This window comes from Lathyrus oleraceus, chromosome 6, assembly GCF_024323335.1.
Source record: "Lathyrus oleraceus cultivar Zhongwan6 chromosome 6, CAAS_Psat_ZW6_1.0, whole genome shotgun sequence".
NCBI classification, from domain to species: domain Eukaryota; kingdom Viridiplantae; phylum Streptophyta; class Magnoliopsida; order Fabales; family Fabaceae; genus Lathyrus; species Lathyrus oleraceus.
In genome coordinates this window covers 2,052,423-2,124,511 of record NC_066584.1, presented here as the reverse complement: position 1 = coordinate 2,124,511, position 72,089 = coordinate 2,052,423, and the positions used below count along the sequence as shown (strand labels likewise).

The following is a 72,089-nucleotide window of genomic DNA, read 5'->3' as shown; positions in this document are numbered from 1 at the left end:
AGAAATAAATAAAATAAGAAGAAGTAATATACAATAAAAACATAAATAAGAAATAAGTACGAAATAAGTAAGAAGAAGTAATAACATACAAATGTCGATATATTGTCGATTGTTCCTCGATGTTCATCACCCATAGTCAATAACGACATAATTTTGCAAAGGTTTAGTGTGGTAAAGGTGGAGTGTTGCAGAGGTTGATTGTTAGTGTTGCAGATGTTGAATCTTGTAAGTTGTTGTCCTTTTTATAGATGAGATAGTGTTGCAGCATGTGAATAGCTATGCAGCATGTGAAGCATGGGATATGGCGTATGTGAGATAGGTGTAGGCGCCTAAGGCTAGGGCGCATGCTTTTTGTAAAACATGCATGGTCATATGCGCCAAGGTTGATGATGTATGCATGCCTTTTTATGCATGCAAGGAAGAGGCGCCTAAGGCTAGGGCGCATGCTTTGCTTTATGTACCATTGGAAAGGGCGCCTGCCTTGGAATATTAGGGCAGAGGCATATTCTTTGCAGGCGCATGCTTGTAGTGTTAGGACAAAGATTCTTTGCAGGCGCATGCTTTGCATTGTCTTGTTTCTGCATGGATTATTTGCATTGCATTGTCTTGTTTTTGCAGATGAATTGCATGATCAGTACATATACTGTCTCCCTTATTTAACTGCATGCAAATAACAGATCAATGCATTCACCATCGGTACCCATACAGATCAGTAGAAACACTAAAGTTACATTTAAAAAAATATATCTTCACCATCATATTACATGATCAGTGCCTATACCGAAGGTGAAATATTTGAGCATCAATTATACGGTTTTTTGTTTTTGCAACACAGAAGTATCTCGATTTACAATAAATTGACAATCAAAATTTTCACATCTGAAACAAAGAATATAAAAGAAATTGCAGTGTAGTCATGTGGGCCTAATCATCTATAAAAATCTGGTGTGGTTTGCAGATAACTAGGTAAAGTTTTATCAGTTGAAGATTCGAGTTATTGGTTGATTCAATGGTGAACGATGAAGAAGAAGAGGAGTCATTACCAGCTAGTCATGTATATTGTCCACCTCAATACATGACAAGCTTGAATTTGGGTGCCGATGAACCTTTATCAGATATATTTTACAATCCTTATGTGCAAATTCAAGGATCATTGAAAGAAGGAGACACATTTCGCACAAAAGAAGATTGTGTAAAAGCTATTAAAAAGTATCACATGGATCTATCAGCTGATTACAGAGTTGATCGAACTAATGTAATGAGGTACAAGATTTATTGTCAAAATGAGCGTTGCCTTTTCAGGTTGTCAGCTTCGTACCAGAAGATGGGTGATTCTTGGGAGATTGGATCCATGGGTCCATTTCACACATGCATGCTCACGAACCCAATGCAAGACCATCGGAAACTTAGCTCTCAGTTAATATACGATGAGATTTTGCCTGTCATTAGCGATAATCCGTTGTTAAACGTGAGTACAATAATCTCTCATATTGTAACACAATACAACTATACCCCATCATACAGGAAGTCTTGGATAGATAGGATAAAGGCGGTTGAAAAAGTGTATGGCAATTGGGAGGAGTACTACAAATAACTTCTGAAATACTTGGTGGCTCTTAAATGGTATGCTCCAGGGACTATTGTCAAGTTGGAAACGTTGTCGGCATATATCCCAGACGGGGCTTGTGCTATTGGAAATGGAATATTCCACCATCTCTTTTGGGCGTATCAACCATGCATCAAATATTTTGCTTTTTGTAAACCTATTATACAAATTGATGGTACATGGTTGTACGAAAAATATAAAGGAAAGTTACTGATGGCAATGACACAAGATGGCAACAACAACATTTTTTCCAATCGCCTATTATAGTGAGTGCATACAAAAATATTGATAATGGCTGGCAGGATCCTCCATCGATGCAAGTCTTCTTCATTAGACATATCGCTCAAAATTTTATGCGGGAGATCAAAGACAAAACATTGTGGAAGAAGGTTGTCAATGCAGGTTACACATTAGCAGAAACTTCTTTCAAACACTACCGCGAAGACATCAGATTGTCAAACGCAGATGCAGTATGGTGGATCGACAATATTCCATTAGAGAAATGGACTACGACATACGACAATTGTCAATGTTGGGGCCATGATCCGCTGTCGCACATGGGTTAAAAACGAGTAACTAAGAACAGTAGTCTAGGGAAGCGACACTCGAGTATCGTATCGCAAGGACTCTTGATAAATTAACCAAATAAGAAAACAAAATAGGGGGTTTGGTTCGATTAAGAATAAATGATTATAAAATGTGATTATAAAATGTGATTATGAAATAAGCTGATCTACTGGTTTGGTTTCCTAACTTATCATTGGTTAATATAATTTTCATACCCTAAGAGGATTCTAATCCCTTTTCGATTACAGTAACAATAACAAACGCATTGATAATAATATATGATATGTGTTCCTAATTTCTGAAATAAGCAAATAGATTCCGAATTAAGCAAACAGGTTAAGCACACGCGAATTAAGCAAACGCGATTATGGAATATGTATGAATCGAAATTAATCAACACATATTCTATAGAACTTGAATAAAGCATACAAGACATAGAACAAAACATTGAAAAGGAAAAGACATTTGATTGAAAATTAGGAAACCTCAAAGTATCAGCGGAAACTGATTACAGCAGATCAACCTTGTGACCTTTAGTTCTCCATGAAATCTTCTAAGCAATATTGTATCATCAAAATTCAGAATATCATTCCTATAGTAGTGAAAGACCTAATACAATAAAAGGGAAATTCGGACCCTTATGGGATCCGACCTGAAAAATACAAAAACCGACCCAAACTAACTATTTTAATTAAGTCTTGAACTTCAACGAATTATTCGACCCTTCTTCATTCCAAATATGCTTTTGAATTCAACATGCAACTTGTAGTTCTTTCTCTTAGTCCAACTCATATTAGAACGCGTCAATCTGACTCCTATAGCTCAAGTTATGATCTAAATAGTGACAAAGTATCATATAACTGTTTATGCTGAAAATAAAATACAAAAATAAAATAAAGCCAAAAATAAACTTAAATATAAAAACACACTAAAATAGTAAAAATAATAGAATAAATTATATAATTGCCTAAGTAGAATAGTAGAAGAATATGCATCAAAATATACTGATCAGGCCACATGACAACAAATCTTATGGAATCAATGAACTTTGTCTTCAAAGACATTTGAAACCTACATATAACCGCTTTAGTGTGGGAAACAAATTTCAGGCTAGGGGTATTGTTTGAGATCAGACGTTCCAAATGGAGTTCAGTGTTGCAATATGTGCAGTTGTTCAGTGATGCTTCAATGAAATTCCTTAGACACGAAGCTGCCAAAGCTAACACACACGTGGTCACGGTGTTTGACCGTACTAAAGGTTAGTGCAGTGTTGTTGAGTCTATGGATCATAATGAAGGCATATCGATGAGAGAATACATAGTGGAACTAGATAGAGGTTGGTGTGACTGCGGAAAGTTCCAAGCCTTTCGTATGCCTTGCTCCCATGTCATTGCGGCATATTCAAAGGTTAGAAGTGATTCATCCTACTTACTACCTGACGTTTACAAATTCATAAGCATATCCAATGTTTACAAAATTAGTTTTTCAATTGTTGCAAAAGAGGATTACTAGCATGAATATCAAGGGGACATTCTCTGGCACAATGAAGTTATGTGAAGAAAGAAAAAGGACCGCCCAAACATCACTCGTATTCGAACCAAAATGGATACAACAAACAAAATGGTTCGATTATGTAGTTCATGTCGTCAGCCAGGTCACAATCGTACTAATTGTCCTAGTGTTAGAACGAGCACAACAAGATAATTTTACATGTACCTCTTTTGCTTTATATTAAAAACAAAATTTATTTCATATGATAATTTTGTGAGAAAATACCATTACAAACAAATACAACATATTCAACACACAAGCAACACATAAACAACAACACAAACAACTACAACAATTAAAATACCATTACTATAACTAAGTGATTACAACCATCAAAACAATTTTGAACATATTATGCATCATCTTGTGAGCGTCTTTGTCAGTCTTAATATCCACTCATTCATGCACTTCTCCATTTTGGTTGAACGTGAACTCAAGCCATTGAATTCTTCTAATTCTTTCACCATCTGCAATTTCTCCATCTAACCAACGGTTCAACGTGTGATTAAGATGTTCAAATGAATTTATATTCCAAAGTCGAATCTTTATCGGATGTGCAACTGCTGAAAAGATTAAATCAACATTTCTCTTGTGAATGTATTCATACATGATTAAAGAAAACAAAATTGAAGGTGATTGAAGAAATTGAAGGAAATTGGAATAGGGTAAGAAGTTGTATGAAATAATATATAGATGCGAGGGTGGTATTTATAGAAGAAGCAAACCATGCATGCTCCAAAGCAATAGGCTCCACACACACACAAGCATGCGCCAATGCATGTGGCGTCTACATGCATTGATTTTGCATGCATGCTCCAAGGCTAATGACGCCTCCTCTCTAGCTTAATTGGATGTGCCTCCTCTCTAATTAAGAAATGTGAATATTTTGATATTTTTTTGAAAAATAAACTATTTAGAAATTAAAATTAAAATTAGTGGTTATATATATATATATATATATATATATATTACACATACTTAGACAAAATCAAAAGTTTGAGATTGTTTCATATCCCCCTCCTCTTAAAAAAAGAAGCTTGTGCATCCGTTCATCTTCCTAACCAAATCGTCTGAGTTAGGAATGCTTCAAAACACTATTCTTGGTTATTCTTTCTGTTGCATGTTTCATTTCAATACAGTACACACAGTGCTACATCGTTATTTCAAGGTATTTGACATTGCTTCTCACATTTTTGTTTCTAATTATTTAAGACAAAATAAGTAGACTTTGATTGTACCACTTATGTTAATATGGATATGTTAAATGTCGTCTTTCATCCTGCATAAGATTTTGTCTATGAAGGCTTCATTTTATTAAAGAGGGGGTGTTAAAACAACCATTAAAGAGATTCAGATAGATGGTTTTATTTCGAAGCACTTAGCATTTAAAGTGTTATTTCTAAGGTGATAGTTTTTTTCGATAAATTTCTCATTTTCATTTTTTAAAGAGGTGACATGATTTTTAGAAGTGATAACAAAATTTTCTAGCATATCATTTTCTCTATTTAGATTTTTGCATATAGAGTATAATTCTTGAAAGTAAAAATTGTTCTTAGCTCTATTTACCTTATCATCTTCGTAGTCGGCCATAAGATATATATTTTCTTCGTCCTCTGATTCTGAAGATACGTTTGGATCATTACTTTCTTTTATTATGACCTTTTTGTTTTTTTATATTTCATTTTGAACATTGTCTTTTTGTACAAATTATTTTTCTTTGAGTTTCTTGATAATTTTTAACTCATAAAATATATTCTAGAATTTATCAAAAACAACGGAACCTTCAGAGTTGGTATCCTCATATTTCAAGATGATATATGAAGATTCTAATGAGATCAAGAGGGATATGATGAACACATTAGTTCAAGAGTCACTACTAGAAAAACAGTTATTAGCGTCGGCCACTTTCGGACGCTAAAGATGGAAAAACAGACGCTAATATGTGGTTAGCGTCGGTTTAGCGTCGGTGTCGGGCCTTGAGTAAAAGGTGCGAAGCTACTGTGTAACGTCGGCTGAAGATACACCGAGGCTACGTAGCATCGGTGGAACGGAGGCTAACGCGGACACTAATGGGACCGGCGCTATATTGTTTCAAAACCATGAAAAGTCAATATTATGTTTAGCGTTGCCCTGTCCGACTCTAAAGTCAACAAAAAAAGTCAACGTTTTTTGTATGCATCGATCGACTGACATTGAGGTCAATTTATAAAACTCATGAAAAAAAGATAGCGTCCGTGTCACCGACCCTAAAGTCAACATAGAAAAGTCTATAATAATATTTAGCCTTGCATACACCGACTCTAAAGTCAACAAAAAAGGGCAATAAAGATGTTTAGAGTCGGGTTGCAACATGACAACCTCACTCGAACAAATTTTTTCAATCCACTCCATCAACCGAACAATATCATATTTATGGTAAAACATTTGGAAACAATCTTAAACATTCGTGAAAGAAACTACAAAAGTTCTACCCACATTAACTTTCAAAAAACATACACAAAAAGTAATCACATCCGAGATTAATTCGTTCTACTAAAAGTACAAGATCAATCTTCATCTAATGATTGATCATCCAAATCGTCATCATAATGATGAGAATGTGATACAAAAGTTGAACTGTCAAATTTCTTCATCATAAATTCCTTCCAAGCATTCATCTCCCTCTCCATCCTTTGTGCAGTCTCGGTAGCAGCTTTTGCAGCCTCGGTTGCAGCTCGCATTGCTTCGTTAGCCTCTTGTAATTGGGCCGTTGCAGCCTCGACAATTTGTTCACATTTAACTAGCTTCGATTTCACTAGTTTAAACATCACAGTTCAATCATTTTAACATCACAGAAGTACGTAACCTTCTATTTGCATACACTTGATATACATATTATCATGAACCATACCCCCACACCATTTCACAGAACTTCCAACTAACAAATTATCATAACTGCAACTTAACATTTTTAGTCAAGCTAATCGCATTCTAACTCAAACCAAATTCAAACAGAATATAGCAACCCTAACTCTGCTTTCACCCTTTAACAACCTAATTGTTTTATCAAACCAGTCCCATACATGCTAACAATCAATCACATATCAGTTTAACATTTAAAGCACTAGTTCACCCTAACAGTCGGTTAAGCATCAAATTACCATCATATCAATTGATTCAAGCATCTCTGCATAGCCATAAAAAACCCAAACCAGCAAGTGTAAAAACTACCTACATACAACCTATCAACAATCTACTTTGCATACATAAATACATGGACAAGTTGCTGCACTCAAGAGCATGAAGAGGAAGAACCAATTTGCACCAAATTCAAACCTTTGGGAAAGTCATAACAGTTACACTTGCTTGCTATTTTAACATCCTCCATTGGAAATTCATAATTCTAAACATTCTTCATTTTGACGGTCATTTTAACAAGTAACAGTTGGCTTGCTAAACTAACATCACAATTATCCATCCTAACTTTACTAACTGTCAACATAACTCTAATTTCAACTAACAAGCTAACTTGTTAATAAAACTACAACTAACTACTAACTAGCTCGAATCTTAATCACTAACACCTAACTCTAGACCAAAATAGCATCACAGATTTATCCATAACTAACTAAACCAATATCACACCATCCATTCAAGCTATGATAGTCCAACTTCATTTCATTTCACTAACCTGCTAACTGAACTAACTCAACTTAACAATGCTCTCCTTCACTAATTGATATCATAACAGACAGTTCAAACAAAATTTAACTCTTTCCTAACTAACTAAGTGCAACTAACACTAACTTAGACTCTAACATCATAACTGAATTAAAAAAACAAGGTTAATAGAAGCTAAGAGAGTTATCCATCACAACTAACTTCAACTGAAAAAACTAACATAGTTAACATTGCCCTAATCAACATCATCATCAATCATTTAAGGGATGGAATCATTTCCGGTCACTGCAGAATCATCATTCAATCATTTTTTTACACATAATCATTTTTCAATCATCACCAATCGCTCATCACAAATTCTCTCACTCTCATCAAATTCTCAACTCTCATTAAATTCTCAACTCTCTGTATCTCTCATACACATCACAAGAACAACAACCACAAAACAAGGATAGTCAGAACCTATAGGCTAAAGAGATTGGAGAAGAAAAATAAAGAATCAGAGAGAATAAGGAGCAATAGATTCAGAGTTACCTGAGTGGAGCTTGTTCTTTGTTCATCCTCATCTTCATCAATCCCTACAAGACCGGGGAACTTCTCATCCTCGTAGGTAGTATTTCTTCGTTCTTCTTCCATTTTTCCTTGATTCAAGTTGCAGTCATGTAGCCTCGAACCTGAGGAATCAAAGTCCTAACACTGTAGGCTTTGATTCCTTCATCACAATGTTTAATTTTTGAATTCGTGAATTAGGGTTCATAGGTATTTCGATTCGGTTTGAGAATTTGGTTAAAAATCAGAGGAAGAAGATTTTAGATTGTGGAAGATGAGTCAAGGCGAGCAATTTGATATGTTTATTTGGAGGTTTTGACCTTCGCCACTGCCAGAGGCAATTTCCGGCGCGGCGGAACCTTTGGCTTAGTGAAAAACATGGAGAACGCCTTTGTTAGAACAAAGGATAGAGTTAATTGTTTCTTGATCCAGACTCTCCTCATTTGGTTCACGAAATAGGGAAAAAAGGGATTCACGAATTAGCATGGAATTAGGGTTTTGGTTTTGTGAAATGAAATGGAGGGAGAGTGAAAAATGACGAGGGAAAAGGAAAGAGGGAAATAAGCTGTCGCGTAATTTTTGGTCCGAAATAGAAAATTCCATAGAGTCCTCCAAGCGGACTCTAATTAATAAATAAAATAAGAGTAGAGTCGGCTCAGCGGACTCTAAGTAAATAAATAGTAATTAAAAAATAATGCTACTAGATAGAATCGGTCTCACCGACTCTAAATAAATTAATCAAACATTCTGCAAAGATAACATAACAAGTAGAGTCGGTTTTGCCGACACTGATAAAAAAATAACTTGTCTTAAAAGATGTACCTTGATAGAGCCCGTTAGTGTAGGCTTAGCCGACACTATTAGTGTCCGTGTCGGTGGCCGACTCTAAACTAGGAGGCTAAAATGACTTATTCTAGTAGTGAGTATGAGATTTCAAAAACATAGTTATACTCTTTAGTTCTTAGTGCACTAGCTATTAAGTACTTGACTTTTAAAGGGGGTTGCACTATTTTTTTCCTCTTGGATTTATAAGTTTCTCGATTTATTCACTACTTCATTATTTATGGAATGATTGGGAATAAAAAGACCATGCTTAATAGCATCCCAAACATCAACATCAAATATATTTTTTTTAAATGTATTCTTCCTTTCCATATGATATATCTTTCACCATCAAATAATGAATGAATATTCATAGGAACACTTCTATATTAAGAAATGTTTAAAGTCATCATTTTACCTCCTCGGACGATTAGTTTTATACCAAGAGTTAGACTATATTTTAACTTGTTTACCAAGTGAACTCAAACAATAAGGGGGGTTGATTTATGTTATTTGAATTTTGAAAAAAGGTTTTGCAAATAATTAGTTTTATGGTTGGTTGATTTTAAGACATGAGTGAAAAAAGAGATTAACCAGCGAAAAATAAACTATGAAAAGGTAAATGAAAGAGATTGAAAGATCACATTAGGATTTATATCGGTTCAGATTTAAGCCACGGGGCCTAATCAAGTCCCCAATAGTTTCTCCTTGAGATTTTCACTAAACAACTTGAGCTTTTACACATGAATCATCCCAACAACCTTCCTTACACCAAATTTGTTCATAAGGTTAGCTTGTAACTTCAATGCAAATTACAAAGATACAAGAGAACTATGCTCTTGAATTACAATTACAACCCAATATGATGAAACAAGAGAATTACATAACTCTCAGTATAAGCTTTTCGGTCTTTTTGAACTAAAGTAACGTATAGTGAATAATTTTTTTCTAAGAAGACAATGAGAGAAGAAAAAAGGGTGAACTAAGAAAATCGTGCTTTGGAGGAGTTTACAAGACTCCTTTTATATAAGAAAAATATTTTGGCTTAATAAGGAGATAATCCATAGGATGTAGTCGCTCTCTAATCTATTAGACTGCAATGCTTTAGATTACTCCATTTGCACATTAGACTACTCCATTAGATTAATCCTTCTATGACAATCCAGCACGTATTAGATTACTTCATATGCACATTTGGCTTAATGTTGTAAGTTAACAGCCAAATGACCATAACATTGATCTTCAACAATTTCCCATTGTTGAACTTCCTCATGATTAACACATAGGTGATCACATAGAGAATGAGATGGCATGTTGAGGTCATATAACCTATTGTAAGAGGTACTCTATAACTCATTGTTGCATTAGAAAAAAGGGATTGAGTTATAAATCCAACCAACGTTCCACCCATTCATAGGAAATGTGGGACTTTATCCACTCACACTTGCACCCAACATTCTTCTCCACAAGTGAGTCCCCACATCCTATAACAGGATCCAACATTGGGTCCAACTCTCGCTCCCCCACAAAGTCAAACCAGACTTTGATACCAATTGTTAGGTCATAAGGAGGAGCATCAACATTGGGGAAGAGCAACACACACAAGTGAGAGAGACACCACATATTCACCTAAAATCTTAAGGTGATAGGTATGTAGATTTTTCCACTTATAAATGTTCAAGTCTCCATATTTATAACCAATGTAGGACTCCAAATCACACTTGACTTATTCTTAAAGTTATCCTTGAAAGAAACTTCACCAAAGAAACTTGAAATTTGTTAGAAACCAGTTTACATCATTCAACTACATTAACCAATCAACTAATAAAAAGAAATGGGTTTTTATTTGTTTAAGATGGAAGATTGTTATACAAAGAGTTATGAAAAAACGAAATTAAGGAAAAATATCAAATATGAAAATCATTTATTTTTAAATGAGATTAAATGAGGAAATGGTTTGAGAAGAATCAACAAATGATTGGTGTTCGTAAATCTTATTAACCTCATTTTTTTTAAATAAGCAAAAAATATATAGTTAATAGTATATTAAAGAAATTATAAAATTAAAAATAAACATGAATTTATCAATAGTTGATTTCATTTTTTTTATGTTCCATCCATTTTTCTAATTATTGTTTGCCTAGTTTTTTATTGTTATTATTATTATTATGATAAATGTTAATGGTTTAAACTATTTAAAGATGAATAGAAAATATAAAAATTAAATGAAATTGAAAACATAATTTTTTATTTTTTATTTTTTAATTATTGATTCTTTTTATTTTATAATTGTTAAATTTTCATTTTCATTTTTTATTTATAATTTTATTTATTAATTGTTTAATGATCGCTTGGAGACACTAAAATATAATAATTTAGTTGATGAATTTGCTTCAAAAATATATTTGGAGAAAGACACTATTTAAGTATTTAAAAAATTTAAGTTGTATGAATTGTTTTTTATAGTTTAAACAATAATTAAAAAAAATTGTTGCTTCATTTGGTTAATATATAATTGTATTTTTATATATTATTTTTAATTATTAGAATTATATTTATTTTTAATTTAGGCATTTTTAAATTAGAATATGGTCTTCAGATTGATAGGTCCGATCCTGGATAGGGACATGTGTGATTACATTTAATTTATTTAGTTTTTAAAATTATATCATTGATTATGTGTGAGTATCATGTACGATATTGGTGTCGTGAACGATGTTGAAGACTCACACACCACTGAAGCTCTTGCTGGTTTTATAAACATGGAAAGAGGTATTTATGTGAATGTGTAAAGAATTCGTGTATATTTTTTCAAGAATCTTTGGTATAAAATCTTTCTTTCTTTGTTAATTTCATGATTTCATACACATTTTAAAAAATTACTTGCTTTTACACATTTTGAGTCAATATTATGAATACTTAGTAGTATAATCTACCACCTCATATTGTTTTTCAATTTTATTCATGTCTTATTGGTTGTCACTATTATAGTATATATTGTCTTGATAGTTCTTTATAGCATTTTGAATGTTTTTAAACTTTATTTCGTTAGCGTCGATATTTGATCTATAATCAAGAAGTTTTATTTATTAATAAACTTCAATTTTATTTATTAATTATTTAATGATCTTTTGGAGACACTAAAATATAAAGACATAGTTGATGAGTTTGCTTCAAAAGAATATTTGGAGAAATACTTTTTTTTAAGTAATTAGAAAATGTAAGTTGTATGAATTGTTTTTTTTTATAGTTTAAACAATACTTTGAATTTTTTGTTGCTTCATTTGGTTAATATATAATTGTATTTTTTATACATAATTTTTAATTATTAAAATTATATATTTTTTTTAATTTAGGCATTTTAAAATTAGAATTGAGTCTTCGATTTGATTGAGTCGGTACTGGATAGTGACACGTGTGATTACGTTTAATTAATTGATTTATTTTCATTATTATCATTATTGACGTGTCAGTATCGTGTACGATGTTGGTGTCGTGTACAATGTTAAAGGCGCATATTTCGCTTAAGCTCTTGCTGGTTTTGTAAGCATGGAATGAAGTATTTATGTGAATGTGTAAATGATTCTTGTATGCTTTTTTAATAAGATTGTTCTTTTGTTGATTTCATCATTTCATACACGTTTTTAGCAATTACTTACTTTTACACATTTTGAATCAACGTTATGAATACTTAGTAGTATAATCTAGTCATCACATGTTGTTTTTAAATCACATGTTGTTTTTAAATTTTATTAATGTCTTATAGATTATCACTATTACAATATATATTGCCTGAATAGTTAGTCATCTATTATGTTCTTCATAGCATTTTGAATATTTTTAAACTTCATCCCGTTATCGCCAATAGTTGATATGTTATCAAGAAATGTTACAAAAGTATGATAATTTTTACTTGTGACTAACTATATCAAGATTGATCCTAATACTATTTTTTATTATTTATTTAGACTTATGAAAAAGTTGTCTGCGGTATTCAGGTCGGAAGAGAAAGTACTTATAGTTAATGTCGATGCTGATGAATACAAGAATTTGGCAGATAAGTGAGTGTGGTAAAATATTTGTATATGACGAATACAATATTTTTTTTTAAAATTGTATTTATTTTACTAAGGGTCCATTTTTATTATTTGTCTTGGGCCTCTAAAAAGTCAGGACCGACCATACTTATGGAAAAGAAAAGGATTATGGTGATTAGTATGATAAAAAAAATTAACCAAAAAATATATGAGTTTTTAATGTTAAATATAATGTAATTCAAATTCAAGTGTGTTGCATTTAAGTTTCATTTAGCTTGGTTGAGTTTGCATATAAACTGGATTAGTTTCAGTTACTTACAAGATTTTCATTTTTGTGAATAAAGTTTAACAGTTAGTTACAGTTTATATATATATATATATATATATATATATATATATATATATATATATATATATATATATATACACTTTTGCATTCTTTCATCTCCATCTTCTTCAATTCTTGTGCAATAATGGATGTTTAAGGTTAAACTCCAACAACTGATATCTAGAGTTTTAGCTTGATTCACATAGAAGCACGAGTGTAATGAAGAGTGCGATTGATTTCGTTTCTGAAATTTGCATTGAATTGAAGTTCAAAATCGAAGAGAATCACAGTCTTGATTCTCAAGGTTTGGGAAACACGAGTGTTACTGAGAACAGGGTTATTTGTACAAGAATGAAGACGAACGACAAAAGTACTGAAGAAGAAAGTGAGTTGTGGCACAAGACATTGGTTGATATGAACTACAGAAGCTTATGACATATGAGTTCAAAGAATATGGTACATGGAATTCCTAAGAAATTGGCACCATAGAAATCATGTGATATATGCACGAGAGGCAAGCGACCAAGATTGCTACTCACATGAGAAATGCCTCCAAGAGAAACTCATGCTTTAGGTGTGGTGCATTATGATGTATATGGTCCATTTGAGACACCTTCACTTGGAGGAAACAAGTATTTTGTGTCATTTGTAGGTTAGTTCACAAGAATGACATGGTTAACACTTATTAAGCTCAAACATGAGGTGTTTGCTGAATTCAAGAAGTTCAAAGTGAAGGTTGAAAATCAAAGGGGACAAAAGTTGAAGATCCTCATAACTGATGGTGGAGGTGAGTTCAACTCAACAGAGTTCAAGAAGTTTTGTGAGGAACATGTTATTGAGCATGAGATGTTTGCTCCATACATTCCATAACACAATGATCTTGCTAAAAGGAGGAATATAAATTTTCTTGACATGACAAAGAGCATGTTGAATGAGAAGAATCTACCTAAGCAATTGTGGGGTGAATCAATTACCACGTCAACATATGTGCCCAACTCCAACAAAAAAGTTAAAGGAAGTAGTTCCAATTGAAAAGTGGACCAGAATAAAGTAAAGTGTCATATATTTCAAGGTGTTTGGTTTTGTATGTTATAAACATATACTAGATGCTACTGGAAGGAAATTGGATGACAGAAGCAAAGTCATGTTGCTTATAGATTACCAAAGTATAAGTGCTTATAAGCTCTATTGCCCAGTCACCAACAAAGTTGAAGTCATAAGAGATATCATAGTTAAGGAATCAGAAACATGGGATTGGAGCAAGTCACAATCCAACTCTATTGTAGTGTCAACACTAGATTTTGATTCTGCCTCTAAAGGAGATTTTATCTCTGAAGGAGGGTATGAATCTGAAGATGACTCTAACTTCGAAGGTGAGTCTGGCTCTGAAGATGACTTTGACTCTGAAGGTGAGTCTGACTCTGAAACTGATCCAATCTCTTAAGGTGGTCCAACCTTTGAAGGTGGATCTTCTAAAGGTGAATCTTCTGAAGGTGGTCCAGCCTCTAAAAGTGGAACTTCTGAAGGTGGAGCCTCTGAATGTGATCCTTCTTTTGAAGGTTTCCAGAGATCACCGAGAGTTAGACAAATACTAAGCAGACTTGCAGAATTTGAGTTGTTGTAAGATACTGAGATTGGCTATGAAGGAGAAGTCATACAGAGGGCTATGATGGTGGACTCTGAACCTATCAGCATCAATCAGGCTCTCAAGAGGAAGGTGATGGTGAATGTTATAACATCCTAAACCTCGCATACAATATAATATGGATTTTAATTGAACAAAATCCAATGGTTTATGACATAACAATTTAGAACATGTCATCGCATGTTAACCTTCACTTAGAATATCATCGTAGTGGAATCATTATTAAATCAAATAAACACAATATTGCAACCTATGACATTTAGTCTCATAAACTTCAATTTTCATAACACAACAAAAGGAGTTGTATTGTTCAACTCACCACCACTTTAATATCTAAAAAAAATAGTAACTTCAACAAAACAAAATAAGTGAAAGCAAATGTTCCCAGCCCAATGCTACATGATCAGAGAAAGATCCTACTAAAAAGAGAAATGACAAACTAATGGAAGTCACTCCAAGAGCTTCCTTCCACTTACTTCAACAATGCTACTCGTGAGTATCTGCATGATGCCTATGTAAATGCAACATTCAAATAGAAGGGGTGAGAAATCACATTCAATAATAACAGGCATATGTTGCAAGGTAGGATACTAAAACATAGCTTAATCTACACAATCTCAAATCATAATATATCAGTTACATTCTCACACTAATTCATCAATCATAACTCATTGACATACCAAACACAAACCAATTACACACAATATCAATATATGAATTTATCTCATTTTGCATCCAATAATCAAAATGTAACTCCATGCTACTCGATGCAACTCTATGCATATGGTAGCTGATGGGAAAATAGCAAGTGTACTATTTTTCTCACTGTAGTAATAAAAGGGAAATTCCCCGTTTGTCGATCTCAAGGACTGCTTGACGATACAGAGTTTATAGATTGTTTCAATTAGACAAAAGCCTTTGGTTTTTGTGTTGTGATTAATTATACTACCAATTGCAAATAAATAAAACAAGTAAAAAGGTTGAACGAGATACAAATGAGAGAAGATTGCTAGGGTTCGGTGAATGAAACTTCCTGTAACAGATATAATTTATGAAGGTTTAGACAATATTCCTGTCCAATTAATTCCAGTCCTCAAGGTTATCTATTCCTAACTCCTTAGTGAAAAGACCTTTGATTATGTAACCTAATTACTATGTCCATAAATAATTAAGTTCATACTCAAGCATTCAAATATCCAGAATTACCGGTCAGATAGAAAATCCCTAGTCCTAGGTTATTTTTACTATCCAAAGTTCTTATCCAGATCAATGAATAATCGCTGTCCAGCTTAAACTATTCATATTAATCATCATTCGTTGGTCCGACGAATAAAGCATAAAGAACGGTAATAAGAACAAATCAATGGAAAAGAAGAAATAGTCAATGCACTCATAAACATAAAATCTGTCACATTCAGAATCAGGGTCACCCCCCTAGCAATGGGGGGTTTAGCTACTCATAATCGAAATAAAAACAAAGATTAACATTGTTGTCATTATAGAATTTCGTGAGGAATCAATCTTCAATCGTCGGAAAACTCTTGAACATATGAATCCTCTGATAATCGTAGAGTCTCCAGCTCTCAAAACGCGTCTTTTTTCTTTCCAAAATCGTCCAACCCCTGGAAAATCGTGTTCTGCCCTCTAAATAGCTATTCAGTTGGACTTTTCCTGATTTTGGGCTCCATACGCGTATTGCCCAGTCTCATACGTGTATTGCCTAGTCTCAAACGCGTACTGCACGTAAGACAACCTCTGATACGCGTATTGCCCAGTCTGGTACGCGTATTGCCCAGTCTGGTACGCGTATCACCAGTCTGGTACGCGTATCACCAGAAGCTTGTCTTTTGGCTATATTTTCCTTCCCTCTGGTCATATACGTATGTTACGCGTACTGGGCAGGTCCATACGCGTATCATGTAAGGCCATACGCGTATGGACAGCAGGTTCTCCAAAAATTGATTTTTTCTTCCGTTTTCTTGCTCGGGCTCAATTTCGCATCTGACGTTTGATTCCCTGAGCTTCCAAACTAGTTTTTTACCTGCTAACATACCCAAAAGTGTAAAATATCCTCAAGAAACTCATAAGTAACAACACACTTTATATTATAGAATTGAGCTTATATCTAACTAAAAATGTTTCAGTTTACACAGTTTACCTGACTTATTTACGGTTAAATAGTGGAATGTCTAGCATAAATGGTGACTGATCACAACCCCAAACTTAGCTTGTTGCTTGTCCTCAAGTAACATTTTGTTACCATCAAAGATCATGTCACCCCAAACTTACTGTAAAACAGTTCTTACCACAATACTGCTGAAATCTTTCGCACTGGACCTCTTGATGTTTTTTCAGGTTTTCTGATTCTTCCACATAGCCAACGAGCTAGAAACTCTTTCCCTCAGAGATATGACTTTACCTGTCAGCTTATATCACACTCTCACCAAGTCTCTCTGGGTTAAAGTGTTATCACTCTCAAATCACAATATGCAATATCAAATCAGAAGTTTGAATAAATTCTCTCATCCTATCAACATGTACAATCACACACACTTTTTGAGGTCTTTTGGGTTGTAACGGGGCTTTGGTTTAGGTAGGGTATGAAATTGGAACAACGGGGCTTTGGTTTTGGTTCAGAGTACATGAAATCATTCTCTCACTACGTTTCTTTCCTATTATTCCTGTAGGGTTTTGCAATCCTCTTTTCCTTTTATCTATAGTGAATGTAGCATTTTTCAAAAGCTGTTCTTTTATTGTTTTTCGCTTTTCTCTTTCTTTCTTTTCATGTTGTTGTTGTTTTTCTTTCTTTTTTTCTTTTTCTCTTTTTTTTTCTTTTTTTTATACGACATTCACTTACTATTCACGTACTGCAAAGCTACCCCAAACTTAAAGGTTGCTATTCCAACAGCAACCCCAAACTTAGATAGAAACGTAGAGATGAAATCAATCCTCACATACTCTGAACAGGGTAGGATAGGTACAAGGTCATGGCTTTAGAAAAAAAACGGGTATATCAAAAATAAATGATTAACAGGCTCAACATGGTAAAACAATGGATAATAATAATAATGGGATGGCTAGAAAGGCTCTAGGTGATAAACAAAAACATGCCTCAGTGTGTGTAGTCGTACAGCTAATAATAACAAAAGAACATACGCAAACCAAGATTGATAAAGACATACCTGATATCTCTCATATGATGATAAGTGTTTGGCTTTTTCTGATCTCACCAGGACGGGTTAAGCTGACTTGTTCTATCATACCTCTAAGTTCAAAGCTCATGCTCGTGGTTCTGATGTTAATCTTAACCAGTGCGTCCAATCGTAAACAACAGTATCTACAGTCAGGGGACTGAAAGAGAGGACGCCCAAGTATTTGGTGTAAGTGATCAAGAAAACCAATAGCCAGACATAGTCACATATCTAACGAAATAAACAGGAAAATGGAGGTAAACAAAATCAAATTCATTAGATTAAGCCAACCCATAATAGGTGATTACATCCAAGCAAAAGAAAATAAAAACTGAATAAACCAAAAAGAAAAAATACACAAAGAAATTTCAAACCTCCCTTGGGTTGCCTCCCAAGCAGCGCTTCGTTTAACGTCGCATGGCTCGACGGGACACCTCATACTCAGATGAGTTTAACAGTTTCAATTGGTCCCCCTTCACCGGGATCATATGGTTTCAACCTCTGACCATTAACCTTGAAGGTGTCGCCATTCTTCTCATTTAAAACACCAATACCACTTTTATGTTTCTTCAGTACCTTTTCATCTTCTAATTCTGGTGAAGCTCTCAGATCCTCCCACCTGTGTGGGTTGTATTTCCTCCAAGGGGTTTGTGTATCCAGCATAACAAGCACTTCTTTTTCTTTTTCCTCATCCTTCTCTTCCATCTCTCTGACCGACAGACTAAAAACTCTTTCTAACGGTAATTCAGGAAACTTTCTTTGAATTGTGCTAGTTACAATTTGATCAATCACTTCCACGGAGTGGTTTGTACACATATTCTCTTTATGTTTCATAGTATCTCAGACATCAATTCTGAGCTCTTCATCATACACCTTTAGGGTCATGGTACCTTCCTCCATATCTATATTGCATCTCCCTGTTTCTAAGAAAGGTCTGCCCAGAATCAGAGGTATCTCTTCATCTTCTGGCATTTCCAAAATTACAAAATCAACAGGAAAAACAAATTTATCAACTTTGACCAGAACATCCTCAACTACCCCAAAAGGTCTCTTCACTGAGTGGTCAGCAAATTGAAGTGTCCTTCTAGTATCTTGAACATTTCCAATTCCTAGCTTCCTGTAAATAGACAAAGGCATAAGGCTAACACTAGCCCCCAAATCAATCAGCGCCCTTTTAAAATACCTATCTCCAATGGTACACGGGATGGTCACAGAACCTCTATCTGGCTTCTTTACTGGAATCTTCATACCCTGCAAAATAGCACTACAAGTTTCAGTTAGTATAACAGGGTCAGTGTCAGTGGTGCGCTTCTTGGAGATGATGTCTTTCATGAATTTCGCATAGATAGGCATCTGCTCGAGTGCCTCAGAGAATGGAATATTGATTTCTAATTTCCTGAACAACTCCATGAATTTCTGAAAATTTTTCTCATCTTGCTTCTTCTTTTTGTTTCTTTGTGGGAAAGGAAGCTTAATGATGGGTTTTGGTTCAGGTAGCTTTTCTTGTACCACCGGCAGTGTCACACTTTCTTCCTCAGGTGGTGTCTTGTTTTCTAAGATTTCCAGGTCCACTTCACACAATTTATCTTCTTCTTCATCCTTCTTCTTACGATCTTCAACATATCTTCCGCTTCTTGTTGTTACCGCACTCACATTATGGTGCTCCCTCGGATTTGTCACTGTTGCACTAGGTAATGCGCCTGGTATTTGGGAATTTGTTATCTGTTGTGCTATCTGACCCAATTGAATCTCCAGATTTTTAATGGATGCATTGGTGCTCTTCTGATTATTCCTGGTCTCCTCCTGAAATTGCATATTCTGAGTTGCCATCTTCTCTATAGAAATCTCCCAATCCGCTTTCTTCGGTATTTGTTGCTGATAAGGTTGCTGTTGCGATTGATATTGTGGTTGGTAAGGTGGTGGTTGTTGTGGAGGTCCTTGGTTCTGAATATTACCTTACTGATCTTTCCAAGAGAAATTAGGATGATTTTTCCACCCCGGATTATATGTATTTGAGTAGGGATTATTTTGCCTCAGGTGATTTATAGCTTGCACTTGTTCTGCGGTTGCAACACAGTGCATGGTAAAGTGTGGTCCACTACAAATCTCACAAATCATGGTCGGAACCGGTTGAACTTGAGCAACAGTCTGGGTATCTAAATTCATCGCTTTCAATCTTCTTTCAACCTCAGCAGCAATCTGGTCTTCCATTTTCACTACCTGATTTGCTAATTTCAAGTCAATTTTTCCCTCCGGCTAATTCACTGTACGGTCATATAATTCCAAATGCTCATTCGCTGCAATAGCTTCGATGATCTTTTTGATACCGGTTGCTGTTGAAAAATTAGATGAGCCACCAGCAGCTGTATCAATGAGTTGCTTAGTTCTCATCTTCAGTCCGTTTACAAAATTCTGCATTTGTTTAGTTTCATCCAGATTATGTGTAGGACATGCAACTAAACATCTCTTGAATCTTTTGTATGCATCTCCAAGTGTCTCTCCGTCTTTCTGTTTAAAATTCACAATGTCATACCTCTTACGGATATACACAAAAGCAGGAAAATACTCGTTCAAGAATGTTGTTTCCATTTGTTGCCAAGTAGTGATGCTTCCTGCGGGTAGGGAATAGAACCATTCCTCAGCGTCCTCAGATAACGTGAATGGGAACATGACCAATCTCTTTGCCTCTTCAGAATGCCCATCAATTTTTAATGATGTAGTCATAGTCAGAAACCGCTGCAGATGCTTGTTTGCATCCTCATTGATCTTTCCTGCAAAAGGTTTGCTTTCTAACTGGCGGATAGTTGAGGGGTGTAACTGGAAGTGAGCAACATTAACAGGTTGGTTAACAATGGTCAACCGCACTGCTGGGTTATTCTGTCTGCCATAATCACCTAAAAGTCTTTCCGCTGGGGGTGGGTCTGCAGCCATGTTTACAGTGTCTGGATGTGAAGCTGTGTCTGACTCAGATTTTTCGGAGTGAACAGAAACTGGTGTGACAGGTGTGGCCGGTTCTTCGGTGTCAGAGTTTTCCAGTTTCTTTCTTCTAGCTTCTCTGAGCTTTGCGCGCAATGTTCTCTCTGGTTCTGCGTCAAAATGAAAATCAGCTGAGGCCTTACCTCGCATACACAGATTAGACAGAAATTAGTTATAATAACAATAAAAATAAAATTAACAGTAAATAAAATTTTGGATGCAGAGCAACAAAATTCTAATTGAAAATAAATTAATAAACTCTATTATCTTTGGCAGTCCCCGGCAACGGCGCCAAAAACTTGATGGGAAAATAGCAAGTGTACTATTTTTCTCACTGTAGTAATAAAAGGGAAATTCCCCGTTTGTCGATCTCAAGGACTGCTTGACGATACAGAGTTTATAGATTGTTTCAATTAGACAAAAGCCTTTGGTTTTTGTGTTGTGATTAATTATACTACCAATTGCAAATAAATAAAACAAGTAAAAAGGTTGAACGAGATACAAATGAGAGAAGATTGCTAGGGTTCGGTGAATGAAACTTCCTGTAACAGATATAATTTATGAAGGTTTAGACAATATTCCTGTCCAATTAATTCCGGTCCTCAAGGTTATCTATTCCTAACTCCTTAGTGAAAAGACCTTTGATTATGTAACCTAATTACTATGTTCATAAATAATTAAGTTCATACTCAAACATTCAAATATCCAGAATTACCGGTCAGATAGAAAATCCCTAGTCCTAGGTTATTTTTACTATCCAAAGTTCTTATCCAGATCAATGAATAATCGCTGTCCAGCTTAAACTATTCATATTAATCATCATTCGTTGGTCCGACGAATAAAGCATAAAGAACGGTAATAAGAACAAATCAATGGAAAAGAAGAAATAGTCAATGCACTCATAAACATAAAATCTGTCACATTCAGAATCAGGGTCACCCCCCTAGCAATGGGGGGTTTAGCTACTCATAATCGAAATAAAAACAAAGATTAACATTGTTGTCATTACAGGATTTCGTGAGGAATCAATCTTCAATCGTCGGAAAACTCTTGAACATATGAATCCTCTGATAATCGTAGAGTCTCCAGCTCTCAAAACGCGTCTTTTTTCTTTCCAAAATCGTCCAACCCCTGGAAAATCGTGTTCTGCCCTCTAAATAGCTATTCAGTTGGACTTTTCCTGATTTTGGGCTCCATACGCGTATTGCCTAGTCTCAAACGCGTACTGCACGTAAGACAGCCTCTGATACGCGTATTGCCCAGTCTGGTACGCGTATTGCCCAGTCTGGTACGCGTATCACCAGAAGCTTGTCTTTTGGCTAGATTTTTCTTCCCTCTGGTCATATACGTATGTTACGCGTACTGGGCAGGTCCATACGCGTATCATGTAAGGCCATACGCGTATGGACAGCAGGTTCTCCAAAAATTGATTTTTTCTTCCGTTTTTTTGCTTGGGCTCAATTTCGCATCTGACGTTTGATTCCCTGAGCTTCCAAACTAGTTTTTTACCTGCTAACATACCCAAAAGTGTAAAATATCCTCAAGAAACTCATAAGTAACAACACACTTTATATTATAGAATTGAGCTTATATCTAACTAAAAATGCTTCAGTTTACACAGTTTACCTGACTTATTTACGGTTAAATAGTGGAATGTCTAGCATAAATGATGACTGATCAGTAGCAATATGAACACTCAGGTTCATTTTGCTCATCGATCCCCACCATAAGACCAGATTCCCTCTTGGAATTAGAGCACATCAAATAGCATATATTATCATAGGTAACGCTTCACTAATCCCCCATAATAGGAATTAGCTACTTGCACTCGATCCCCGCAGTATGATCAAGGCTCACCAAAACTGGACCGAAGTTCGTACACCATGATGCATGACTCTCAATAACATGCATTATCACCAAAATAATCACCTTAAACATATCACCATTATGCACCACATCATTCATCATAAACAACAATTTAATAATGTTATAACAACAACAAATAACAACAAATAGCAGCAACTCAACAATTATAACTTCATATACATTTCTTCATGTTACTTCACCAACACAACAACACATCATCATTTGACATAATGATTTGGTAACCGATCACACCAGTTAACACAAACTTTTCCACAGTAGGTACATAAATATTATTAAAATAGTTATCCAAGCATCATCATGAAGTAGCTCTGCGCGTTAGCTTTCCAATGCTTTGAACATAATCTCATTTGGACTTACTGATCAAAAGTTATGATCAAAACCTTGTAGAAAACTAAATATGCTTGGCTGTGACACCCGTCACCACCATACCATGGCGTCTTCCATGGCCCCATGGCGACTGCCATGAACCTAAAAACCATAAAAATATGTTTTTCATTGTAGGAGCCCTTCCAGAGCTCAGATTTCGATTTCGATTTCGCAAAAAAAACTCGATCTCATAATTCAAATCTCAACACTTATTCAATGATCAAAACATCAAATTTACGATTTATCACGTATTGGAATCAATTAAATCATATATTTCATAATTTTATCAATTTCATAGACCTTCAAAACTCTCAATAATTGTGAAATTATCACAACTCTCAAAATAGAAAATACAGTCACACATAATGCATAAAAATCATCAATAATCACAATATACAACATCAAGATATCATAAAAATTCAGAATTAAGACCAAAATTCCGTATTTGAGATTAAGGACTCCTCACCACTATTCCATCATGCAATACACCTAATTGGTAGCCCTTTCTCCCCCCTTACCTTGTAACTCCAGCAAAATTCAGCAAATCAAGGTTCAATTGATTTCCTTCTCTCAAGCCCTAGCAGTCCCTTCCAAAACTCTTTTCTCCAATTTCTTATTTTTCATATACGGATAGAATGAGTCATATTTCTCCATAATTTTCTAACTATAATAACAAAACTCCTAAATTTTGAATTTACCTTTATATCCTCCCTTACTCACAAAAACCCAACAATACCCTTTCTCTTTTATTTACTATATTTAAGTATTTTATTCTTATTATTTTACCACTAATAATAAATTAAATTCACTACTATTTTAATTATTCTATCACTTATACACTATCAACATACTACTCTATTCTTCTCAACCATCTCACTACACCCCACACACATAAAGCAATTATTCAGTTTAAATAAATTAAAATATGTAAAATCATCTAAGCACGCTAAATCACTCAAATACTCAAATTAATTTAATTAAATAATTAAACAAAAAATCGGTGTGTTACAAATGCCATGAAGGAAGAGCTTGAGGCTATTGAAAGAAATAAGATATGGGAATTAGTTGTTCTACCTCGAATCAAGAAAACCATTAGTGTGAGATGTGTTTTCAAGATAAACTTGAAGCCATTTGGTTTAGTTGCCAAGCATAAAGTATGGTTTATACTACTTTGAAGTGTTTGCACATGTAGCTAGACATGAAACCATAAGGTTGGTTATTGTTATAACTGCAAGTAGGAATTGGCCTCTGATACACTTAGATGTAAATCCAGATTTTCTGAATGGTCCATTTCAAGAAGAAGATTATGCGTTACAACCTCCGGGATTTGTGAAAGAGAACAAAGAAGGGATGGTGTACAATCTGCATAGGCTTTATACATGCTGAAACAAGCTCCAAGAGCTTGGAATCTGAAGATTATTTCATTTTCCAAGCATCTGGGATTTAAAAAATGTAAAATGGAGTATGGTGTGTATGTGCAACATACTTCTAATGGAAATGTGATTTCGATGTGTCTTTATGTGGATGACATACTTCTGAGAGGGAGTTGTACTTCTGAGATAAACAAATTCAAGAAGGTGCTAATGAATGCATTTGATATGACTGACATTATAAATATGATATATTTTCTAGGACAGAGTTTTTCGTTTTGAGAAGGGAATTATTATGCACCAACTGAAGTATGAACTTAAGCTGCTAAAGAGATTTTAGCCGATGAATTGCAAGTCAACAATCACACTTGCTGAGACAAATTATAAGCTGGACTCTGATGATGATGAGGAGGAGGATTTAGATGCTACAAACTTCAAACAGTTGGTTGGCTGTCTAAGATATGTGTAACATCATGCCTGGCATATGTTATGCAGTTGGAATGGTGAGTAGGTTTATTAGTAAACCAAAGTGGTCACATTACCAAGCTGCAATCAGGATTCTGAGATATGTAAAAGGAACTCTGAGGCATGGAAATTTGTTTCCATCTTGAGTATCAGATGATGCTTAGCTAATATACTACTCAGACTCTGGCAGGGGTGGTGATGGAGTAGACAAGATAAGCATTATAGGATACATGTTTATGTATATGGGAGCCCCCATTTTTTGTGCTTTAAGAAGTAACCAGTGGTTGCATTGTCAACCTGTGAAGCTGAATACATAGTTAGTGATTTGATAACTTATTAGGCTATTTGGATGATGAATTTGTTGCATGAATTGAAGTTTAAGGTGAGAAAACCAATCAGATTGATGATTGATAATAAATCTTCCATAAGTCTTGCTAACAATCTAGTGTTGTACGGAAGAAGCAAGCACATTCATAATAAGTACCATTTTCTGCGCAATCAGGTTTAGAATGGAGTACTTGAGGTTGTTCACTGAAGTACTCTGAAGCAACTTGCAGATATGATGACAAAGGCGATCAAAACTAAACACTTCATCAATTTGATGGATAAGATTGGTGTTGTTTACCTTTAATATTGAATATGAATTAAGGGATGACGTTAAATATAATGTAATACAAATTCAAGTGGGTTGCATTTAAGTTTCGATTAAGTTTAATTTGGCTTGGTCGAGTTTGTATATAAACTGAATTAGTTTCAGTTAGTTACCAGATTTTCATTTTTGTGAATAGAGTGTAAAATTTAGTTACAGTCTCTCTCTCTCTCTCTCTCTCTCTCTCTCTCTCTCTCTCTCTCTCTCTCTCTCTCTCTCTCTCTCTCTCTCTCTCTCTCTCTCTCTCTCTCTCTCTCTCTCTCTCTCTCTCTCTCTCTCTCTCTCTCTCTCTCTCTCTCTCTCTCTCTCTCTCTCTCTCTCTCTCTCTCTCTCTCTCTCTCTCTCTCTCTCTCTCTCTCTCTCTCTCTCTCTCTCTCTGCGCCAATATGGTTAGTTAAGGTGACAATTTTTTTACCTTTTTAAGAATGAACTTGATTATAGAGAGAAGAGATGTGTTATTGAGAATAAGTCTATGTCCCACATAGAGTAATAGGAATAAAAAATGAAAAATTATTACAAACACGGAGAGTATGTGCAAAATTAGAGTAGAGAAGATTTACAATGTAGTCAAACTTTAAAATATCAAGTTAGTTATAAATTCTTATTGTTAATTATTTATTTCATTATCGTTACTTTATTTGTACATGTGTAAAGATTTTCTCTGATTTTTTTTTATTATTTGTATTTTTTTGGGTATTTAATATTTAAAAAAAATCATATTTTATCTCATATTATTAAGTGAAAATATAATATATATATATATATATATATATATATATATATATATATATATATATATATATATATATATATATATATATATATATATATATATATATATATATATATTATATATATATATATATATATATATATATATAATAAAATATTTATTTTAATGAAAACATTAATTTTATTACTTTTTTTAATATTTTGTGAATATATATGACCGATCAAATCATTTTCTATTTCATAAATTTGACTTAGTCTAATCTCATTAATTTTTTTCTCCTTTTAATTTTTGTTTTATTGATAGATGAATCATAATAACTATTAAAATTCGCACACACAATCGTAAGATTTATGTTGTTTCAATCAATGTTTTAAAAATCTGATTGAATCGTCCGGTTCAACCAGTTGGACCGGGAACTGGAGATGAATCCGGTTGGATCAACTTTTCAAAAACTCTGGTGAATCAAAATCGGAGTAAAACCAAAAAACCGGATTGAACCGTCAAAAACCATTTGAACCGAAGAACCGGAGCCGATTTTGTAAAATCATCTGGTTCAAAAAAATGCATCAAATTGACCATTTTTTTAATTATTTAAAAAATTTAATATGTCAACATCAAAATTTAACCTACATTCCCAATCACAAGAAAAAATTTCGTATTTTTTTATAATCATACGAAATTCTAAGATTTGTCATTTCATTATAGTTTTTCTTTCAACCATACTCCATCATCATCACGTTGTCCATTTCAAACATAGTCACGATATCCAAATCAATATTGATTGTTGTTGTCAATTAAGATTTATTTGTCACATTTCAACTCAAATTCTTTTTTTATGTTTAATAAATTATATTATATTATTTATTTTGGGCATTTTATCTTATTCAATTTAGATATTCTTAATTATTAGAACTTTATTTTAGTTATTATGTTCTATTTTGTAATTTTGGTTTGAATTAGTTTAACTTAGTTTATTGTAATTCTTTATTTTGGTTAAATTATTCTTAAATGAATGTTGAAATGAAGTGTAGAACTATGTTATGTTATTATATGTATTATCGATATTGTTGTATTAAATTTGTAATAAATTTTTGAAATAATCATTTTACTAACTTGTGAACATATGATTGTGTGTGACATATTTATGAAATTTAGTTTTATATTATTAGTTTATTTGATAAACAGTTCGACCGTAGGTTTAATCGGTTGAACCAATTGAACCTTAAACCACAAGTTTCAGCGGTTCAATCTCCGGTCCGGTTTTTAAAACATTTATTTCAATTCTATGTTGGCCTTTTTGTCGGTTAATTTATGAAACTTTTTTCTCTTTTTTAATAAATATTTGTCTACTTATATTGTGTTTGATATACTTTTCCATACCATCATATGAAAAAAAAAATCATCAGTCACCCTATATCCTTCTCTTATAATATATTATTTTTCATATAAATCCTAAAAGGTCAGTTATTCTTGTTGGGTTATCATGAGGAGCATTCATATTTGTTTAAGAGTAATACAAAAGTGAGAGAGGCACCATACATTTATAAAATAAATTTAAGGTAATGGGTGTATGACTCATCTCACTTATAAAATTCTCAACATCCATTTTTCCAAGCAAGGTAGGATTTACACATCTCACATTTGTTTCTCAATAATCTTCCCCTTAAGTGTGATTCCATCTACTATGGTCCCCCTCAAGTATGAGCTCATTTCATCCACATACACTTGTACCGCCATTGACACCCTTTCCATCCACACAGACACTTCAACGAGATACGCCGTCTGACCACAACCATGTTAGAAAGACTTTCGATACAAGGATTTGAACTCTTACTCAAACTATTAACTATGATACAACTATTGGATCATCATGACGAGCATCCACATTGGTTCAGGAGAAATATACAAGTGAAAGAGACATCATGACAAGCATCCACATTGGTTCAGGAGAAATCTCACTTATAAAGTCTTCAACCTCTACTTCTAAACAATGTGAGACTTATACAACTCATACTAGTTTCTCAATAAGATTCCTCTTAAGTGTGAGTCCATCCACTATTCTCCCTCTCAATAGAAAACTCTTTCATCCACGTATATTTGTACCGCCATTGACAAACACCATTACTAAGTCACAATCACTTCAACAAGCACTATAACAAATAACACTTTTTATGACGAAACTTTCACCACGAACAATATAAAACCGAGGGTGTATATAACGAGAGTGTCTTATTTTATTTATATAAAAAATCAATCTCTTACACCGGTTTTATGAAAAATCTACATAAATATATGCCCAGGGTTTGAGATTCGATTCCCAGCTCTTGCAGTTTTATGTTTTATATGGAACCAAAAAGACCCTATTAATTTTTATAGATTTTACGTCGGATATGTTACCTCGGTTTTCATTAAAACCAATATAAATACTCTCTAATTTTTTATTCTTTTTGGAACCAAAAAGACGCCTTTATTTCTTTTTATAGATTTTACGTCGGATATGTTACCTCGGTTTTCAGTATAACCGCGATAAATACTCTTTTTATTTTTTATTCAACTGGTGTCTACCTCATTCACTTCTCGAGCCCTAACAAAAGAACATTTCGTCTCCAGTCAATGAAAGAACACTTATTCTCCAAGGAGCCCTAGCGAACCAAGAAACTCTCTCACCATTATTCTCTAGTATGTTATTATTGTTCTTGTTGTTCTTGTTGTTGCTTTGGTCAATTACCGTTGTTCTTGTTATTCTCCATTAATGTTATTTTTCCTATTCTCTATATATTTTTTATTCCCTCAGCGCATACCTCATTCACTTCTCGAGCCCTAGCGAAAGAACACTTCTTCTCCAGCCAACGAAAGAACAGTTATTCTCAAAGGAGTATGAAAATGGAGTGAAGCTTCATATGTCTAAACAACACAAACAGAACCCTAACAAAAAGCAGTAAAAAACAAGATCCATAAATACATATCATCCTCAATACAAAGATGTTATGTGTTTAGGACTCTCTTTTCTTCTTCAGAGATCCAAATCATTTTCTTTTACTTCTTCTTCAAAGATCTCGTACGTCAAACATCACTATTAATATTTTTTTCATATTGTTGTTATTGTTGTTGTTGAGATCTGAAACCCTAAAGTTTTTGTTGTTATTATTGATGTTGTTTTTGCCAATGTTGTTGTTCTTGTTGTCGATACCATAAACCCTAGAGGTTGTTTATTGACGTTGTTGTTATCGATATTGTTGTTATTCATTGACGTTGTTGTTCTTGATGTTGTGTTTGATGTTGTTGTTGTTTTCTTGTTATTTTTGTTATTGATATTGATATTGAGATTATATTTTTTATATTCTTTATGCAACTCTTATCTTGTTTCATCTAATTGAGTTTATTATATCTAATGTCGATTGTTTGTTTCATTAACCCCCCTTTGAACATATAAACTAGTAAATTGATTTTAGTAATAGTCATATGCAAAATTATATTGTATCTGAAACTCATCTTACACTAATTAATGATTTTCTAGCATTTTGTAACTCATCATTCATCTCACATTGTTTTATTGTTAAAATATCTCCAATACTTCTATTTTTTGTTCAACTTTCTTCCATATTTGTTCATTTTTTCAAATAATCAAATTATATGCTTTCAAGAATGAATTAGTATAAAAGGAAGTGTTGAATAAAGAAATTGAAATATTGGAGATATTTTAACCATAAAATAGCGTGAGAAAAATGATGAGTTTCAGAATGCTTCAAAATCATAATCAATGTAAGTTGTTCTTCAAATATAACACAAGTGTTAATATAATTATTTTGCTAACCAATTTTTAGAAGTTATATGTTCAATATAGGGTTTAGTGAAATAAGAAATCCACAATAGATTTAATAAACTAAAAAATTGTTTTACCCCTCGATTTTATGAGATAACCGAGGTGGAAGTGTGGTATATCCGTCGGCGAAATTACAAAATCAAGGAGACATGTGTTTTCTCCATTTCAGAAGTCCAAAAAGGTCTCCCTGGGTACCGAACCCAAGAACTTTTCACATATCCATCATTTTTTTTAAAACCGAGAGGTAAAGTTTTCAATTTTCATGACACCCTTCATTACCTCACCTTTGTATCCGAGGTTAAATGCATTTCACGTCCGAGGTTAAATGTGATTTTTCTAGTAGTGAAAACACATCGTCTAACCCCACCATTTCAGGAAGAACACATTTCATCTTCTTGCATGTTTGCCTCTTAACTAATGCATCGAATTATTTGAACTTCTTCAACAATTGGTCTTTTATCTTGAAGGCATAAACCCATAGTTTCTTGGAATAGTCATCAATAAAGGTAACAAAATAAAGTGCACCACTAAAAGATTTTCCTTTGATCGACCATAAACATTAGAATGTACCAATTAAAGAAACTTTGACTTCCTTGAGGGAGGATTTCTCTTGAAAGTTACTCTAGTTTATTTATCAGCCATGCAATGAGAACATTTCTCCAAACTTATGTTCTTTAATCCAAGAAGAACATCCTTTTTGGCCAAAAAATTCAATCCTTTTTCTCACTAATATGACTAAGTCTTATGTGCCACGAAGATGCTTCCATGTCAATAGAATTCACATTGTCCCTAGAAGCTAAAGCTTTTATCCAATACATTTTAGAAAGCTTCTCCCCTATAACCATAACCAAGTTACCTTTGTTGAGTTTCCACTTTCTAAAACCAAAGTGATTGTCATAACCATAATCATCAAGCATATGCACAAAGATCAAATTAAAGTAAACTTCTCGAGCATGTTTGACACCTCTAAGAAACAATTGCATTCCCATGTTGGTTTGTAGGAAAACATCACCAACACCAATTACCTTAGATACAACTTCATTACCCATCCTTAACACTTCAAAGTCACCAAGAGTATAAGATGTGAAGAACTTTGTCCTTGGTGTAACATGCAATGTAGCACCATTGTCATCTATCCACATGCTCTTATCTGATACAAGATTAACATACTCATGATTACGAAGAATAACAAGATCATCACCAGTAGTAGTAACACGGTCGTCGTCATGATCTTCATGATCTCTTTGTTTAGACTTGACTTTATTGCATCTGTTATCAATTTTCCACTAATAACAATACTTTTATGTGTATCCTATTTTGTGATAATAATGACACTCCAGATTCTTGTATTGCTGCTTGAACTTGATTATGATATTCTCTCTACCACCATTTGGTTCCTTTTTCTGACTTATCCCCCTACTTTTAGTGAAAAGTACCCCAGATTGAGATGAAGAACCTCGTGCCTTCCTTTTCATCTCCTCATTAAGAATACCATCCTTACCCGTTTCTAAAGAAACAACACCTCTAGGAGTAGAACTTGTGATAGAAACCCAAAACGTCTCCCAAGACTCTAGTAAAGCTATCAATGGAAATAGTATAGTTCATCATCAAATTTTATAATTATTCCTGACATCTGATTAAAGAGCCCTTGAAGTTCACTCAAGTGGTATGAAATAAAAGTCACATCCTTATACTTCAAACTTATGAAGCTATTCAACGAGAGCAATTTATTATTCCTTGGATTAAAGGCATATCAGAACTATATCTTCTCCCACAAAGTTTTTGAATGTGCCTCATTAGCAATATGATTATAAACATTATCTTCTACATATTTTCGAACAAAACCACATCCATGTAGATGTTAAAACTCCCATTCTTCATCAAACACAAAATCCGGCTTTGTGAAACTAAACACCGATAAATGCAATTTCTTCACAAATAGAAATTATTTCATATTTCCCTTCCATAAATGGTAATTAGAATCATTAACAACATCATCTTCATTTTTGTATTTGACTCCATTATTCAAACAAGTAAAATAGCCCCCAACCAAGAGCTCTGATGCCACTCTGATGGGAAACTAACACACAATAACAGACCAATACGCAACAAATATAAAATTCTCCAAACTTATAAGAACCTATGAGGATAAAAAAAATATATGGCACCAAATTTAGCAAATATAGACACACGAAAACACCGATATTTTATTGTGGAAAACCCTCGTGAGAGTAAAAAACTACGGTTCATCAAGACTAAAGAAATAACTCCACTATAATAAAATAGTAAAAAAAAGTCTTAAAATAATTCAAAAACTAGTGCTAAGAACAACAAAATCAGAAACCTAACTAGCTTACAAATAAGAAACAAGAAGTTGTAAATACACAAATCTGCAACTTCAATGTGAAGCTAATATCTCTCAACTCATGCTTTGTTTTGAAGATTCCAATGGTTAAAAAGTATACACGAGAATTGTGAACCTGCTTTCCAAATATGAGCTCGATCCAACAATTAATGAATCTGGAATCTTCGATTTACAAAGATTGGTTGCAGAAAACCAGGAATAGATTTCTCACATCTTTTATCTCTTTTGAAGCATATTTTTAGGCCTTATGCTTTCTCTCAACTCTAAATTTGACTTTCTTCACTTAAATAAGTGAGACACAAATGGGATAACATATTTTATCATTTCTCCACATAGGAACGGAGCCCAAACTCAATAAATCTCCCCCTCACAACTATGTGTGAAGGAAATCTCCAAACTGATAATATCACAAAAAGCTTCAAAATTCCCTCTTGGTAATGCTTTAGTCATCATACACTACTACAAATAATATATTATATGACAAATCATTCACCTCGGCTAACAAAAAACCGAGGTGTTAAACATTGACGCGTCACATATTTTTTTAAAGTATCACATATTTCCTCGGTAGAGCTAGAAACCATGAGAAAAGTATTCAAGGGACACACTTTTGAATTCTCGCAATTACATTTTAGCATCTTTTAATTTTTTTTAAATATTATTTTATTAATTATTATCCAAATTTAGTTGGCAACCGAGGGTACAATATTTAGAGAACACGTCTTTGAATTCCAACAGCTATATTTTAGCACTTTTTATTTATTTTTTTAAAGATTGCATGACTTATTACCTCAGTTTAGTTGAGAACCAAGGGGAAAAGTAACGTATTTTTTTTTATTTTTTATTTTTTATTTTTTTCCAATTTGATGAAAATATTAAGTAACGAATCTTTGTCATCCATTTATAAAGTTACAATGGTCAAATCACTGTCTACTCGTCTATCCACATGAAACATTAGTGATCCACATGAAACTCTCAAAATCCAATCAGAACGTGAATGCCACAAGTATCCATCTTAGATGCAAAGTGTTGAAATGTAAACTTAACATAATGAAAACAATGATAATGAAAGCAGATGCATGAAGTACAACACCATTATCTTGAATGGATTGGAAGTGTATGAAAATGTTTCAAGGTTGGTTCTTTAATGTAAAATGTTTAATGTTAGTTAGAAAAACATGAATATACTTATTAATGTTAGTTGTTGTTGTATCAAGTAAAATGGTTAATATTGTTTTCATTGTTGTTGTTGTTGAAATTTAATATTTAATGATTCTTTTGATTTTATTTATTTGTCATTGTTATTATTGTTGATATTTAATGTTTAACGATTTTATTGATTTTGTTGTTGGTGGTGGTGGTGTTATTTTTATTTTTATTTTTGATGATGTTGTTGTTATTGAGATTTAATGTTTAAGGATTTTATTGATTTTGTTGTTGTTGTTTTTGTTGTTGTTGCTAATGAGGAAGATTTAAAATTTATTAACATATTTAATGTTTTGCAAATTAAAGCGAAAAAAACTGGTTAAAATTAAAATTTTATGAATAGGGTTTTATCCCTATGGTATTAATTCCAACCGAGAGTGAAAGTGGCGCACTTTGAAAATCCAAAGAATACGATTGTTAGGGATGGAACACATGACAAATTCTAGTTTCCTCCTCGCTAGAACTTTACCCAAGTGATACGGTGGAAAGTTTCCATGACGCCCTTTGTTACCTCGCTTATGAAACTAAGGTAAAATTCATTTTTCAACCGAGGTAAAAGGGTTTTTTATAGTAGTGATATCAGAACCATCATCATATGTAGGAACTTTAGTTAACTCCAACAACTTAGCGTAAAAAACATCACATATCCAATGACATCTCACACCAATGTGTTTGAACCTATTATGAAAAGTGAGATTCTTACCAATATGAATATTGCTTTGACTATAAACAAATAACGCATATTTGTCTTGAACAAACCCAAGATCCTACAAAAATAATTCAACCATAGCAACTCTTTGTATGCTTCAGTAATGACATGAACTTTGCCTCTATAGTAGACAATGCTACACACTTTTGCAATTTGGACTGCCAAGCCATAACTGCTCATACAAATTTAATCATGTATCCCAAAGTGTGTTTTCTGGAATTAATGTCTCCAGTCATATCAAAGTCAGAGTACCCATCTAGAGTAAGCTTATCCCCTTCAAAGCAAAGCCTCGCACAAGTAGTACCACGAAGATACCTTAAAATCTATTTTAGAACATTTCGATGCTCTCTACCCATATTTGATAAAATCTACTAATTGTACCAATAATATGTGTTATATTTGGTCTTGTACACATCATTGCATACATCAAATTACCCACAACAGATACATAAGGAACATGTTTCATATCAAATGTTCAATCTTCACTTGAATGATTTTGATTATAACTCAACTTGAAATGAGTTGCAAGAGGAGTGCTTACTGCCTTATAACTTTCCATTTGGAATCTTTACAGAACTTTTTCGATATAATGTTCTTGTGACATCCAAATTTTCTTCTCATTTTTGTCACACATGAATCTAATGCCAAAAATCTGTTTACCTATTACCATGTCTTTCAAATGACTCACCTAACTACTTCTTTAACCTGTCATTGTTAGAAATAGTTTTCCCTATAATAAGCATATCATCAATATGTTACAACAGGATAATGAGGCCATCACTAGAAAATTTTATAACAAAGACGTAAGGATCTGAAGTAGTCTTCTAGTATCATTGATCACATATAGCAGACTCAAACTTCTTGTACCACTGCCTTCGAGTTTGCTTCATCCCATGTAGACTTTGTCTTAATCTACACACATGATCTTATTTGCCTTTAACTTGAAAACCATCAGATTGCTTCATGTAGATATCTTCCTCCAAATCACCATGAAGGAAAATTATTTTTACATTCATTTACTCAACCTCTATATCAAGAGTAGCAGTTAAACGCAACATGGTTCTGATTGATGACTTCTTTACAAGAGGTGAGAAAATCTCATTAAAATCAACACCCTTTCTTTTTCGAAATCTTTCACCAATAATATGGCTTTATACCTTGGAGACTTAGAGTTGCTCTCATGTTTAACTCTATAAATCCACCTGTTTTCTAAAGCCCTTTTGCCTTCATGCAACTTCACTAAATCACAAGTGTGATTATCATGTAATGATTTCATCTCATCATACATTGCATCCAACCAATTTTGATTTTCATCACTTTCCATGGTCTCTTGATAACACTCAAGTTCACCCTCGTCAGTCAAGGTCACATACTCATCAGAATTATACCTTGTAGAAGGTTGTATATGCATGTTAGACCTCGTAAGTTGAACTTGAGATGATCCTGGAGCTTCACCAAGATTCTCATCTTGTGGCATATCATTCTCCCTTTCATCATCATTATTTAGAATATTTACCTCATCTCTAAGTTGTTGATCATCAACATAATCATGTGGCTCACTATTCTGATCATCATCACCAATAGTATTTATATTATGGACAGTTAACCAAACTGGATCAATATTAGACAAATTGATATCTTTCTTGAGTGTAGTCTTCTCCACCTTAATAATGTCTTCAATAGTTTATTCTTTTATGAACACCACATAACGGCTACTGATAAGCCACTTCTCTATAGGATCATACAACATGTAACCAAACTCATCTTGCCCATAACTGATGAAGATATATTGTTTTGACTTTGCATATACCTTGGATCTTCCATCATTTGGAATATGCAAAAAGTCTTGCAACAAAAGACTCTCAAATGATCATACTTGATATTCTTTCCAAACCAAATTTTATTGGGAACTTCACTGTTCAAAGCAACAGTAAGAGTGAGATTAAGAACATACACCATCGTGTAAAATGCGTCACCGCAATAATGATTGGGCAACTTATCTTCAAAGGGCATACACCTTACTCTCTCAATTAGTGTTTGATCCATCCTTCCTGCTAAACCATTCAATTGAGGAGTTTTAAAAAGAGTATTTTTGTGCAATATCATGTTGCTTGTAATAGGCATCAAATGATCCACAATACTCATCATGGACACTACAACAGGACATGCCACTTGACCATCACCATGTCAGGAAGACTTTCGATACAAGGAGTCAGTCCCTTACTTGAACCAAGGTGTGATACTACTGATGGATCATCATGAGGGGGAAGCATATACGATAGGTCAAACATTCATCTAAAGGTCAAAGACTCACCCAAACAAGTGAGAAAGACATCACATATTCACTCAAAATCTTAAAATAATGAGTATATGAGTCATCTCACTTATAAAATATACAACCTCTAATTTCCAAACAATGTGAAACTATACAACTCATATTTGTTTCTCAAGAATTATGTGAAAAATATTTTATAAACGATCAATACGCTTAGTTTCATGTAATCATAGTGAATAAGTTAATCATTGAATTTCAATTATATTTTTGTTCCTCAAAAGACCAAACTACTACTCTTAAGAATTGACTTATATCACCTTAGATATACATTCATTTAAAAAAAAAAATTCTCTTTAATTTATAACACAATTTTATCAAATTGACTTCCCATGTATGTAAAATATTAATACTATTATTGATTCTTTATTATTACTATTATTAAAATGTGAAATCACTTTTTTTTAAATACAGCTTAAAAAAAGTTTGTTTTTTAATTAAATTTTATATTAGTGATATAGTTATGGAAAAAAAGTATCCTCCAATAACTACTACTCCTATGCACAAGTTACCAATTGCAAACGAGTAGTTGTAAACAGCGATAAACCCTAGGAGTGAGGCACAAAAGTGATTTCCAAATAAAAGAACACGTGTCAATCTGTTAGTACCTGAGCCAACGAGAAATAAGAATAAGGATTTCTCAAACTTGTCCCATTTCATTCACTTCATCACTGTTTTATCTTTCAAACCCAAAAAAACAGAGAGATATGGAACAGAGTAGTAGCGTTTGGTTAGAGACTGAGATTGAAACTGCTCAAATTCTTGCTCATTTGCATAACACTTTCTCTTTGTTCAGCCATGTACCCTACTCATGGGTGTGCAGAAAGAAGAGATCTGCAATTTCTAATAAACACTCTTCTAATGGCGGCGGCGCAACCACCGTTGTTCCTCCTCCTCCTTCTTCTTCTGACGCCGTTAAAGCTAAAGTTTCAAGTCCAACAACCCCTCTTTCTTTTCCAACAACTGAATCAGATGAGAAACCCAAGCATTCGGAAAAAAGAACTTCTCTCAAAAGGGTAAATGTTTTCTCTCTCTTGCTTTCTCTGTATTAATGGCTTTCTTAGTTTTTTATTTTTGGAAGAAAATACCCAATATTTTTATACTTTTATTTGTTCTTTTCTGAATTTTGGGTGATGTTTGGTTTTGTGTCAGCAGAAGAAAGAACACTATCTTAGTATTATCCAAAATTTGACGAAAACCAAAGACTCCACCACTCAAGTAAAGTTTATTTTATTTTATTGTTACTAATTATTAGGATTTTCATCAATTGTGTTTTTCTGTTTTTCTGAATATTTGATGTTTGAAATGTAAATAGGAGATTGCAAATGTGAAACGTCAATGCGAAGAATTGAAGCTCTTCAATTCCAAATTGAAAGCAAAACAAAAAGAGGTATACTCTTTTTTTTTCTTAATGATAATTAATTTTCAATTTATTCACAAAATTTCATCTACTTTGATTATTTTTGTTTCTGGGATTACTTTGCTTATCCTTTTGTATTTATTTATAAGATCCATATTTTTTTGGACTTGTTTGTTTTACATGGTGGGGCCAACCCTGTTTTTTTATTTATGGAAATTACTATTTTTACAGCTATATATCAATGGTCCCAAAGATGAATACAAGATTCCCAATTTAGAAATTAATAACGCAATGAAACTGAATGATATCATCAAAAATTCAGTCAACACTTCCAATTCCACTACTGAAAATCAAGAGCAAAGAATTCATCATGCCAACAATTTTGGGCTTGATCCAACGACGTCGTTGGGAGTGGCGTCGTCATCATCTTCGATGGGCCGAAACAGTGGTGATATGGGCCCATTATCCATTCCTGATTTGAACATATCATTTGAAGCAATTAAAGATTTGAGCAAAGTTATGGCAGATCAAGCAAGACAGAGAAGGATTCATATTTTGAGACTCAAGAAAAATAATGCCAAAGAACACCAATCTTCTTCTAGTAGATAGTACCACTAAGTTGTTATTTTTTAACTATTTAAAAAGTTATATAAGAATATTCATTATGAATATTTCTTTTTTAGGAAAAAATTGTGATGTTGAACCAAGGTTGCTATAAACTAGTACTACATTAGGAAATCTGGTGCATCTTGGTCAACAAAATATTTTTGGAAATAGTATATGTTTAGTAACGTTTGAGATTTCTACTTTTGTGAGTCCTCAGTTACATTTGGAGGCAATTCCGTTCGGTATAATGTAAAATGTGCATTAAGAGAATCAAAATATCACACAAATGCCTTGGATTGCGAGGATTGACATGATATGATAAATTTATGAATCATATGTAACATAAGATAATTGCTAGGATTGAAATATTCACTTAAGTTCCAAGTTAAAACCGCAAATTTGCTTGTAAACTTTTGATAGTATTTGCCATCGCATCTACATATTATAAAAAAATATATTTTATTTTAGTGATATGATCTCTAAGTACGTGAGATATACGAATGAGTCTCTTAAAATTTTAATATTTTATTTATTCATTGATGTCGTGAAATTTAATGACATTTGAATCTAATAATCTTCTATGTAAATATAAGTGTTTTACATCTCATAACAAGATTCACATAAGTTTTACCTTCTGTTTCCCATAAAGTTGAATATACTCTTGTTCCCCCATAAAGCCGAATCAAACTCTAATACTACTTGTCAGGGAGTTCGAGGAAGTTTGAAGTACCATCAATACTCTAGTACCACAAGAGAGGGAGACGTCACATCACATCTCCATCCAAAACTTTAAAGCTTTTAATACCATATTTTGTTACAACACATAAAATACCTTCAACCATCCCCACAATTTCTAGTACATTCACACTCTCTAAATCAAATATTTAACTACTACTTACAACATTCTAACATAAGAGTATGAGAGGTAAAAAAAGTTAATACAAGTTTAAAAGATTTTTTACTAGTGCATTTAAACAAATAACTATAGTCCATTATATAGTATTGGCTTCTCTATGTCTTTACAATACTAGATGATGTGGGAGTTCTTTAATATATTTTCAACCAATACCAATACTTCCACCTTGATTGAAAATAATACATCGACTAAAACATCAACTTTCATTATCTACACAAACAATCATAGTTCGAAGAACTCATAATTCACTATAAGTGTATAGTCACTTGAAGCTACATCACTCCAATAATTTTTACATTGTCTTCACTAGTAGTCATAGTTCAAAAAAATTATCATACTTCACCATAAATAATATAGTCACTTGAAGTTACATCACTCTAAGAATTTTCACTATCTCTTCACCAACAAGCATAGTTCAAAAGAACTATCATACTCCACCAGGAGAGTATAATCACTTGAAGCTACATCACTCCAAGAATTTTCAAATTATCTTCACCGACAATCATAGTTCAAAAGAACTATCACACTCCACTAAAAGATTATATTTCACTTGAAGTAAAACCACTCCAAGAATTTCTTTGTGTCAAAAATCATGCTAAAAACATACGGTACAACTTCTATGTTGACAGGAACCTAATAAACGACAAAGTCTGACATTACACTTTCCATCAATATAAATCAATGTTCATGTACTAATTAACTCGTTTTGTTATCTTGATTGTATCAACATGTCATTGAATTAAACTTTTCTCAAGCCATAAATGATTCTTCGCATAACTTTATCTAAGTCAAGACTCACTGGACTTCAAAAGTTTGACGTTACAACTAGAATATTTTCCAACTAACACTAACTATAAATTTATATATTGACGTGGAAGATCAAGTAAAGTTGCAACACAAAGCATACTGAAATTTTTTATACCCCATCAAGTAAAGTTGCAACTACCACTTGTTGGGGAGTCTAGGGATGTTGTGAGCGACAACGGGTCCAATGCTTCAAGATCACAAGATAAGAATATTGGGGGAGAATATGGTAATTAAATGGTCTAGGGGATGAATAGATCAATCCCTTCAAACCATTTTAAAAAACTTTTTATGATATAAAATCAGAGTTCAATAAATGAAAGCACAAATGAAAGATGAAAGCAAAATATAGCGGATGGTTTGAAAGACTACATGTTTCAATGTCTATCAAAGATGTATGATTCAATCAAAATTCAACATAACTGAGATAAATGAAGTTGTTTTTTACAAGCAATTCAATAATGATCGTAACTCAATTTTGTGAATAGCTCAAAATTGATGTATATCAAAGATTGATTAATCCAAAACTAAAGTCTTTACAAATATAATCAAGGGGTAAAATAATCAATGAACTAGATACATCACAGATCTAAAATTATATGATAAAATACTTTAAGTAAGAAAATTTACAATATGTGAAATAATGCATAAATGTAAAAGAGATAGGAAGAAGAAAAATTTACACCAAATTTATAGTGGTTCAGCTCATTCTTCTTCGCTAGAGCTTAGTCCAATCTTAAATGGTTTCACCATTGAAAATTCTAAGGTCTTCTATTATTTGCAAAGTTAATATACAAGTATTTTTTGTAAAAATATATAATAAAAAATAAGAGCACTACAAGCAAACTAATTTAGCCAACAAAGATCTAAATTGACTTTTCCTTCCATTGAAACATAATACTCAAACGGTAAACATTCAAGATCTTCAATGTTTCTGATCTAACGATCTCGCTGGATACAATAATCATGCTCCAACCTTCCGTTCTACAACAACTTTTACTCGGCCCTACTAGTTCCTTGTCTGGGTGATTGTTTTACTCAATAATGACTAGATAACCCCCAACTTCATCTTGCAATAACATTTACTCGGTCCCATTAAGTCTTCCATGGAGTATAGAAAAATATTTCTCTTGTTAGATATTAAAACTAGATACCATTGACAGGGACGGAGTCAGAGATTTTGAACTGTGGGGGCAATATATTAATATATAAATTTATTTTCATTTATTTTTAAATCATAAATATATATTATATATTTTAAAATCATAAATATATATTATATTTATTTTTTAATGAAATTTATCTCTAAAAAAATATTTAATAATTTTTTTAAATTTTTTATTTTTGTAATTTTCTAAATTTTATTATCATGAAAAATATTTTTTTATGCGTTTTTTATGAGATCATAATATTAATATAAAATCTTATAAATCAATTTTTTTTAAAGGTTTAGGGAAAAATTATTTTTGAAATTATAAAAAAAACAATTCGAATATATTTAGTCTCACACGTTTTGATTTAATTTTTGAAAATAAAAAAACTCACATTAATTTCACATTAATTTTTGGACAGTATCCTAAACAAATATTTATATACTTTATTATTTTTACCTAATTTTTAATAATATCTTCATAATAATATTATTATTTTAATTAATTTAAAATATATAATTTTAATTAAATATATTGTTTTGTTAAATTTTATTTTAAAAAATATAATGGGGGCACATGCCCCCATACTGATATACGTTCCTCCGTCCCTGACCATAGATATTAAGCTATTCTTTTTCCTTATACACATAAAAAAAAATCATCAAAACAAAATTAGCTTCCCTAATGTATCTTAGATCTACGACTCACACTCAATCTTTAAAGTTGAGCACCACAATAATGGTTTCTTGGTTTAAGATTGAAGATGATGAAGGTTATCTAAACAATCTCACATGACACAACCTAAATATCACAATATCAATATTCTAGGAAGTTTTTCACAAGGGTGAATCAAGGAGGAAAAGTGTTTGTGAAAGGAAAAAATATCATTAGTTTTTCTCAAGCTTCTTGAAAAATATTGATTTGGATCTCACTAGATTGGAAGAATCTCATTGTGAGACTTCTTTTTCATCTTGACACCACTCGTGTCAATTAAAAATTTAACAAATCTTTGTATAAAAAAATACACTTAAGGTTTAAATAGGCGCACGAGGTTAGACCGAAAAAAGTAATGGAATGAACAAATTGATTCGAGTCAAATCATGAGATTATGATTTGAATCAATAGAAAGATCGACTTGAGTAAATGTAGTCAAATGAGGAAGTTGCCATTTTGGATTTAATCATGATTTGTATTTATAATTTGAATCAAGCTAAAGCGTGATTAGAATCATAGTTTTATTTTAAAAGATTCTTTATTGTCATGATTCGAATAAAAAATCATTGTGACTTGAGTCAAGAAATATTGTGATTCAAACCGCACACATCCCTGATTTTAATAAGGTTTACATGCTCAAATTCTATATTTTATGTTGATGTTTTATTCAAGTCAGCATAATGCTTGATTCAAATCAAGCTTTATAGCAAAATATTATTTTAGGATTTCTAACTTATGTTTCAAGATACACTCAACATATTGATTTGGTTAATTTGCTTAGGCTAATAACACATTGACATAGGTCCAAACTTAGTTTATTAAATGTAAAGGTAGATACAAATATAAATCTAATTGAATAAGTGAAATAATGAAATTACACACATTACAAATATGGATAAATCAAATTATAGAAAAATCAAATTTAAAAGAACATCAAAATAAAAGATGATACTGACAACAATTTCAAAGAAAATGCTACATCTTCATCCAAACCCTAATGGAATCAGGTATACAAGTGTCCTCTCATATAAATATAATATTTTACCAATTCATAGGCAATGTGAGACTTAACCACTCATAGTTGAACCCATAAATCTCCCCCCATAAGTGTGAGTTTCCAACTTCCTATAATAGGATCCAACACGTGATCCACTTCATGATCCTCCATTAAGCTAGATTAGTCTTTAATATCACTTGTTAAGGAGTCTTAGGAAATCATAAGAGACAATGTGGTCAATTCTAATTGACCACAAGAGAGGGAGGCGCTACATCTCTACCCAAAAGTTGAAGGCTCTTAATGCCATTTGTTGGATAAAATCAGCGTAAAAAATAAAGGAACAAAATAACACAATAATATATTGTGAAAACTCCAAAATGGAGAAAAACCATATTTTTTTAATCAAATAACTACTAAAGAATAACACTATGTAAAAATTATTACAACACATAGACAATCCTTAACACTTTCTAAAGAAAATATTTAACTACATATGACAAGTACCAAAAATACATAAAAATACATAAAAATACATAAGCACTTATTAACTTATTTTGCAAGTAATCAATGAAAAATCCTCATTTATCATTAAAACATGATAAAACGCTTGTATGAAATTTGTAATCGTGTATTCATTGAGTACAAGTAAAAAGAACCAAGACAACACAAAAATGCAGTAAAAAAGCACCTTCTAACAAGCAAAGCTCGTTATGCCTAAAATAGGGTCTCACTAAACGAGCAATGGTGACATATGAATTTGATTTCCCAAACTACTTCAATCGTCGCATCAACTCCAAATAGTTTTGTTCTCAACTGTTATATGGAGAAAAATAGTAGAACAAGCACCTTCCAACAAGTTGTTGGGTGTGAATACGGAATTAAAAAAATAGTCTAGAGTGGGGTGAATAGACCCAAAAAAAATCAACCGCTTTTTCAAAAGTGTGTCGGAGGTTTGAAGCAAAAATATGAAAATTATACTTTTCAAAATTTGATCATGTTAACACTAAATCAATTCACGAACACCAAAGATGATATTGTGATGATACACAAATTATTCAATTGATTCAGTTGTATTCTCCATGATATGTGTTTATATAACGTTCAATGTTAATGAATTCTAACCTTAATTATTTCTCAGATTAAATCACCAATTGAGCTCGGTTAGATACCAATTCTAACAAAACCTAAGCTTATGTATTAAATCACTACCAATTGAATAAGCCATAAACTACACTATAAGGGAGAGTAAGGGAGAGAGATGACATCGAGATTTATAGTGCTTCAACATTCGTCCTCGCTTTGTTATGTGCACTCTTCAATGGTTTCTCATTGGAACCTGCATTGTTCCTTTTTGTTTGACAAATATTTGCAATAGTTCATACAATCACCAATACAAAATAATGCTTAGAAAAATAAAATCTCATATATGGATATTTACTTGTATAGAATGTAATGCCAAACTTTTTTGCGAAATCTTTACTCGATTAACACTTCTTGAATCTTCCAATATCACCAATCTTCTCTAAGCCTTCGTGTGGAGAAATCAATCCGTTGATCCTAATGATTCCTTGATCAATGAATTATCCAAAGATTTAAGAAGAATTATGCTTGTAGCCTTTGATACGGTCACTACCAAGGGAATTAGAGAGAACAACCTTATTCTTTTCCCTGGAATTCGTCATCATCAATGACAACAACCTCAATCTTTTAATCTACTTTAAAATCTTTACCTAATATTCAAGAATGACTAATTTCAAGAGAATATCTCCTTCAATCAAATTACAAAACCTCTCATGATCAAGATCTGAAATAAAAAGAAGTTGAAGAGGAAAGAAAATTGATTGCAAGAGTTCTTTAACTTTCAAAAGTGGGACTGAGTTGGTTTCACAGAAAACCACAATGTTGATTATAAGATTCACTTATGAAAAAAACATTGACAAAATGATTTTATATGTGCTTGAGATAAAACACAAAAATAGATGGAAAAACTTAGTTTGATTTGAGTCAAGTGCATTTCATGATTTGAGTCAAAAAGAGCAAGTAGTGTGAAACAATATCTAATAATGAATTCTTGTTATTTAACTGTGATTCGAGTTACACAGGTTCATGATTCGAATCATGTGTTAAGCGTGATTTGAAATAGACAAGTTAGATATAACAAGAAAGTTTGTGATTCAAGTCATGCACAAACTATGATTCAAATCATAGAGTTACAAGATTTGAATAAGATGTAATCTGCAATTTGAATCCCATACACCTAAATTTTCTTATTTTGCCTTTGTTCTGATTGATTCGATTCATGGAGTGTGAATGATTCGAATCACACACAAGAAATATCAAAATTTCAAATTTTCTAAAATAGTTTGAGACTTCACTTCGCATATTACTTAAGTTGATATTACCTATAGTTTTTGTTTCACTAACTCAGGAAATTGACTTTAACCATTATGATCAAAATTCAAACATAAAAATTGGTTTATGCATGTTAAAAAATGAATCATTTCAAAAACTTGATTCAGAGAGGATGTGCAATTATGAAGGAGACTCAATAAACGAAAGTAGATGAAAATGAAAGCAATAAGACAAACAACAAAATCACCATATTGGGGTACTCCCCCTGAATGTATTAGGGATATACAACTACATTCTCTTCCTTTTTTATGCTTGGCAAGATTACACTTGGAATTGAGTCGACTTTGAGAAAAAAGCAAAAGTGTTTGTGCACCCACTAAAAGATTTCACACAAACCACAACATAAAACGCATAAAACAATTAGAGACTTACATTGCAATTTCTCCCCCTTTGGCAACATCAAAAAGAGATATATTGAAATATGTCTAAAAACCAAGTAACTAACCACAAACAAATAATTCCAAATGAACATATGAGCTAAACAACTAATAAGAATATACAACAACAAAATCGGATATAAAACACGAAGATAGGCACGTATATACAACAAAGTGCAAATAGACATGCAACACAAACATCCAACAAAAATAAATTAAGTGATCAAACTTGTATGTAAAGGAATGCTTTAACAATGTAAATAATGCATGAACAAGTATAAAAATGCTCGAACGCTCATAATTAACAACACACATTTAAAAAGACTTAAATGCAAATAAAAACAATCAAAAATATATGATGGGGATGAATGAGTAAAGTAATGAGAATAATAAGAAAACCAATGCACAACTCTAGAACAAATGTAACACCCCGATAATAATAAAATAATTATTTAAAATTGAGTTAATAATTATTTATTAATTTAATTAAATAATTGGGAATTTTATTATTACTATTATTTGTTGGATTACTATTATTATTATTATTATTTGGAAAATATATAAGTTGGAAATAAGAGAAAAGAGCCTCATTTGGAACAGAAGGGTTTTCACGTGAAAAGTTGAGAAGCTGCAGAGAAGAGGAAAAAGGGCAAGAGAAAAACTGAAGAGCACGGTTGAAGAACGGAAAAGCTAAAGCTTAGAATCGCCGGATTAACTCAGGTAAGGGGGGTTTATCGTCGATTAATGGGTATTATGGGATAATATGTCGTGGGTAGTGATAAGCCGTTAAGTTAGCCCTAATTGGAACTGTATATGCTGAAATTGATGTTGGTTAAACTGTGTAAAATCTGTAAATTTAATCGGTAGTTGTGTGAGTCTTGAATGTTAGACTAGGGCAAGAACCCCAACCAAAAACTTGAATCGGTACTACCAATTTACCAAAACAAATTGTTATGTTTAGAGATGGTTTCAGATGAGGAAACGGCCGGAAAAACCGGATCTGCGTAAGCTGACAGAACCCTGGAATAATGCAGAAAATCTGAGTCTGCGCGCGAGCGGTCGACCATAGGGTCGGCGTGCGCTGACCCGTGAGGCATGCGCCGACTGCATGCGTCGACGCAAGGGACTCGTGCGCTGACCCGTGAGGCATGCGCCGACTGCATGCGTCGACGCAAGGGACTTGTGCGCTGACCCGTGAGGCATGCGCCGACTGCATGCGTCGACGCAAAGGAGTTTCGCGCTGACTCCCTCCAGTTGAGCAGAGTGGAAAAATTGGATATTCAATGTGGTGTACATAATTGAGGGCTGACCTATGTTGGTATACGATGTGATAGGGAATTATACCCCGCTGTTGTGAGCAGTATAAGTATTAGTAGAGAGTGCTAATACTGTGTTTAATTGAATTGCATAATAATGATGTGTTGATGATGTATGATGGCATGCATAGTGATGTGAATGTATATATTATGCCTGTGTTGTGAATGGACTGTTGTATGGCTTATATGTGTGAGCTTATGTCCGTTGTGAATTGTTGTTGATGCTGCATTGCTAGATGATTAGCGTGCATAGCATAGCCTTCGGGGCTGTAGCTAATTCCCATAGTGAGGAATTAGTGAGTGAACCATTGTGGGTTTGTTGTTGATGTTTGCATGCTAGATGATTAGTGTGCATAGTCTAGCCTTCGGGGCTGTAGCTAATTCCCATGGTGAGGAATTAGTGAGTGAGTCATTAGATCTCAACGAGTGGGACTAATGAGCTTAGTAGCCGTATCCGGAGGGATCGGTGAGCTTGAACTATATGTTCAAGAATAGTCGGTACCGCATGTGTAGAGTCTCATGGCATAATGAATGTATGGCATATAATATGAATGGATGTATTCCAGTACTATATGTGTGTGGTGTTGTGTTGTTGATGTTGATTGTGGTCAAGAATCTACTGTTAAGTATGTTGTTGGAACGGATATTGCTGTTGCTGAATGCGTAGTATGATTAGGGTGATTTAATGCGTTAATTACTTAACATTACATAATGTTGTATAATGCTTATTTATCGATTGAGGAACTCACCCTTACACCTATTTTTCAGGTAACGAGAAATGAATCGAGTAGAAGCTAATGCTTGGAGTCTAGAGTAGTTCTTATGGGTCATGCTCTGATAGATGTAACATCGGGAGGGGGTGTTTTAATTAATTTGATATTGGTTGTTGAATGATTTACATGTATCGTGTTACATGCTTTACATTGATGTTGGATTTTATTCCGCTGCGAATTATGCAAAAGAACCTTATTTTGATTTAATAAATGAGCATGACAGGACATTTTGATAATTGTGGTGAAATGGTTGTGTGACACCCTTCGGGGCATAATTACTCTGATGAATATATTGTTATTTGAAATTATAAAATTTTGGGGCAATTAGAAGGGTGTTACATTAGTGGTATCAGAGCATAGTCGGTCGAGTCGAGTCGTAGTTATTCTGTTTCCCCTGTACGGGATAGGTGTTGTGTAACCCTATCAGTACTTATTGTTTTAGTTTGTTTGGGTTTCAGAATAGAGATGGCTGGAAGAGGTAGAGACGATGCTGCGATTGCTGAGGCTCTGGGTATGCTAGCTGGAGTACTTGGAGGGAATCCAAATGTTATGGGAATGGGAACTGCTCGTCAGTTGAGTGAGTTCCAGAAGAACAATCCTCCAATGTTCAAGGGAGCATACGATCCAGATGGCGCTCAGAAGTGGTTGAAGGAGATAGAGAGGATCTTCAGAGTAACTGAGTGTGCTGATAACCAGAAGGTCAGGTTCGGTACGCATATGCTGTCAGAGGAAGCTGATGATTGGTGGGTTGCTACCCGCACTGAGTTGGAATCCGCTGGGAATGCTGAGATTACTTGGGCTGTGTTCAGAGAGAGATTTCTGAGGAAGTATTTTCCCGAGGATGTCAGAGGAAAGAAAGAGATAGAATTCTTGGAATTGAAGCAGGGTAACCGGACTGTTACTGAGTATGCTGCGAAGTTCACCGAGCTGTCAAAGTACTATACTCCCTATAATGATGCTGCTGGAGAATTTTCGAAATGTGTGAAGTTTGAGAACGGGTTGCGTCCTGAGATCAGACAAGCTATTGGATATCAGAGGATCAGAGTGTTTTCTGACTTGGTTGACTGTTGCAGAATTTTTGAACAGGATTCCAAGGCTAGAGCAGAGAGCTATCAGCAGAGGGTTGATAGGAAGGGTAAGAATCAGATGGATCGTGGAAAACCGTATGCAGCTGGCAGAGGTTTTCAGAAGCAGAGTGGGATGAAGAGGCCTAGTGGGGGAGACTCTAGTGCTCCTGTTAAGTGTTATAGATGTGGTCGGGCTGGACATCGTGTTCATGAGTGTACCAGTGCTGAGATGAAGTGTTTCAAGTGTGGCAAGGGTGGTCATTTGGCTGCAGAGTGTCGGTTGAAGACTGTAACTTGTTTCAACTGTGGAGAGTTGGGTCATATCAGTCCACAGTGTCCTAAGCCGAAGAAGGAGAATCAGTCAGGAGGCAAGGTTTTTGCTCTATCAGGTTCTGAGACTTCTGCAGATGATCGTTTGATCAGAGGTACGTGTTATATTAATGGCTTTCCTCTTGTAGCTATTATTGACACAGGTGCAACTCATTCTTTTATATCCTTGGATTGTGCTGTGAAACTTAAGTTAGAGATATCTGAGATGTTGGGTAGTATGGTGATTGATACTCCTGCGAAGGGTTCAGTGACTACTACTTCAGTTTGTTTGAGTTGTCCTTTGAGTATTTTTGGTAGGGATTTTGGGATAGACCTTGTGTGTCTTCCTCTAGTACAGATTGACGTTATCTTGGGTATGAACTGGTTGGTGTTTAACCGGGTTTCTATCAATTGTTTTGATAAGACTGTGATATTTCCTGAAGTTGAGGAAGAAAAGAGTTTGTTTCTATCAGCGAGGCAGGTGAATGAGGAAGTGGCAGATGGGGCAGAATTGTTTATGCTGTTAGCGACTTTGGAGGCTAAAGATAAACTGGTGATTCGTGATCTAGCAGTGGTGTGTGACTTTCCTGATGTATTTCCGGAAGAAGTGAATGAATTGCCGCCAGAGCGTGAAGTTGAGTTCTCGATTGATTTGGTACCTGGTACTAGACCGATATCGATGGCTCCGTATCGTATGTCTGCTATTGAGTTAGCTGAATTGAAGAGTCAGCTGGAAGATCTATTGGATAAGAAATTCATTCGTCCGAGTGTATCACCGTGGGGTGCACCAGTGTTGTTGGTTAAGAAGAAGGAAGGTACTATGAGGTTGTGTGTGGACTACAGGCAACTGAATAAAGTGACGATCAAGAATCGGTATCCCTTGCCGAGGATTGATGATTTGATGGATCAGTTGGTTGGTGCGAGTGTGTTCAGCAAGATAGACTTGAGATCTGGGTATCATCAGATACGTGTGAAGACTGAGGATATTCAGAAGACTGCTTTCAGAACAAGGTATGGACATTATGAGTATTCTGTAATGCCTTTTGGTGTGACTAATGCGCCTGGAGTATTTATGGAGTATATGAATAGGGTTTTTCATCCGTACCTGGACAAGTTTGTTGTGGTGTTTATTGATGACATTTTGGTGTATTCGAAATCTGAAGAAGAGCATTCTGAGCATTTGAGATTGGTTTTAGGAGTTCTACGAGAAAAGAAGTTGTTTGCTAAACTCTCTAAATGTGAATTTTGGTTAGAAGAGGTTAGTTTTCTTGGTCATGTGATTTCAAGAGGTGGTGTTGCTGTTGATCCTTCTAAGATAGAAGCGGTATCTAAGTGGGAAGCTCCTAAGTCTGTTGCTGAGATTCTAAGTTTCCTTGGTTTGGCCGGTTATTATAGGAAGTTCATTGAGGGATTTTCTAAGTTGGCGTTACCGTTGACGATGTTGACCAGAAAGGGGCAAGCGTTCGTTTGGGACTCAAAATGTGAAGAAGGTTTCCAAGAGTTAAAGAGGAGGTTGACTACTGCTCCTATTCTGATATTACCGAGTTCGTCGGAACCATTTGAGGTTTACTGTGATGCTTCATTGTTGGGTTTGGGTGGTGTGTTGATGCAGAATAAGCAGGTTATAGCTTATGCTTCGAGACAGCTGAGGGTTCATGAGAGGAACTATCCGACGCATGATTTAGAGTTGGCAGCTGTGGTATTTGTTCTGAAATTATGGAGACATTATTTGTACGGGTCAAGATTTGAAGTTTTCAGTGACCATAAGAGTTTAAAGTATCTGTTTGATCAGAAAGAGCTGAATATGAGACAGAGGAGATGGTTAGAGTTTCTGAAGGATTATGACTTTGGTTTGAATTACCATCCGGGTAAAGCAAACATAGTGGCTGATGCATTGAGTCGGAAATCATTACATATGTCTATGTTAATGGTTAAGGAATTGGATTTAATTGAACAGTTTAGAGATTTGAGTTTGGTGTGTGAGAGCACTCACAATAGTGTTAAATTGGGAATGTTGAAGTTAACAAGTGGTATTCTGGATGAGATTGGAGAAGGTCAGAAATCTGATATGCTTTTGGTTGATAAGTTGACTCTAGTGAATCAAGGCCAAGGTGGTGAATTCAGAGTTGATGAGAATGGTATTTTGAAATTTGGTAATCGGGTGTGTATTCCGGATGTTACTGAGCTTAAGAAGAGTATTCTTGAGGAAGGACATCGTAGTGGATTGAGTATTCATCCGGGAGCTACGAAGATGTATCATGATTTGAAGAAGTTATTTTGGTGGCCGGGAATGAAAAGAGAAATTGCGAGTTTTGTTTACTCCTGTTTGACTTGTCAGAAGTCAAAGATTGAGCATCAGAAGCCGTCTGGGCTAATGCAACCGTTGGCTATTCCAGAGTGGAAGTGGGATAGTATCAGTATGGATTTTGTTTCTGGTTTACCGAGGACGAGTAAGAATTTTGAAGCTATTTGGGTGATTGTTGACAGATTGACGAAATCGGCTCATTTCATTCCGATCAGAATGGATTATCCGTTAGAAAGATTAGCCGAGTTGTATATTGAGAAGATCGTAAGTTTGCATGGTATTCCGTCGAGTATTGTTTCGGACAGAGATCCTAGATTTACATCGAAGTTCTGGGAAAGTTTGCAGAGGGCGTTGGGAACTAAGCTGAGATTGAGTTCTGCATATCATCCGCAGACTGATGGTCAGACTGAGAGGACGATTCAGTCATTAGAGGATCTGTTGAGGGCTTGTGTTTTGGAAAAAGGAGGTGCTTGGGATTGTTATTTGCCTTTGATTGAGTTTACCTACAACAATAGTTTTCATTCGAGCATTGGTATGGCACCGTTTGAAGCTTTGTATGGTAGGCGATGTCGGACACCTTTATGTTGGTATGAGTCCGGTGAGAGTGCTGTGGTTGGACCAGAGATTGTTCAACAGACTACAGAAAAGATTAAGATGATTCAGGAGAAGATGAGGATTGCTCAGAGTCGTCAGAAGAGTTATCATGACAAGAGGAGGAAGTCACTTAAGTTCCAAGAGGGAGATCATGTGTTTCTTCGTGTTACTCCGATAACTGGCGTTGGTCGAGCTTTGAAGTCAAAGAAGTTGACACCTCGATTCATTGGTCCTTATCAGATTTTAGAAAGGATAGGAGAGGTAGCCTATCGTGTCGCTTTACCGCCGTCGCTTGCGAATTTGCATGAGGTTTTTCATGTGTCTCAGTTGAGGAGGTATATTCATGATCCGTCGCATGTAATCCAAGTAGATGATGTACAGGTGAGAGATAACCTGACTGTTGAAACATCACCTATGAGGATCGAGGATCGAGAGTTGAAGCAGTTGCGGGGTAAAGAGATTGCCTTGGTGAAGGTAGCTTGGGGAGGGCCAGCAGGTGGCAACGTGACTTGGGAACTGGAGAGTAAGATGAAGGAATCTTACCCAGAGTTGTTCGCTTGAGGTATGTTTTCGAGGACGAAAACTCTTTTAGTGGGGGAGAGTTGTAACACCCCGATAATAATAAAATAATTATTTAAAATTGAGTTAATAATTATTTATTAATTTAATTAAATAATTGGGAATTTTATTATTACTATTATTTGTTGGATTACTATTATTATTATTATTATTTGGAAAATATATAAGTTGGAAATAAGAGAAAAGAGCCTCATTTGGAACAGAAGGGTTTTCACGTGAAAAGTTGAGAAGCTGCAGAGAAGAGGAAAAAGGGCAAGAGAAAAACTGAAGAGCACGGTTGAAGAACGGAAAAGCTAAAGCTTAAAATCGCCGGATTAACTCAGGTAAGGGGGGTTTATCGTCGATTAATGGGTATTATGGGATAATATGTCGTGGGTAGTGATAAGCCGTTAAGTTAGCCCTAATTGGAACTGTATATGCTGAAATTGATGTTGGTTAAACTGTGTAAAATCTGTAAATTTAATCGGTAGTTGTGTGAGTCTTGAATGTTAGACTAGGGCAAGAACCCCAACCAAAAACTTGAATCGGTACTACCAATTTACCAAAACAAATTGTTATGTTTAGAGATGGTTTCAGATGAGGAAACGGCCGGAAAAACCGGATCTGCGTAAGCTGACAGAACCCTGGAATAATGCAGAAAATCTGAGTCTGCGCGCGAGCGGTCGACCATAGGGTCGGCGTGCGCTGACCCGTGAGGCATGCGCCGACTGCATGCGTCGACGCAAGGGACTCGTGCGCTGACCCGTGAGGCATGCGCCGACTGCATGCGTCGACGCAAGGGACTTGTGCGCTGACCCGTGAGGCATGCGCCGACTGCATGCGTCGACGCAAAGGAGTTTCGCGCTGACTCCCTCCAGTTGAGCAGAGTGGAAAAATTGGATATTCAATGTGGTGTACATAATTGAGGGCTGACCTATGTTGGTATACGATGTGATAGGGAATTATACCCCGCTGTTGTGAGCAGTATAAGTATTAGTAGAGAGTGCTAATACTGTGTTTAATTGAATTGCATAATAATGATGTGTTGATGATGTATGATGGCATGCATAGTGATGTGAATGTATATATTATGCCTGTGTTGTGAATGGACTGTTGTATGGCTTATATGTGTGAGCTTATGTCCGTTGTGAATTGTTGTTGATGCTGCATTGCTAGATGATTAGCGTGCATAGCATAGCCTTCGGGGCTGTAGCTAATTCCCATAGTGAGGAATTAGTGAGTGAACCATTGTGGGTTTGTTGTTGATGTTTGCATGCTAGATGATTAGTGTGCATAGTCTAGCCTTCGGGGCTGTAGCTAATTCCCATGGTGAGGAATTAGTGAGTGAGTCATTAGATCTCAACGAGTGGGACTAATGAGCTTAGTAGCCGTATCCGGAGGGATCGGTGAGCTTGAACTATATGTTCAAGAATAGTCGGTACCGCATGTGTAGAGTCTCATGGCATAATGAATGTATGGCATATAATATGAATGGATGTATTCCAGTACTATATGTGTGTGGTGTTGTGTTGTTGATGTTGATTGTGGTCAAGAATCTACTGTTAAGTATGTTGTTGGAACGGATATTGCTGTTGCTGAATGCGTAGTATGATTAGGGTGATTTAATGCGTTAATTACTTAACATTACATAATGTTGTATAATGCTTATTTATCGATTGAGGAACTCACCCTTACACCTATTTTTCAGGTAACGAGAAATGAATCGAGTAGAAGCTAATGCTTGGAGTCTAGAGTAGTTCTTATGGGTCATGCTCTGATAGATGTAACATCGGGAGGGGGTGTTTTAATTAATTTGATATTGGTTGTTGAATGATTTACATGTATCGTGTTACATGCTTTACATTGATGTTGGATTTTATTCCGCTGCGAATTATGCAAAAGAACCTTATTTTGATTTAATAAATGAGCATGACAGGACATTTTGATAATTGTGGTGAAATGGTTGTGTGACACCCTTCGGGGCATAATTACTCTGATGAATATATTGTTATTTGAAATTATAAAATTTTGGGGCAATTAGAAGGGTGTTACAACAAACACATACAATGATATAAAATTGGATTCTAGAGTTATGAAGACATACCAATGTAGTCGGTAAGAGCTATGATTTGCTACAAAATAGTGTTAGTGAAAACAAAATATAGAAAATGAAAGTAAACAAAATCCGCATTCTATTTAAAGCATGGAAGAGTATAAGAATCCCAAATCCCTAAAAATATTGTGAAAGGGATCCAAAGACAATGATTTTATAAAAATGTCAGCAAGCTGACTTCTAGTATCAACGTATTAAAAAAACATCCCCTTTTTCCATATGATCTCTAAGAAAATGGTGTCAGATCTTAACGTGTTTGTCCCAGCGAAGTACCAGATTCTTAGTGAGTCATATTTCACAAGTACGATCACACTTAATTGAAACACATCCATATTTTAAATCATAATCTAGTCATTGTTGCTTTAGCCATAATATTTGTACACAACAACTACCAGCGGCTACATATTCAGCCTCAGATGTAGAAAGAGCAAAGTTTTGTTGCTTCTTATTGTTCCAATAAACAAAAAACTTACAAATAAGTGATAGGTACGACTAGTGTTTTTCCTATCTGACTTACACCCTTCAAAATTGGAATTAGAAAAACATACTAAGCTACAAGCACTAGCTTTAGGATACTAAAGATTGTGATGCAAGGTTCCGTTAAGATACCTCAAAATATGTTTTACGATCTTAAAGTGTTATTCCTTAGGTGATGCTTAATATATAAGACACATGCACATTCTAATTATGATATATGGCATACTCGCGGTTAAATAGGGTAAGGATCCGATTATACCTCTATACCTACTTATGTAGAAATTCACTCCTCTTTCTTCTTTGTCAATAAGCACATTTGAGCTCCAAACTATACTTTTATACCCATGGCCTCATACTTACAAACTACCTCTTTCGATATCTCCAAAATTTGATCTAACAGATGATCCTTTACGATTGTCCAATCTTGAGGCAGTTTGTTCGAGGTCTCTTGCTTATCATCCTCATGTAATATTTCTTATTTATATTCCTTAATGTCTTCATCCTTTAATGAAGGAGGAGGATCCTCTTTGGAACTTTCATCGTTGGTTAACTTCTTTGTTATCAAACCTGAAATATCAGAACAAATGTCTTTCCCCGTCTTTTGAGGTGAGGAGTCATCAAATGCAACGTGAATATATCCTTCTAAGTAGACGAAAATAAATTAAAAGCAAATAAGATAAATGAAGTGTAACTACGCAAATATAAAGGATAATGAAACTATCATACTAATTACGATGATATAGGACTAAACTTTATACACAAGTAACGTTAGCAAACAACACTAATACAACAAAAAGAGTTCAATACAATCAAAACTATGATTGGATACATCTTCTTCCACTTGTGTTGAGAATCCATAAAGATTCCTAAATACTTCTGCATAAAATATCACTAGATAGAACTAGGTACCCAATTTTAGTTGAGTCTTTTAGGGTTACTTAAGGCACACTTTGGAATCCATGTCATTTTACCATAGAGAACTTGAATGTTCCTAACATGACAAAGAGGCCTAATGTCACCCTTATCACCACAATAATGACAAATAGCTTTATATGAAATGCTTTTTCTATTTCTTTTAGTTACATGAGGGTTTTTCTTAAAAAATCATCCTTCTATCACTTGAAAAGCTAGAACAAGTACAAGATAGTGAAATTGTATGAATTAGTTGTCAATATCAAGTTTCAAAGTTGGATAAGTAACACATTCTACTTTTTCTATCCTTTCAATTAAAGTATTTGAAACATTATAACGCTAATCAACCAGAGATGTATACACTTCCTTAAGAGATTCTAAAGCATGACTAAGATGATTTATCTCATCTTCAAGTTTTAAAATAATTTCTTTTTGGAGAGAAATTTTCTTTAACACTTTTATAGAATCTACATATATGTCATTGAATTCTTTCAGCAATTCACTAAAAGAATATTCATCATCGGGTTCATAAGTATATACCTTTAAAGTTTCACATTTTTACGTGCCATCAAACAAAAGTGGGTACACTCATCATCTAAAATCGAGCAAAAATCAAATGCAGAACTCTCATTCTCTTCTTCCCACGTGATGTAGGCTCTGCGACCTTTGGATCTTTTTCCTTTCATCTTGTAGAATTCCTTATCTTTATTTTTATGATGTTTGGTGAGACTTTAACATGTGGTTCTATAATGTCCTGGTTTTCCGCACTCGTAACAAGTGATATCATAATCCTTTTTTCTTGTGTTCTTTCTTAGGCGGGTGAGTATTTATGAAATTTACTAGTCCTTTGTTGGAATGATTGAGCTTGTAGCTCTTTAAGTATCAATTGTAGTGTCTGACGAATAAACTAGTCTCTTTCTTTTTAGAAGTTTCTTAGTTAGGGTTGTCACTTTCTTTCCTTTTAGACTTTACTTCACTATCGACAAGTCATTTCAGTTCATTCTCATGCTCGGCTAACTTTCCAAACAGTTATGTAATATCCAAAATACTAAGATCGTTTGATTCTTTTATAGAGGTAACCTTTGGTTTCCACTCCCTACATATAGATCTCAATATTTTGTTAGTAAAATCTTTGTTATAAAAGGTTTTACCTAAGTTGCTTAGTTTGTTGATTAAATGGAGGAATCTAATATGCATAGAATCCATAGATTCTCCGAGTTCCATACGAAATAATTCAAACTCCTCTGTAAACATATTGATTTTAGAATCATTGACGTCAGTTTTTCCCTCATAGAGAGTTCGGAGAGCATCCAATATACCTTTAGCACTCATATAATGTGAAATTAAGTAGAATACTTTCGCGCTTAAAGCAGAGATAAGTATGTTCCTCGCTTTCAAATCATATGATACCTTTTTGGTCTCATCATCACTCCAATCTTGTGGATGTTTAACAAAGTCATCATCGTCTTTGGGAATAAATGGTCCCTCGGTGACGACACACCACAAATTTTTGTCAACTAATAGAAAGTGTATGTACATGTTCGCTTTCCAATAAGTATAGTTCTCGCCTTTAAAAACAAGTGCTCTACTATACGCTCCCTTAGGATCATAATCGTATGTCATATTCATAACTTTTGGATGTCTATTAGACACAATAAAAAGACCAACTCTTGATGCCGATTGTTGGGTGTGAAAAGGGAAGTAGAAAAATAGTCTATAGGGGTGTGAGTAGACCCAAAAAAATCAATTGTTTTTTCAAAAGTGCGCGCGGAACGTTTGAAGCCAAAATATGAAAATTATACTTTTTGAAATTTGATCACGTTAACACTAAATTGATTCATAAACACTAAATATGATTTTAAGATGATACACAAGGTATTCAATTGATTCAGTTGTATATTCCATGAGATATTTCTATACAATGATTCAATGTTAATGAATTTTAACCTCAATTATTTCTCAGATTTAATCACCAAATCAGCTCGATTAGGTACCAATTCTATCAAATCCTAAGTTTATCTAATAAATCTCTACAAATTGAATAAATGATAAGCTACGCTAGAATTGAAATACCTAAGCATGCAAATCTTGCAAAAAGTTAAATGCAAGAGTAAAGGAGAGAGACGACACTGATATTTATATTGCTTCGACGTTAGTCTTCGCTTTGTTTACATGTAGTATTTAATGATTTTCCATTGGAACCTACACTGATCCTTTTTATTTGACAAATATTTGCAAGAGTTAATACAATCACCAATCTACAATAATGTTGCAAAAATTAAAATCTCCTATCTGGATCTTGACTTGTATACAACGTAATGCCAAACTCTTTTGCATAATCTTTACTCAATTAGCACTTATTGAATCTTCCAATATCACCAATCTGCTTAAAGGCTTAGTGTTTAGGAATAAACCCCTTGGTCCTATCGATCCCTTGAGCGGTGAATTTCTGAAGTTTTGAGAAGACTCTGCCTTGTATGCATCCTTCCTCACAGTCATTACCAAGGCAATTTGGAGAGAACAACCTCATTATTTTCACTAGGAATTTTTAGCACCAATGACAACAACCTCAATCTTGCAAGCTACCTAAAAATGTTTACCTAGTCTTCAAGAAAAATTAGTTTCAGTATAGTTCCTCCTTCAATTAAATTACAAATCTCTCATGATCAAGATATGAAATAAAAAATAAGTTAAAGATGAAATAAAATCGATTTCAACAGTTTTTGAACTTTCAAAAGTGAGAGCGAGTTGGTTTCACAAAAAATCAGAATGTTGATTTCGAAATTCACTTTTGAAAAAATGATGGCAAAATGATTTTATATGTGCTTGAGATAAAGACCAAAAATGGATGGAAGAAGTTAGTTAAATTCGAGTCAAGTGTATTTCATTATTTGAGTCAAAAAAGAGCAAGTAGTGTGAAACAAAATTTTATAATGAAATCTTGTGATTTGATTATGATTCGAGTGACACAGATTCATGATTTAAATCATGTATCAAGCTTGATTTAAATTATACAGGTTAGATGCAACAACAAAATTTGTAATTCGAGTTATGCATAAATTGTGATTCGAATCACAGAGTTGCATGATTCGAATCAGGTGTAATCTATGATTCGAATCACATACACCCAAATTTTCTTATTTTGCCCCTATTTTGATTTATTCGAATAATGGATTGTGAGTGATTTGAATCACACACAAGAAATCTCAATTTTTCAAGTTTTTCAAAATAGTTTGAGATTTCAATTCCCACGTGACTTGATTTGATATTACCTATGATTCTTGTTTCACTAACTCAGACAATTGACTTAAACCATCATAATCAAAACTCAAACATAACAATTGGTCTATGCATGCTAAATAATGAATCGTTTCAAAAACCTGATTCAGAGAGGATGTCTAATTATGAAGGATACTCAAGAAACAAAATTAAATGAGAATGAAAGCAATAAGACAAACAACAAAATCAACGTATTAGGGTACTCCCCCTGAGTGTTTCAGGGATATGCAGCTACACAAGCAAGGTTGGTTATGCCTAGAACAAGGTCTTACTATAGGAGCAATGGAGTCAAAATAAAACTTCATAGCCAAGTAACTTCAAGATTAAGCAACAAATATTACTTAGTGCGGTAACAAAATCGTTAAGCGAGATATGAAGTTGATTTCCCAAAATACTTCAATCTTCACATCAGCTCTAAATTGGAAGATACTTTTGTTCTCAGCTATTGTATGGAGAAGACCGGCAGAACATGCACTTTCTAAACTATTTCACATGATGCATATTCAAGTCTTGATGCGATAGACCCTAATTTGCGCACCTCTTTCACTCACATTTGGGGAATTGGTGATTTATAACTCAATGGTTTACTTTCCATACATGATTTTATAAGTTGGTTAAAGTTATGGATACAAGAACCACAATCTCCCTATGATCATTTACCTTCCTAATAGCAATTCACCACTGGTCTCCAATGGCCAATGGATATACCATTTTGTCTTGAAAATAAGAGAGGTGGGCAAATAAAAGTGGAAGAGGTAATGCAAAAGTTGAAGAATAAGAATATGATGTTATGGGAGAAAGTGGAGAATAAAAGGAAGAAGAATGTGAAAATAGTGGCAAAGAACAAGAGGATGATGACTAGACTTCTGCCACATCTTATCTCCAAAATTATGAATCTTTATTTGTTTTCTTTTACTATTTTCTAATTTATGTTTACTGCTTATTAAATATTTCACGTGTGTTTTATGTAGTTTAGCATGCTATAAATTCCATGAACAATAGGAACTTGGACATGTTGGTTCTTTTGTACTAAGTACACGAGCATGTCCAAGCTCCCAAACATTTGAGTATCTTTTAGGACATCATGTTGAAAATATTATTATTGAACGTGATTTGAATATGAAAAAATACATCATGGTATCATAGTAGTTTCACGAAAGTCGCAAGACCAACTCTGCTATGCACTAAGCAAGTTTCGTTGCACAAACTCACTTAGCGAGAATTTGCTTGGCTTAGCAAGGACATATGTAGAACCCGTCCTTTTCTGATGAATTGAGAACATACCAAAATTTTCTGTTGGGGTTGAAATGCAAAGGAGATCAAAATTGAGCCAACATTCTAAGACACATGTGATATTTAAATGCATTGAATGATTGTATTAAGTACTTGTTGGAAAACTTGAAGAATTTGAAAAAAAATATGAATTTTTGTTTGAAGTTGTTTATCCCGATATGATTCAAATTATGTGATATTTAAATGCATTGAATGATTGAATTTAATCTTTTTATATTCCGAACGCTAGAACAAATATCGATTATTTATCCATTCTTTTTAACAAACCATATATATGATAAATATTTTAAATTTCATTAATTAGTTAGTTTAAGATTGTCACCGTATATACAAATATTGCTAAGTCAAACATGAGACAAACATGTAAGTGATAAATATTGTCGGGTTGTTTTTGTTATATTTTATGCTTTATTTGTTTTGATTTCTTTTAAATTATCATGGTATATCTTGTGCGTAAGGATGTCATTTGGACTCATTTGTGTGGATGTGTGAAAAATCATTCATAATGGATAAGTAAAAATTTGCAAAATAGCTATAAGTATAAGCATACATTATTATCTATTAAAAATGAGTGAGTATAAATATATAAATACTCACTTCGTCAAATTCCCACACAATATATATTTATATATTTTAATTTATTTTATTATATTTCTTTTAAGTCAAAGCCAAGGGTCAATAATGTATTAAAAATGAAAGATCATACATAAAAAGAGGGAGGGACCAAAACCAAACCCTCTAAGAAATCTTATATCTACAACAAGGAATGTCATGCATGTTCCTTAAGTAATCTACCCTAATAAGATCATGGAGATGTTCAAACTAAAGAATACTAGCAAGTTTGTCCGCACATATATTTTCTTCTTTAAATATGTGAGATACCATAAATTGCATTGATTGAGTTATCTTGATGCAATCTAGCCATATAGTCTTAAGGTACTAAGGAACAAGATTATGATTATAGAAGACTTAAACTACAAGCAAGCAGTCAGATTCAAGCCAAAAATAGGACAAATTATTTTGAGAAGAAATCTCCAAAACCATCATCGCTCCAATGAATTCAGAATAAAGAGCATTTCCATTACCAATGAAGTTAGAGAAGCTACACACATACTCATTTGATGAATTATAAAAGATTCCACCACAAACAGCTATAAAAGGAGTCCTAAAAGTCATGCCGTATGAATTTCCTTTGATCCATCCAAGAAGAGAGGTTGCCAAAGTACATCCGCAAGGAGAAAAGGATCAAGAGAGTGCAACTTAATTGATAAGACTTTATTAATGGAGAATTTCATCATTAAGATGCTTGAGATAATGGGGAAAGTACTGCTAGTCATGTTATAGATGATAGAGGCTCTGCAAGCAGATCAAGAAGTTTTTATGTCTGAAAATTTAGAGTTGTTTTTAACTAATTTAATGACATTGATGATGTGAATGATGGCAGTAGAAATCAACTTGACAGTTCTTAGATCAAGGCATATGTTGATAATGTTCCAACAAGTTTCCAAGGATGAAATCTGAGGATGAATATTGATAAGTCAAGCAAACCAGTACCATAATTGACAAGCAAAGGTATAATCAAACGTGATATGTTAAGTTATTTTATTATGATTACAACAAAGAGAACAAATGGAAGGAAGATTACAGCCTTTACCGACTAAGTTTTCATCAATTGGGAGCTTATGATGAATGCACCTCCAAAAAAGCAAAGACTTGGAAGGAGGGACACTAGGATTCCAAACTTGTTTATCCCAAGGAAAATCTTGGCTAGGTTTAGCAAAAATATTGTAGGATTCCTTCATGGTCAAGCAACGAGTCTCAACATATCTCCAACATCTTGAGTCCTCTAAGACCTCAATAGGGATTTGGCTGTTATGTAATAATGTATGTATATCAATTCTAAAAAATACATCAATGTTAGTTTATTTCATAATTCAACAATAAATCATTTGAAAACGTATTTAATGTTGTTAAAAACTTAAAATGATATGATACTTTATAATTGGTCGATTTATTTTTATTAAAAATGTTGATAACAAGTACGAGTATGGGTACTTAGATACTCATAAGATACAATTATAGGTACTTAAATATCCATGAGATATGGGTACGATAACTAAAGTTGGTGTTAATGCGTATATGAGCTCAATCTATAGATATATTTAAATTGTGGATATGAGAACGAATACTATAGTACCTCCCTCAAACACTGTTCATTGTCATCCTAATTTTGTTGAGATTTTTTCAAAATATACATTTAAAAAAATTATTTTATAATATAGTCAAAGTATTATGAAAAATCTATAAGAGATATTTTCCAACTTAATCAGATGTCTCTACTTCAAATCTAGTGTTAAATTTTCTTGAGAGATAACTTTACTTCCCATTATGATCCTCCCCGTCTCAAAAGATTAGTCTAGTATCAGGTCCCAACACAAGATCTAACCTATCTTACGTGATCCTTTAGAGTTACTTATATATGGTAACATATATTGAGCCCTTTTGTTTTGGCTTTTTTTAAAAATGATTTTTATAGTGTTATATATTTTAATGTAAAAAAAATTTACAAAGAAACTTTTCATAAAAGTTTCAAATAATAATTTGATTTGAATAGTTACTCTTAAAATGTTATTTTAGATATTTCATCATTTTATCAAAACTTTTTTAGATATCAAATTCTTAAAAAATCACTTAATTTTGAAGCTATTTCAAATAGTTTTTCATAAAAATCATTTTTAAGATACAATTCAATCTTTTAATTTATAAAAAACAAATTTATAAAAACTTTTAATATTTTGAAAAATATTTTTGTAAAATCCATTTTCAAAAATATAAAGAAAAAATCCATTTTTTTAAAACTAAAACAAACTGGCCCATTATGCGATCCCTTGGAACTACTATTTTTTTATATATTCGAATTGTCTTTAAGATGAAGTTAAAACAAAAATTATAAATTGCAGTCAAAGATCAGATAATTGTCTCCAAAATCAATTGCAGTTAAAAAATCTCAAAAATTACTAAACATATACTCATTCTGTCTCCAAAAAAATGTCTTATTTGAGAAAGGTATGGTTTAAAAGAAATAGATTGATTGATTTTAAAGATAAAACTAATCTTTTATCTATCTCAAAATAATTGTTATAATTGATCATTTAATTCAGATTAAAAAAATATAATAAATAAAAAAGAAAGAATAATATTTTTATCAAACTATCATTGTTTATTCTTAGTGTATTGGAATTATCTATTGAAATAAATAATTTTATAAGATACTACAATTATTTTGAGACAAAAGAAGTATCATTTACTACCGTAGTTAAATAAAGTTAAAATTAATAAACAGAAATATAATAATGTAAAAGTAATAATAAATATTATATTGATATTGGATAATTATTTGGAGATGGATGGAGTATATTATTATCTAGTTTGTAAACCAAAAGCCACAAAATTTGCTAATGTAGTGTATCAATCTTGGTATATATATATATATATATATATATATATATATATATATATATATATATATATATATATATATATATATATGTCCAACATAAAAAGAATTTTCTAACAAAGAAATACTTATAATGAATATATATAACTTTCTAAAATAGATTAAAAATTCTATAACAAATTGTCTTCAGGGTAACAGTTCAAGGTAGTTTTTGAGTTATTACTATCTACTAATAGCAGATTGGTATTGTTTTGCATTATATTTCTTGATCCTCAAAATATGAATCCTTCTCTGTCTTGCTTGAACTGCCCTTACTTTACTCAAATCTTTAATTGCTTCAAATGATATGTTCAAATCAGGAATAGATAATGGGCCCATATCACCACTGTTTCGGCCCATTGAAGATGACGATGATGCAACTGCCAACGACGTCGTTGAATTGGGCATTTGCATTTTTTGCGCTTCCTTTTTAGGAACGGGGTTGGAACTGTTGACTGGATTTTTGATGATATCATTCACTTTCATTGGATCATTCATTTCTAAATTGGGAATTTTGTATTCACCTTTGGAACCATTAATATTTAGCTGTAAAAATAGCAATTTCCATAAATCAAAAATACAATATTGGCCCCACCATAGATACAATACAAGAAATGTAAAACAAACCAAATAAAATCAAATAAAATAATACGGATCTTGTGAATAAATAAAGGATAAGCAAAGTAATCCGAAAAACCAAATAAAATCAAAGTAGATAAAATTTTGTGAAAATTTTGCAAAATAATGTTTAAGAGAAAAAAAAAACATAATTATTAGGAGTAACGCATACCTCTTTTCCCTTTGCTTTCAATTTGGAATTGACGAGCTTCAATTGTTCACAATCACGTTTCACATTTGCAATCTCCTATTTGCATTTTAAATATCAAACATTCAGAAAAACAAAACAAACAAAAAAACGCATTTCATGAAAATTCTAATATTTAAGAATAAAATATAATAAACTAACTTGAGTGATGGAGTGTTTAGTTTTCGTCAAATCTTCAATAATATTAAGATAGTGCTCTTTCTTCTGTTTACACAAAAACCAGAACTCAAAATTTAAAGAATAAACAAACAAAAAAAGTAGAAGTATAAAATTGGATATATTTTTTTTCCCACAACACAACGTTAATATAGCAAAAATAATAGAAAATTTATTTTACCCTTTTGAGAGAAGTGGTTCTTTCGGAATGTTTAATTTTGTCATCTGATTCCGTTGTTGGAAACGAATGAGGGGTTGTTGGACTTGAAGCTTTCACGTTAACGGCGTTAGAAGATGGAGGAGGAGGAGGAGGAGGAACAACGATGGTGGTTGCGCCGCCGCCATTATGAATTACAGATCTCTTCTTTCTGCACACCCATGAGTAAGGTACATGGCTGAACAAGGAGAAAGTATGATGCAAATGAGTAAGAATTTGAGCAGTTTCAATCTCACTCTCTGACCAATCGCTATTACTCTGTTCCATCTCTCTCTGTTTTAATGGGTTTGAAATTGAAGAAGAAAAAGATTTTATAGATAAAACAGTGAATGAAAAAGAGTAGAGTATTACGAAGAAGAAGAAGAGAGTGTAAAAGAAAGGGAGAAGTTATAGAGCAATCCTTGTTCTTGTTCTGCTGATTTCACGGCAAGCTGAAGAAAAGGCTCAGGCATTAAGCTGATGACACGTGTCCTTTTGGAAATCACGTTTCCGCCTCATTACACGACTAGGGTTATGCCCTTTTTCAACTACTTTGTGTTTGTTTTGGTGAATAGATACTTAAGTGATTTGATTCTTCTTATAATCATACTATCACTAATAATATTAAATTCAATTTATTTAAATAATATAAAAACTTGTTTGTTATCGTTTATAAATTGATAATTTTTTTATAAAAAAAAAATTTAGATGAGTTGGGTTTGAGGGATTCATCACATTTATAAACCCAAAATTTATAGTATTTGAAAGATCTTTTTTAGTTACTAGAGGAAAACAACAAGATTAATTTGATGTCACAAATATGAAACACGCTTAATTTTTGAAATAAAATATTACTTGGAACATAAGTAAAGTAAAATGGTAATTATTTAGAAGAGATAAAAAGAATTATTGGAGTTTATACTCAGTCGAATTATACAAAAATGATTTGAACACGTCAAATTTTATATTCCTCGCTTAAAAAAGAGACAATTTGTTATTGGTAATTTACAACAGGTATAAGATAAAAAAGGAATTAGAAAAAATCTTCACAAAAGTATAAATAAAACAATAACAAAATAAATAATTGACAGTAAAAATTTATAACTAACCTTCATGTAGTAGATCGACAAAATTGTAAATCCTCTCCTCTCCACTATAACATATCTTATTGATTATGTTGAGGTATTGTGTGAATTTCATTCATATCACAATCTAATTATCTTTAGGTACGGCCTTTCCCACCAAGACCATGGGTCTGTCCTCTTCGGTTTGAGGTAGCTTGGGTCGCTCATCCAAAATACTCCAATATAGTCTATACTGCTGATGACATTCTATCTTGTCTCCCAAATGTGTTGCACGTCCTTTTTAATAAGGAAACATTTGGCAATATCAATAAATGAAAATACAACATTGAGAAGAGACTCAGGGGTATCTAACACTCTTTGGAGAGAATAGATTAGGCAAGAGTAGTTTATCTCCAACAAGAATTTCAACAGAAGTATGATGAGATCCTAGTGTAAGAGGAAATTCATTGGTATCAAAAGGCTAAATATGATTGAGTTAAATTGGGAGATCGGAACACCAAATTATCTCATACCAAGACAATACTCAGGCGGAAGAGAAATATAGTTCATGGCCTTCATCTTCCCAATGGTATTTGATTCAAAGATGATATTATTCTCGGGGAAGAAGCACTGGATTTTTTAAAGGTCTTTTCTACCATGCCTTTCCTATACTCCCCGTTAGTATGGTGACTCAACTATGGCTCAAAGTCTTACTGAAGAAGCCCAATACTCTTTGAATCAATAGGTGATGAGGGAAGAAGTTGTTTATGCGTTGAATCAAATGCACCCTTTTAAGGCGTCTGCCCCTGATGGATTCCAGGGTATTTTTTTAAATTGTTTTGGCATATAGCTGCAAATGACGTTGTCCAACGTATATCAAATGTTTTTGTGACAGGTAGCTTTCACTAATCTCTTTCTGAGACTCTTATCATATTAATTTTTAAGGTAGAGTATCCTTGAAATTTTAAGGAATCTGGGCCCATTAGCTTGTGCAACACTATTTATAAGCTTATTACGAAGATTATGCTTAAAAGATTTCGTCCTTATCTAATTCAGATAGTTGACCCTTCCAAAGTAGTTTTTTCCTAGTAAGGGGACTACTAATAATGCCATTATCCTCCAAGAAGCATTTCATTCTATGCGTAAATGGTATTTAAAATAGATCTTGAAACGACATGTGATCATGTTAATTAGGATTTATTGGAATTTTGTTTGAAGCAAAATGAGATTCCTTTCCTCTCATTACTACAAAGTTGATGATGCATTGTGTAACTAGTTCCTCTATGTATATTCTGTAGAATGGGAGACGACTGCCAAATTTATTTCTGACTAGAGGACTACGGAAAGGTAGAGTGAATGGGAGATACTGCAAAGCCTTTGCAAGACTCTGATATAGAGAATGGTCTTCATAAGGCGTGCCAGAAGAGGTGCTAAGTTTTTGCTTGGTGTCAACAAGAGTGGCAGATGGTTTGCAGGACGCCATGCCAGCATGTTCGATGATCTCTGAGGCATAAGTGCTATGACTGAGAAAGAGACCACTAGGATGACGATATATAACAATACCCAAAAAATAACTCAAGGGACCCAAATCCTTCATCGCAAACTCAAATGTTAAGAGTGACATAATTGATTTGCGAAGGGCATGAGTAAAGGTGATAAGAATGATGTCGTCTACATATTAAAGAATATAAGACCTTTTGAAACTTTATAAATATATAAAGAGGGAGTGGTATGATGTGCTATGGTGGAAACCAATGGTGGCGACATAATCAGTAAAGCGTCGGTACCATGCTTTGGGCACTTTCTTGAGACCATAAAGTGATTTCTTCATACAACATACATAATATGGATGATGGGTCATGGAAATCCAATGGTTGATGTATGTAGATAGTCTCATGAAGATCACCATGTAAAAGTGCATTATGTACATTCAGTTGATGAATGGGCTAGAGTTTTGATAGAGCAATGGTGAGCATTGTGCGAATGATAGCTGGTTTCACCACGGGATTGAAAGTTTCACCCCAATCCACACCTGCAACCTATAACCTACCATTACCTGCAATACGAGCCTTATAACTCTTAAAGGAGGTGTCAATTTTTTTCTTATGCCTAAAAATCCACATATATCGAATAGTATTAGCATCACCAGGACGAGGAACTAAATTACACGTCTTATTTCTAATAAGAGTATCAAATTCAAATTGCATTGTGAATTTCCAATTCAGGTCGGATAAGGCTATTTTGGGGTTTGTAGGTATGGGAGAGATGGTTTGGTCAGGTAGACAGACTAATATGGTAAACATCTTGCAGGTTTTAACGATGTCTTTCATGCTACAAGTGGTGGTGGTTCGTGTAGGTGGAGGTGGAGGTGGTTGGGTTGGTGATGGTGAGGGAGAGGGGTTGTAGTGGGCAAGTTGATCGAAGAGTTATGAGATATTGATTGTTGGTTTCTTGGTGAGGGTGGATTTCTAGTTGTAGTTGCTCGTGTTGGTTGGGTATGTGCAATAGGTGGCTATATTGAAATTTGCCACTGATGTACTAGGTAAAGGTGTAGGTCATTATTTAGGAGGTTATAAGAGTGAGGGGAATGAAAGTGTATCTTGGTGAAGGGAAATTAGGTTTCATCTAAGATAACATGCCTCAAAATTTTTAATTTTCTATTTGACAAGTCATAACACTTGTAGCCTCTATGATTCAGCAGATAAAATAAGAAGTCACATGGAGTAGAATGAGGTTATAACTTATGAATGTTAGAGGACGAGAATAAACGTTAACACAAACAACCAAAACTCGTAGATGTGTGTAGGTGGAGTTTCGGTGATATAACAATTGCGCTGATGATTGATTTGAAGTGTTTTACAAGGAAGAATGTTTAAAAGATAAGTTGCCATGTGAAAAGCATGATGCAAAACCGATGTGGGAACGGAAGAATGAGCTAGCATAATACGTATCATATTATTAATGGTTCTTATTTTATGTTCTATTTTCCCATTTTGTGAGGATGTGTGGGGATAATAGAAACGAAAGTCAAGGCCATGATCGGTGCAATATTTTTGAAATAACTCATTATTATACTCATTATCATTGTCACATTGAAAAGATTTTACATTTTTCAAATATTGTGTCTAAATAAGTTTTATGAATGAGTTGAACGTTTCAAATACTTGAGATTTTATGCTAATATGAAAGGTCCACAAGAAATTTATAAAATCATCCAAAAATAGCACATAATATTTATGACCAGCAAAACTTAAAATTAGAGACATCCATAAATCACTATGTAAAATATCAAATGACATCAAAGTTGTAGTTTGAGAATTAGAAAATGGAAATTTAACATGTTTCCTAAAACTCAAGTCACAAATAACAGAAAAATTAAAAGGTTCACAACTTATCAACTTATTATTGTGAAAGGAATTTAAAACAGATACGCCAGGATGACCAAGACGATTGTGCCAGAGACTGGACGTGAGACCGGAAAAACTGGAGGGAGCGATCACATGATATAGATCGCCATGGCTGTCATATCTCATGACAGGGATCCCTGTCTGAAAATCAGATACAGAAAAACCAAAAGGGTCAAAAGAAACAGAGACATTGTTGTCAGTGGTGAGCCGTCTCACAGAAATTAAGTGATGGGGTTGGTAATAGGTGGCTATTTATGTGTGTTTGATGTCATGAATCGGAATTATGTGGTCATTGCCAACAATAAATGTCTAATTTGAATTACTTAAAGGAGAATAAGATGAGACTTTACCTTGTGATACTGCAGTGTGAGATGTTGCGTAAATATTCATGTCCCATTGATTTTCAGGAGTGTGGAGAGATATGGTGTGCATAGCGACATTAATGTTTGTCGGTGTCTGAGATGATGTAGCAGTAGCATATGCCTGAAGATGCTGTCATAGAATGTCTGGATGCTTTGAAGGATGAGTAAGGCGTGCCCACTAAGAGGTGGGATACGGGCACAGAGGCATAACCCATGGTGGCAAAGTCCAACCTCATGATTTCCAGACCGATTATTGTTGCTGTTATTACCTATGAGGATAGAACCATGGTGGAGGGGTGCTCAGAGCTCTAGGATGAGGACTATGATGGTTACCACTCTTCCTGCCTCGGCCCTGGTTTCCATGAGAGCGAGCACGGTTTCCTGGACGGCGATTTCCACGCTAAGATGTGTCTTACAAAGATCATTGTTAAGTGGTGTGCATGATGGAATGAGAACCAGTGCTAGTCATTTTATCCATACCATCTTCTTCCAAAGTGAGCATGGAGCGGTCTTGATAGAAAGTAGGAAGAGGATTACTCTGGATAATCAAGTTGGTGACACTACGGTAAGCTTTTGGAAGACGAGATATCGGTTGAAGAACTAGATGGTGGTTGTTGACAAGAGAGCCAACATTTATTAACTGGTCAGACAACATGTTAAGACGTTGACATTAAGCAAACACATGCGAGTAATAGAGAACTCTTGCTTGAGAGTGACAACGCGAGAGTGACAAGATTCTATAGCAGTTGAGTTTGGTTCTAGGATGCAGGTCATTGGAAATTGTGGAATATATTATCCATTGAAGAATGGTAGAGTCAAGGATAATCCATTGTTCTTACTTGACAACTTAGGTATCTGGTACTGGTTTATTGTCCATAAAGCGAACAATATGATGTAGAACTCGATGGGAGCGGGCATAGATGCATAAGAGTTCGACTCATGTACCATATTGATTTTTCTCCATCTTAAGAACAATAGGAATGTGGCTCTTGATTTTTGAAACAACGAGAGTGGAATGAAACTCCATCTTTAAGACTGCTGACGAGGGAGAAGGGGTTTTCCCCTTGTCGATATCACGATTGCTAGGAGATATGGTTATGTTGTTGGTTTTGTTATCATTGTGATTGGACTCAGACATTGTGTGTGGGAAACAGAGACATGGACTGAGGGTGTAGGATCGACAGAGGACTATCGGCACGAGAGAGAGAGAGAGAGAGAGAGAGAGATCGCGTGGTGGCTTTTGAGACGCAAGAGAGGAATCACGCAAATGCTGGTGTGAAGGCACAATAAGGACGACACGACGGCTATTTTGACAGTCGCATAGAAAAGTGGCGATGACGTGGAGAGAAGGGTTTATTTTACAGGGATCGATTAAGATTAATACCATGTAAGATAATAAAATGTTTTTCTTT

The 72,089-nt window shown here is 33.8% G+C and overlaps 3 protein-coding genes across 4 annotated transcripts; 1 reads left to right on the top strand and 2 right to left on the bottom strand.

The window, feature by feature from the left end:
• The first annotated feature begins 37,352 nt into the window (after positions 1-37,352).
• On the top strand, positions 37,353-39,194 carry LOC127093461 (uncharacterized). 2 transcript variants are annotated; one of them, XM_051032388.1, is made up of 4 exons: positions 37,353-37,853; positions 37,990-38,055; positions 38,153-38,227; positions 38,429-39,194. In XM_051032388.1, the coding sequence occupies exons 1-4, from the start codon at positions 37,545-37,547 to the stop codon at positions 38,804-38,806; spliced, it is 828 nt and encodes a 275-aa protein (XP_050888345.1). In that variant the 5' UTR covers positions 37,353-37,544; the 3' UTR covers positions 38,807-39,194. The 2 variants fall into 2 exon arrangements, with proteins under 2 accessions (XP_050888345.1, XP_050888346.1); XM_051032389.1 differs by having other exon boundaries at positions 37,356-37,853; positions 37,993-38,055.
• Positions 39,195-64,725: 25,531 nt separating this feature from the next.
• On the bottom strand, positions 64,726-66,396 carry LOC127093460 (uncharacterized). Its single transcript, XM_051032387.1, has 5 exons — positions 66,217-66,396; positions 65,830-66,043; positions 65,634-65,696; positions 65,457-65,531; positions 64,726-65,212 (listed from the first exon to the last, which is right to left on the bottom strand). The coding sequence occupies exons 1-5, from the start codon at positions 66,315-66,317 to the stop codon at positions 64,850-64,852; spliced, it is 816 nt and encodes a 271-aa protein (XP_050888344.1). The 5' UTR covers positions 66,318-66,396; the 3' UTR covers positions 64,726-64,849.
• A 1,698-nt stretch (positions 66,397-68,094) lies between these two features.
• On the bottom strand, positions 68,095-69,115 carry LOC127091497 (uncharacterized mitochondrial protein AtMg00810-like). Its single transcript, XM_051030155.1, has 2 exons — positions 68,965-69,115; positions 68,095-68,579 (listed from the first exon to the last, which is right to left on the bottom strand). Exons 1-2 carry the CDS (start codon positions 69,113-69,115, stop codon positions 68,095-68,097), a joined length of 636 nt encoding a protein of 211 aa, XP_050886112.1.
• Between the last annotated feature and the right edge of the window lie 2,974 nt (positions 69,116-72,089).

Bases quoted from the DNA above. Each gene is read 5' to 3' on its own strand.
- LOC127093461 (XM_051032388.1), top strand. From the start codon at position 37,545: ATGGAACAGAGTAGTAGCGTTTGGTTAGAGACTGAGATTGAAACTGCT. The intron at 37,854-37,989 runs GTAAATGTTTTC...GTTTTGTGTCAG, and splicing joins AAAGAACTTCTCTCAAAAGG to CAGAAGAAAGAACACTATCT. The intron at 38,228-38,428 runs GTATACTCTTTT...CTATTTTTACAG, and splicing joins TGAAAGCAAAACAAAAAGAG to CTATATATCAATGGTCCCAA.
- LOC127093460 (XM_051032387.1), bottom strand. From the start codon at position 66,317: ATGCCTGAGCCTTTTCTTCAGCTTGCCGTGAAATCAGCAGAACAAGAA. The intron at 66,044-66,216 runs GTAATACTCTAC...CTCCTTGTTCAG, and splicing joins ACACTCTCTTCTTCTTCTTC to CCATGTACCTTACTCATGGG. The intron at 65,697-65,829 runs GTAAAATAAATT...TTGTGTAAACAG, and splicing joins GAACCACTTCTCTCAAAAGG to AAGAAAGAGCACTATCTTAA.
- LOC127091497 (XM_051030155.1), bottom strand. From the start codon at position 69,115: ATGCAATTTGAATTTGATACTCTTATTAGAAATAAGACGTGTAATTTA. The intron at 68,580-68,964 runs GTAATGGTAGGT...TTTAATATGTAG, and splicing joins TTATAAGGCTCGTATTGCAG to ACGACATCATTCTTATCACC.